The following is a 72089-nucleotide window of genomic DNA, read 5'->3' as shown; positions in this document are numbered from 1 at the left end:
CATCCCCTTCCTACTTCCCTCCCCTTTTTGGCTTTACCCCCTCTTGTTTTATGAGACAGAACCATAGTGCTGCAAGGCCTATCACTGGGACCACTAACCCTTATTTTTGATCATCCCTTATTTGGTCCAGGAGTACACGCAACTGTGGTCACTGGTCTATTCTGGGTGGACTGACCCCAAGTACATAACACCAATGTCGAGCGCACTACACAGCAAGACTTGTCTCTCCCCCATCCGTTTTGCCCACACAGCGGTCACTGGCTTGTCAGGGCCCAACTGTCTTCTTTTATAAATGCCATTCAGACCCTGCTGCATCTTCTACATATACGCCATTTCAGACCCTTCTCTCACAGGATACTGCTCCAGTCCACACGGTCTCAATATTATAGGGCTTGTTGAGAGAGAGGACCTCCACATCAGATCCCCTTTTAGGAAAAATACCTGGGCTCGTTACAGAAGACAAATGGAAGAAGTACTTTCTTTTTACTCACTAACTTGCTATGTCTTTCTTTTTTCAGGAAAAAAGTTATAAGATAATGTCTCTATGGTGCAGGACCCCGGACCACCTACCTACACATTTGGTGGAGCTGCTGCATGCTTACTCAGTTTTGGGAGAATTTCTTCACTGCATAAAAATGTATGTGTATTTCTGAAATCCGAGCTGACAATGAAATCACACTTTTGTCAATGATTCCTGGACCCATATCCAAAATTTAAAAAGGCATCCTTCAGCGCTACCTATTGAAAGCAAGAGTGGTCATTTTTGCATCACTAGAAGTCAGCCTCTCCCCCCTCATTCTTGGAATGGGCTCAGGTTTTTAATGACATAATGTCGTCGGAGACGCTAGTGGCAGAAGACAATGTGGCTCTTGATGCAACTCGCACTATATGGATATGTTGGCGAGCATATAGTGATTCTGCTGATTTCCAGGTTCTCCTCACTTAACTTCCCTCCCTTCTCTTCTTGTGCCTGTGTCTTTGAGCTTTCTTTAATCTTCTAACTTCCTAATCCCCTAACTTTCTACTTTCCAATTTGTGGAGCAACCCCTAGAACCATTGCAGTCTGCCCTTAACCATGTCTGGATATCTTTTGGTTAACTGAAGGTCATCTTCTTGACCCCCATTCCTCCCTCCACCCCTGCTATTATAGTTGTTGATAAGCACTTCGATACCCAGTTGTTGTTACTATTTTGATTGTCTGGGTCGCTTTATGAGTCCCAGAAACCTCTCATTACGCAGTTCTCTTTTAGAGCATCCTCTATTTGACCAAAGCCTGTACTATTTATCTCATGTGTATCTTGATATTATGTTCTCCATTTGTGAACTATTTTTTTTTAAATAAATAAAAACGTATTCGACCATTAAAAATCTATAAACACAAATTGGAACTTTAATGGTACCAAATTAGAACATATGATATTTACACATATATATAACGTTTAAGTAGATAAAATGTGATACATTTCTGAGTCAAAACAAGAAAATAGTATAGTGCATCAAGTAAAAGCATGAAAATATCAGCTAAACAGCTCAAAAAGCAAATGCCAAAACAATAAAGTGTATCACAGGCAGAATCTAAATACAATAATGTTCATGGTGATCCTATTTATATATCTCAGATTTTATGTGTTTATTGTAACACCATTTACTACTGCACTTTACTTCACGGATCACCACGGACATTATTGTATTTAGATTCTGCCCGTGATATTACTATATTATTATTATACAGGATTTCTATAGTGTCAACAGTTTGCTCAGCGCTTTACAATAGAACGGGAGACAATACTGCAACAATACAGTTCAATACAAGAGGAAAAGGAGGGCCCTGCTCCTTGGAGCTTACAATCTAAGAGGGTGATACACTTTATCATTTTGGCATTTGCTTTTTAGCTGTTTAGCTGATATTTTCATGCTTTTACTTGATGCACTTTACTGTTTCATTCAGCTCATTACATTCATGATGCACTTTACCATATTGTTTGATTTTTAGATTTTGCACTTACTAATGTTTTTTTGCACTGTTATGTGTTGCACTCTACCATTCCGTAATATTTATATATATATATATATATATATATATATATATATATAAAAAAATTTTTTAATATATATATATATATATATTTATTTATTTATTTATTTTAGCGCTGCACTTTTACATATACTATTGTAGGGGATTGCTATCTTCACCTTGTGTGTTAGCTGCTCCCCAGATATCACCAGAGCTCACCTATATATTAGATTCTGTTACAAGAAAATAGTATAGCCAAACCACAAATATCGTGTGACTATATCACAGAACTCTCTAAAAATTATACAGTGCATCAATTTATAGTAAACATTGTTAGTTAATTCTATGTAGCATGTTTACATTTTGCTCTCTGCTTTACACATTTCGCAGGAGCCCATCCCGCTTTCTCAGGAGCCAGAGGTCCAAGAGTACTAACACAAAAAAACACAAAGGACCCTTCTGCCAAAGGAAAAACTCAAACCAAGATTGGGGAATCCCTACCATGGGGTTAAAATATGTATGGAGATCACATGTTAAGCAATAAGAATAAAAAGTCAAATGGAGGAAGCAAGCAAATGGTAGTAGAAAGTGTATATATCAGTATTGTTAATAGGCCTTATGAACTTGTAAAAGAAAAAACGATCCCTTCATTTTCATAAAGTGTTGATAATGGCACTAGTTTCCTTGGAGTAAAACATAGATCGTTCAATGCGCTTCATACCCAGGACACATCTAAATAGGACTCCATCTAATTTAATTGTTGGAAAGTACAATTTTTATTCATTATGGGTTTTTTTTGGTTGTGTAAATATAATATGTTCTAATGGTACCATTAAATTCTTAGACTGGGGTTATGGCTTTTGATATGTAGTTCGCCATATGTAAGTCCTGGCAAGTTCAAGCTACCTTTTTACATTCTTAGTATCCTGGCCTAAAGACCTCGGAAAAAAGGTTATAGTAAACCTCATATAAGTAAATAAATATAATGGCGCCTATGGAGAGAGTAAAAATATGGGTCTCTGACTGATATACCAGCTGCAAAATCCACCATAAATTAATAAAATGTAAAAAACAACACAAAAATAATTTGCGCTAGTAAATAAATATTACAATTGTACCTGTGAACAAGAAAAATATAAAAATATTATCAATGTGAGTAATAATTATAAATACATAATTGAAAAAACAAATGTATATATAAATGTGTCCAAAAACAGTCCAAATTAAGATGTGTAGTACAAATCCAAAGAAAAGTGCACAAAAATGTGACAATCCACCACCAAATTTATCCAATAGGAATTTGCTACAGTGTTAAAGGCTCTGCAATATGCATTGGTCACCCAAAGGATATTATTAATTTTCTTCAGCAAAAGTGGAGTTACTCTTTAACCGCTTCCTGACCGCCCTATAGCAGAAATACTGCTACAGGGTGGCACGGGTGTACAAAATCATATATATATATATATATACGTAATTTTGCATTTTTGGGTGGGGGGTGCGTGTGAGCCACATGCGCACCCTACCCGCACCACCATTCACAGCCTCGGCTGTCAATCACCGGGTCCCGGCCGGTGATTACCTGCCGACGCCCAGTGATTTCCAAAGATCTTCGACGGGGAAGAGAACTGTTTTGTATACTAACTCCACAGCACAGCCATCCAAAGCAGTGTGATTCCAAAGAAGCACACTGACACGGCCCCCTACTAAAACACTCCCAGCACACAATTAACCTTTTATTCGCCCCTCATGTTAACCCCTTCCTGCCCAGTGCCATTAGTACAGTGTCAGTGATTTTTTTTAGCACTGATCACTCTATTGGTGTCACTGGGGATGTCAGTGACACCAAGTCAGTTCCCCTCTGTGTCAGAATGTCCACCACAGTCCTGATATGAGTTGCTGATCGCCACCAAAAATTTAAAAAAAAATCCCAGTATATATATATACCGCCATTTGTAAATGCTATAACTTTCATGTAAATCAATTAATTTTTTTTTTAGCAAAGACATGTAGCAGACATACATTTTGACGTGAATTTATAACGAAATTTGATTTTTTACATTTTTTACTGGACATGTTTAATAGCAAAAAGTCCAAAATATTGTTTTTTTCCCAAAATTGTCAGGCTTTTTTCTATAGCGCAAAAAATAAAGAGGCAAACAAATATCACCGAAAGAAAGCTCAATTCATGGGAAAAAAGGACGCAACTTTCATTTGGGTGCAGCGTTACATGACCACGCAATTGTCAGTTAAAGTAATGCAAAAAATCGCCTGGTCAGGAAGGGGGGTAAATCCTCTGGAGGGCAAGGGGTTAAGGCAATATACCAAAATCAGCAATAAATAAGCCATAAATATGTGATACAATATTTATCAGTGTCTGTGTATTGTCTTTGTAATGACAAAGAAGAGCAAATGATCTACATCATGTTGGTCACCAAATATTATCAGTAGCAGAATAAACAAAAGTTTCATCATCTTCACATAGCAGATGAATGACCTAATGTTGTTATGGAACTACTGGGAAAGTCTGCTGCCAATATGTGGACACCATATGCCGAAGAGTAGTAATGCCAATCCTTGAGGATGTTTCTGTTATAGATCTATGCTTGGAATGACAGAGTTTTCAAGTATGCATAAACTTTTCCATAGAACACGCCAGAGTTTCTTATTGGCTTGCTTATTTATTAAAGACAACACAGCATACCCCAGGTGCTATAGCTATGACACTTTGTTTTTTTTTTCCAGTAGTGTGGCCATCCAACCCTTATCTATGCAAACCATCTACTGATCCTTATATCGTGTGGTTTTCATTAACGGTAACCATAGAAAGTACATGTTTTCATTATGTCCTTAATTTGACTTGCGAAGGTATATTTACTTGAAGGTTCACACCCTGTGGTTGTGATTTGATCTTGGTATCATTGCCTAAAGTGTCACTGACCTGAAACAAGCAAGCAGCCAGTGAAGTCTAAAAAGACCTAAAGAATCACTTAATTCTAGTTTTAAAAAAATATTATATGCAGGTATGTATTCTTAACTCAAAAAGTCCTTTCTAATTTTCTCAGCCTCCTCCACATCTATAAAGCCCTTTTTTTGATGCTGTAATCTGTTAAAGGGTGGCTACTTTCATTCTCCATGGTCCCACTGTATATACGAGAGATGTACCAACCCTCTCTTGCTCACTCATGAGATAGACTATGGATTATGGGATTTGTAAAGTGCATAGAGCAGAGTAGATGACTGCAACTAATGTGTACTGCTCAGTCCAAACCAACACAATTGAAGGGGAAAAGGAAAAGTTTGGGAGAGGAGGAAGAAAAATACAAGAAACAACGTCATGAAAAATTAAAAACAGGACCACTAAGTAATGGATGTGTACAGATTATTCTTGGAAAATAAGGATATTGTTTAGTGTCACTTTAACGCCTTTCCTGCATTCTTGTTCCAACCAGGGGCGGACTGACCATTTGAAAACTCGGGCACTGCCCGAGGGCCCGGGGTCAGTAGGGGGCCCCATGAGATGCCCCTGGTACCTTTTTCATAGGCTTTTTTGAGTTTGGGCAAGGACACAGGGGCCCCATGATCCCCTATTACCCGGGGGCCCCATGAGTTGTCAGTCTGCCCCTGGTTCCAACTCAGCAGCTCAGTATGTAGTAAAGCCAAGGGGGTCAGCATAGCAGCCATGGAGCATTAACCAGTTGCTGCCCGGCCTATAGCCAGAGGGGGGCCGGGCAAACAGCTCATCCCTCCGGGTGGACGCCACATGGCATCCTTTCAGGAACTTGCATTGCGCATGCCCACTGTAGCACGATCTGTCGCTGGCCGTGTACCTCAGCCATGGCCGATGACAGATCTGTGTACTGTCCCCGTTGCTAGTACCATCACAGCAGGTCACATGACAGTTGTATACAATGGATGGCTTCCTTTCATGCCATCCATTGTATACAAGTGTGTCTAGCTGTGAATAGTCACAGTGATCACATGCACAAGCTGGGCCAATCACAGCCCAGCTGTGTCATGTGATTAGCCGTGGCCAAATCACAGCTAAGCACAAAAAAAAAAGCCCTGAATGAATCGATTTCATTCAGGTAAATGCTTGCTTATAGCAAACTAATTCTTTGCTATCAGCAAGTTGTGTAAAAAAAAAAATACTGATCACTTCCCCAAAGTAGTACAATGTTACTATGGTAACATTATACTACTTTGGTTATAGTGAAATATGAAAACAAATCTTAAAAAAAGAAAAAAAAAGTAATAAATAATTTAAAATAATAAAAAAATTTTCAAAAAATGATAATTTTTTTTTTTGTACTGTCACCAGTCAGTGTTCCTGATTGTAGCAATCATACGTACAGACATCCATTTTGCTAAAGATCCACCATCTTGTGTCATTCTCACTCCAAATCAGTCCCCCTCCTTTTTTGTTGAATGGCATGTGGTCTGTGTGTGTGCTGAGTTCAGGAGCGCACAGGGCACAGCTGGATACACTTCATGGTTGTAAACCCAATTAGCTGGTTCCATGAGGTTTGCTAGACTCTTGCTCTGGCTAGATCGTAAAGCTATAAACCCGTCAGTCACTGGACTTGAAAAGCATTCCGAAATAGCAGTAAAACATACATCCCACTTGGAACCACTTTTTCATACAATTTCATACAATTTCCTAACTCCCAGCAGGAAACAGGTACAATAAAACAAAGCATATATTCAGATAGGTCAGTTTAATGCGAGTCATCTGATACCTTATATCCCTAGATAACGTCTACCCGAGAGCGATATCTCTTTAACCGTCACAGGCAGATATGTCATATCTGGTGTCTGGACGTTCAGCAGATGATTCTGCATATTATTCTACCAGTGGATAGGATGCTATATGTACCTATGGAAGGTTATTGACCATGGTATAAACTGTGAGGGATTTGGGTCACAGCCAGGGTCTCCGCCTAAACCCCCTCCCCAAATGAGGCAATTGGCCCTTGGCTTCAGTAGACACCCCATGCTGGGGGACTAGAAAATAGGCTGTCAGGCCTGGAGAAGTAAGATGAAGAGATCTCCCTTTTAACATCAGGAACCAACTTTGGGAGAAACGGTACCCTTTTGTTCAGGACACTTGAATCTGCTTAAACCAAGGACTCTGGCAAGTATTCTACCTCTCTAAACGTCTTTCTGTTATCTCTCTGGTGTGTTATTGCTCTCTGTATTTATATATATATATATATATATATATATATATATATATATATATTGGCTACATCTTTTTCTGTAAATATTTTTATTGCACCATTTTGACCTTTTAGTAATAAATCCTATTTTCTGAAAAGTGTTGAACTGTTTCTAAAGCTCTTTAATGCAAACTAAGAATCCCTGTCTCTGAAGAGTGCTACTGTGTATTTTAAACTTCTGTATACATCTGCCTGTGGTGACAGTGTGTATACAGACGCTTATTCAAACATTATAGTGTTACTGCTAAGATCTGTGAGTTTCCTCCTTTTCTGTAAAAAGGTGGTGGTAGCAGTGTGAATGGTTAATTGCGAAATTAACCTGACCCAGTAACAATCGCTCTCAGGCTCATAGATTGTGGTCCAGTGAGCTGGAAAAACTTTGTGCAGGGTGCAGCTGAGCGTGGCATTGTTACACAAGTGGCAGTGTGGTTTTAGATTGGCTAGTCCTTCGGTCACAAGTCGGTGAGAAGGGCTGGGGGTCTGACGCCGCTCCCGTCACACTGATCACCGCCATGCCAGTTATATGATGATGCTGCACTGCACTGGTGACAGTATGTAAAAAAAAATAGTGAAAATAATTTTTTTAACTTCTTCATTTTTCAAAAAAGTATGACCAAAAAATTGCAAACTCGCCATACCTGTTATGAAATACGTCGGACTGTCTACTTTGCAAAAATGGGTCATATGGGGGATATCTGTACTGTTCTGACATTCTTGGACCTCAAGAAATTAGATTGGCTGTCAGTACTTCAGGAATGATCAATTTTCAGATATATCCCATAGTTTGTGAACTCTATAACTTTCCTACAGACTAAATAATACATCCTATTTTCACCAAAGAAATGTAGCAGAATACATCTTGGCCTAAATTTATGAAGAACAATCATTTATTTGCAAACTTTTATAACAGAAACAAAGAAAACTTTTTGGTCTTTTGTTAATTTAGCAAAAAATAAAAACCCCAGCGGTGATTAAATACCACCAAAACTCTAGTTGTGTGAAGAAAATGATAACATTTTAGTTTGGGTACAGTGTTGTATGACCGCGCAATTGTCATTCAAAGTGTGAGAGCGCTGAAACCTGAAAATTGGCCGGGGCAGGAAGGGGGTAAAAGTGCCCGGTATGGAAGTGGTTAAAAACCAAGCCAGCAATGGCCCTTTGCTTTTTCTGTAGTCTCAGGTTCGCTTTACCCTTTTCCTGCCAGAGTTGTTTTTTTAGTTTCGTTTTTGTTTTTGCAGACATGTTAAAATGCACATTTTAGGCCTGAAGATTAGTTAAAAAATATTTAGTATTTTCACAAAACAGAGACCTGTAGGATAAAATGATGATAGTTTGAATTTTATATTTCACACAATATGAGCGCAACTGTTTATCAAACTGAAAATAATTTCAGTAAAAAAATACACCACCATTAATTTTAGTGCACCCAGACACAACATATTACCCAATTTTTGGTAAGATATACAAGACAAGGTTGCATTGAGTACATGTAAAACAGGTAGTTAATCTTCATTTTACTGCTTCTCGACTGCCCACCTACAAGCAGATGAGTACACTTTGCCATTGCCCGATGCTTTGCATATCAGTGCAGCAATTTTAACGATATGCCTGTGAAACACTTCCATGTAAGTGCTATTTATTGTCCGTGAGTGTACCCCTGAAGACCTGCATGCGCACGAAACACATCGGGTGGAGACGCACTTACTAACGTCACGCCGAAGTTGCTGAAGGTTGGAACGGTGGCCATCTTGTGAGCTATTCCTCATAGGAGTGGGCAGAGGCGTAGCTAGGATATTTTGTGCCTGGGGACGAACTATAAAATTTGCGCCCCAGCCCCCCTCCCCGTTTAACCACATCAGTGACACCCATGATGGGGCACTATTCCTCCCACTGACACCAATGACACTTAACTAAAAATTCTTCCTGCGCCAAGTGAAAAACACTACTACAGGATCTATCCTGCTGCTGTGCAATGTGATGAACACAAAATGTGATAAATATGAATAAACAGCGCAAACATAGACCTCTCTCTCACAACAAATATATAAAGTGCAAACATATATAGAAAATTATATTAGTAGTGAAAGTCCATCATGATAATAGACAACAAAAGTTCAGAAAATTCGTGCAAAAAGATCAAAAATTCTTCTAATGAAAAGAACAAACTTCCACCTTCCACCCGTGCAAACCAACATCAAATGCACTCACCAGATATAGGTGAATGAAACGCCTTTTAGGAATTTTTATGGGATCCTAAACCCTCTTTCCTTGATTTTATTTAAAAACGGTAGTTTGCAATATCACACTATCTGAGATTTTCTCTCCCCGGTTGTATGGTGGAGCCTATACTGAAGGTGAGGATTCCTATAGAGTGGACACGAAAGAGGGTTTAGGATCCCATAAAAATTCCTAAAAGGCGTTTCATTCACCTATATCTGGTGAGTGCATTTGATGTTGGTTTGCACGGGTGGAAGGTGGAAGTTTGTTCTTTTCATTAGAAGAATTTTTGATCATTTTGCACGAATTTTCTGAACTTTTGTTGTCTATTATCATGATGGACTTTCACTACTAATATAATTTTCTATATATGTTTGCACTTTATATATTTGTTGTGAGAGAGAGGTCTATGTTTGCGCTGTTTATTTATATTTACCAATGACACTTACCTTGCTGACCCCTGCTCCAGCCTAGGCTCCTTCCCTCTCCCATCCACAGCCAGCATACTTGCTTGCAGCAGCACCATCTGCACGGCACACTTACCGGTCAGCTGTCTTCTTCACTTGCTCCGGCCGCTCCCTTAACTCGATCTTCGCGCTGTCGCTCAGCTCCTCCTCTCCAAGCTCTGCCTCCTTGCAGGTGATTGGCTGCCTGTGTGCCTTTCCTGAGCTACAGTTCTGGCGCCAAATCCCCGGTGAGTAGGCGGAGCTTGCAGAGGGAGGTACAAGCTGCCATAGGCTGTCCAGTGATCCCGAGGGTGTGGCCAGATGACGGGCGTCATGTCATCTCGCCCACACATCGCGTACAGGGAAAAGAAGACACCGGACCTGCAGACCTCTCTACCCCCCCTCCAGCAGTGCCTCCTGGACTGGATCGTTGTGGGAATGGGACACGGAGCCAGGTAAGACACAGCAGCCCACTGCCCACCCCTGTACAAAGTGTCCCTTCCATCGGAAGGGGGGGCGGCGGCACCACGCCGCCCCCTAAAAAGTGCCGCCCTAGGCAAACGCCTTGTTTGCCTCGCGGCAAATATGCCCCTGGTTGTAAGCCTCATTTTCGTGCCCCTGTACCTTGGCGCCCGGTTACATATGTACCCCCCTGCCCCCCTCCCAGCTACGCCTCTGGGAGAGGGTCCATTTGCAGTTTTTGCCCTTGACTGAGCATTCCTTGCAGAGGCTTCATTGCTGTTACCTGTACCCAGATGAGATGTGCTTACATGCTGTTTACCAGTAAATATCTGGTGAGTGTACATCTGACAGAGGTGGTGGATTCCCTATTGGATCACTGCACAATATTTCACTGTGATTACCGTACTTATATCCTTACGGACAATAAATAGCTCTTACTCCACTGATATTTTATGGACTTTATATATTCTCACTTTTATGCTGCACTTTACTGTTTCACATTTATTGAAGGATATATTGAACTTTTTTTATATTTGATTTTTATATGCTGCACTTGACTGTTCCACTAAAAAAATTTTGTTTGTTTGTTGTTTTTTTCTTCGCTGAATGTCAGATTGACTTTGCACTTTATTTTCACTATAATATCATTCACTTATTTTAGCCCTGCACTTTCTATATATTTATCCGTAAGGAGTTGTTACCTATACCTTGGTGATAACTGCTTTATAGTTCCTGCGCTCGCCTACGCTTCATATTTATACTTCCATGTAAGTGAATGGGGCCATGCCAGAAGTGTGAGCCAAGCACTTGGCTTGCAGTTGTTGTGCTGCCCCCCAATGCAATATTTCTGTCTGCCAAGAAAAAAAAGTCAAAAAACAGGCATCAGAAGGTGAAAGCATTGCCCCCAGAATGTCTGCAAACCTCTTTTTACTGTCCTATGAAAAGTGATCCACCAAGGTTCACTTTTTAGGGGGGCCGTTAACCCCTTAAAATCCACATTAACATTGTTGATAGCAAAATTATCAGGCCATGCTTCTCCAGCTTCAGTACTAACTGTCTCTTTGCCAGAAGTAATCGGCACACCAAAACTGGTTTGCAGATATAAGTTCAACAAAATTCGGCGTAGATTTCCAAACAAGGCATTAGGTCTTTAGAGAGTGTGGATCTGCATTGTTGGTGGTATGTTGCTTCTGCTTGGGAGCCTTTATTTACCTGTAATGAAGAAGAAGAAGAAGAAGAAGAAGAGTTACTCTACCAACATGTGAAATTTGAAGGACATATGTAAGTTATTTAAAAAAAGGTCCCCTTTTGCATTATTTTTAGTGCAGCCCTTGAAATTTAAGTGGTTCTGAAGGCTTAAGGATGTTTATCTTAATGAACTCTCTTCATTTAAATAAAAACCTTCTGTGCTGAAGGATCCATCATCCTCTTATACTTACCTAAGCCCAATCTTGATCCAGCATTGTGCATGAGAGCAGAGGCTCTCTCGGCTCTGTCCCTACTCATTGGCACATTGACTCAGAGAGAGCAACGGGAAACATTGGCTCCTGCTACTGTCAATCACAACCAGAGAGGAGGGAGACATACAGAGCATGGCCCAGGAGCAAGCCTGCAAGAGCAATCTGCTTGCTATGGGGGCATTCAGCAGGGGGGGAAGAGCCAGGAGCAGTGGTGTATTTAGGTTTTGTGCTGCCCTAGGCAACACAAAAATCGGACGCTCCCCCTCCCCGGCGGAGAGAGCCTGACACCGACCAACACCAGACCCTCCCCGTGGAGAGAACCTGACAGTGACCAACAACACCCCTGCCCTATCCCCACCCGAGAGAGCCTTCCACTAATACCCACGCCGCCGGCGACAGAGAGAAAGACACTCACCTTCACATCTCTGGATATCCCTGGGAACGACAGTTAGGCTCTGCACCCACCATCAAGCAGCCTCTCAAGGATCCCCCTGGTCCCCATGCCACATACGGCCCTTCTTCCAGGGGGGCAGTGCTACTCCCCTAAAAAATGTTGCCCTAGGCAAATGCCTTGTTTGCCTTGTGGTAAATACTCCCCTGGCCAGGAGCGCAGGGGACCAGAGAAGAGGAGGATCGGGGCTGCTCTGTGCAAAACCATTACACAGAGCAGGTATGTATAACAAGTTTGCTATTTTAAAGGAAAAAATGTTTTAAGGTTTATAATCACTTTAATAGCTGTATAGCGTGCAAATCCAAAATACACCAAAGACATAAATAACATTGTCCCGAAAGGCCAAAAACTAGCTCTTGTTCCTTTCCAAAAGGTGCATCCGAAAACAAAAGGCTAACGTGGGTATAAAACTTTACGTTTTTATCCCTGACTGTTTTGTTTTCCCTTTTAGTTCTCCTTTAATTCACTTCTGCTGGTCCTTTTAAGTCAGTTCTTTACCAGGTTGTAATTTGGAGAGGTGAGGTAAGGAAAATGACCCAGGTCCCATTACATACACATACACTTGCTGTCAGTTTTCTTTGTGGGTTTTTTATTGGCCGAGAAAACTCCCCGAGTGAGACAGCCATGAATTACTTTTCGTTTGACTAACAAGAGGCAATAATGGTATGACCTGGGTAATTAGTAAGATTTAAAGTCATGGAGCTCAAGGAATTTTAAGATCCTTTGATACACAGCTAAACTTCAACCTGTGATGTCACAGAGTACCGAAAACCACATTTGTAAGTGGATAAAATTTATTGTTTTACTTAACATGATGAATTAGCTTTTTTTGTGAAATTAAGTACAGAGAAGAGATGTAATACTTTGCGGAATTTACAAGTGTTTAGATTGACCGGTGATCCTGAGGAATGGAAAAATCCACTGAAACCTTAAGGTTCTGGTGTAAAAACAGATGTTTGCTATAGAGATCTGACAGCTACATCTTCTTGGAGGAAATGTGTTTGTCCAAAATGGCCTAAATATCAGCGGGATGCTTCTTTTAGCAAGCTGATCCTCAGGTCCCGGGGGGACAGCAGAGGTGTATTTTGGTAACAACTACCTCATAAAACCCTGGGAGAATAATTATCTCATCATAAACACACCTTTACAAGTGCCATGCTGACAAATTAAGATAATATATGAGTGACATTTCAACAAGGCAATGCATTTACTGTTCTTAGACTTACTGTAGGCATGTTTGAGCAAAAAAAAAAAAAAATCCAAAAAAACAGAAACACCAAAAATGTTACTTTATAATATCGGACTTTCACCGGTACACCATGAAGCAGACAATATTTATAAAAATATACAATTTATTTATTCCATTAAAACCACATATATGAACACAAATCTCTGCCACTGCCCTAGGCGCCAGGATTGGACACCTAGGGTGGTAGTTTGTGTCCTCACCGTTTATAGGTGTTTTAGATTTGTGTTGATATATCAAGCTTTAATGGAATCAATAAATCAATAAATAAATTGTATATTTTTTTTATAAATATTGTCTGCCTCATGGTGTTCCAGTGAAAATCTAATATTATGGACTAATATTTTTGGTGTTGCTCTATTATTTCTGGGTGTATATAAAGGATTTGGTACAATGGTAGACTAGTTGGTGTAAAGTTATGAGCTTAAAAATGTTTCAGATAAAAACTGATACAACATAATAAGTGTCATTGAATAACTTAAAGCTATTAAAATAGACCTAAACTGGATTTCCCACCAGCCAATAACCAAGTTGTTCTTGGGCCCCCCACTCGACTTTACCCCCCGTTTTCCCTTAAAGTAAAATTAAAGGCAAAACTTTGTTTCATTTTGGATAGAATAAGGGATGGTTATAACCCTGGTCAGATTTTATTTGCTATTTGTGTATCATTGTGGAGATTTACATTCACTTCCAGTCCCATAGTCAAAACAGGAAGTGAGAAGAAATCCCTGCAAATTAGGGGAATCTGTTGGTGCCACCCAGTTTACCAGAAGTAGTGTTCCTATTGGAAGATTTCCCCTCTATTACTTTTCTGCAGACAACCCAAAATTAGGGATTTACTTTTACCTTAACTTTCAATGCTAATGATAAACAGAACAAATAGAGAGGGTGAATCTCCCTAACAGGGATACAACCAGCTATAAAAACCTTTTTTAAAATTGCCTTTAGTTATGCTTTAATTAATCACCACATTGTTTAAAAATCTTGATCTAAAAACGATTTTTACTTATCTAAATCCACAGTCACCTGATTTGCCAGGTCTTCAGTCTTCTATCTTCTGGACTGCAAAGTAGGAGGATCCTTCTTTAGGTACCCATGCTGCTGCCCATTGACTTTCCATTGACAGGGACTTCACATGCTCTGGAACACTCTGGTGTGATGATGTCCTGACAAAAGGGACCAGTTGGTGGTTGTTATCACACAGCTGCAATGTTCTAGAGGCTGTTGAGGATCCTGACAATGGACAGCCAGTGGGATGTGTTCATAATGATGAGGCCTTTGACAGCCTTCTCACGTGACAGTACTAGGGCCTGCTGATTGTCTGCTAGATCTGCGCACTTAATCATGTGACAAAATCACAAACTATCATGAACCTAGAAACGTGGTTATCTTGCAGTAGGACCATTGAGCATGAGCAGCAGGGGAGCACAGAGGCATCAAATATAAGTGGAATTTAAAGGGATTCTGTCACTTTGCCCATAATTTAGTATCTCTTTAACCAATTATAACCCAGCTTACTGGAAAATGACAGCCAGGCGGGACTTTCGTCTTTCCAGGTGGATGTCATATGATGTCCTCCTGGAAACGCGCATCATACATCATACAATCTGTCAGCAGATGACAGATCACTGTACCAGGCCACTGCCAATACCATGTGATCAATCATAGCAGTTCACAAGACAATTGTGTACAATTGTTTTGCTAGCTGTGATTGGTCACAGGGATCACATGGTACAGACAGGGGCAATCACGGCCCATCTGTACCATGTGATTAGCTGCTGCCAATCACTGCTAATCACAACAATACACACTGAATGAATCAATTTAATTCACTAAAAATGGTTGCTTATACTAGTGAAATTCACTGGTATAAGCAATCATAATGTGTAAAAAAAAATCCTGATCACTTCCCCAGAACAGTACAATGTTACTGTGGTAACACTGTATTGCTCTAGTCACAGTGTGTTAAAAAAATAATAATAATGATAAAAAGAAAAAAATGGAATAAAAAAGAGAAAATACTCTGAAACGGTCAGTGTCCCTGATCACTTTTCAATTTCCTAATTTTCCAAAAAATTATGACAAAAAATTACAACTTCAAAGCACTTGTCATGCCTCTTAGGTAATACCTTGGACTGTCTATTTTGCAAAAAGGAATAATTTGGGGGATACTGTCCTGTACTGTCCTGGCATTTTTGGGCCTTAAGACATGAGATAGGCCAATAGAACATTAGGATTGATCAATTTTCAGATATATACCATCGTTTGTGGACTCTGTAACTTTCCTACAGTGTAACTGATAAACACTGATTCAGGTTATTTTCACCAAAGAAATGTAGCAGAATACATTTTGGCCTAAATTTATGAAGAACAATTATTTATTTGCTAAATTTTATAACAGAAACAAAGAAAAATGCGGTTCTATTTTTTTTGTTAATTTAGCAAAAAAATAATAAACTCAGTGGTGATTAAATACCACCAAAAGAAAGCTCTATTTGTGTGAAAAAATGATAAATAAATTTCATACACTGTTGCATGACCGTGCAATTGTCAAAGTGCAACAACGCTGAAAGCTGAAAATTGGCCTGGACAGGAAGGGGGTGAAAGTGTTTGGTATTGAAGTGATTAAAGGTCAAAATAAGACCCCTTGAATACTTACCTGTTACCAGTATTGGGTCTGCTTTCGGCTTTACTTTTTGAGGTGAAAATAGGGGGTTAAGCTGTAGTTTTACCACATCCCAAATGCCCAGCCACAAGTTAACATAGCCACCAGTCATGTACTGCAGTCACGGTGCAGCATTGCACAAATATGCCACAGGTCACATTTGGCAGGCAGCAATTGTGACCTATTTAGTTCATGGGTCTGCAGCGCAACCACCCTGCAACCATGTAACACACATGGCTGGCATGGTGTTGCTCCCAGGGGCGGACTGACCATTTGGAAACTCGGGCACTGCCCGAGGGCCCGGGGTCAGTAGGGGGCCCCATGAGATGCCCCTGGCACCTTTTTCATAGGGTTTTTTGAATTTGGCCAAGGACACAGGGGCCCCATGATTCCCTATTGCCTGGGGGCCCCATGAGTTGTCAGTCCGCCCCTGGTTGCTCCCCTTCAATGTTTTAAAAGGGAGGGAAGCCTCCAAGTTGCTTGTCAAATGCCTTTTTAGAGGAATAGTGAAGTGTCAACTAGACCTTAATAAAAGATCCTAACTCACCTCCCTCCAGCTCCTAAACCTTCTGGTGCCTGTGCTCACCCTTACTGCTTGTTTCAAACTGCTCACAGACCTCACAAATTCATCGGCAATACCCAATATTGTTGATAGTTTCTACAACCCTGGCAAGCAGACAATAGCCGCATTCTTGAGCATCTGTGGCATAAGACTAAGTCCCAGCAAGACTTCGACCAATAAAAATCTGCCCTGGTTCTACACTGTCAAACAGACCTATTTTATTACTCTCGTTAGCACCCTCTCATGCAGTCCCCATCAACTCTTTTCTGCCTTTAACACTCTACTTCGTCCTTCATTATCTCCACCCACTAACACACTCACGTCCCAGGTGATTGTTACAATTTGTGATGAGATCTCCACTATACAGATATCTCCCTCACCTTACACTCCTTTTCCATCTGCACGGTCAATACTTCCTTTGCTTAACCCAGTTAATATAGAGGAAGTCACTAAACTAAAACACCTAACCACCTGTCCTCTCGCATATACTATGGTCACCCTCTGGCTCTATCCTATACTCTTTAACTCATATCTTCAATCTCTCCATTTCTACTGGGATCTTCCCAAACCCTTTAAACAGGCACTAGTCACCCTCATACTTAAAAAGACCTCACTGGACCCTACCAATCCTAAAAACCTAAGAACTCCTTGAATGTCTAGTCTACAACCAGCTGAGTTGCCACCTCATTGAGAATGACCTACTTGATCTCCTTCAGTCTTGATTTCATCCGCAACACTCCACAGAAACTTTTCTCCTAAAACTCACAAATGATTTACTAACAGCTAAAACCAACTACCACTATTCCATATTCTTACTCTTGTACCTCTTTGCTGTCTTTGACACAGATGACCACCCCCCCCCCCCTCCTCAAAAAACTCTATTTCTTTGGTCTTTGTGCCGGTACTCTCCATTGGTCATATCCCACCTATCTCACCGCACCTTCTGTGTCAGTTACAACTCTACTTCCTCCTCTCCTATTCCCTTTACGATTGGGGTCACCCAAAGTTATGCCCTTGGACCTCTCCTATTCTCGATCTACACTTATTCCTTGGGTCAGCTGATAGCTTCCCATGGTTTCCATCCATCTCTCTACCCCTCAGCTCACCCCATTAGTTTCCTCACATATCACAATATATGCAAAATTAAGCTCATAGTAATTCTCATTTCCCTGATTTCTCGGTCAAGATCAATGACACAACTAGTAGCGCGTCCCTGCATGCCAGGGTGCTAGGTGTAACCCTGGATTCTGAACTATCCTTTCAGGCCCACATTCAATGCCTGTCCAAATCATACCACCTCAACCTCCACAACATCTCCAGAATACGTCCCATTTTAGCAATGACACCACAAAGCTTCTAATTCACTCCCTGGTTATCTTTTGCCTCAACTACTGCAACTCCCTCCTTCTTGGCTTACCTTTACATAGGCTATTTCCCCTTCAGTCCATCATGAATGCTGCTGCCAGACTCCATCTTGCCAACCATTCAATATCTAGTACCCCTCTCTGCCAATCCCTCCACTGGCTACCACTCACCCAACGAATAAAATTCATCTTACTCATTCCTTTCATCACTAACCTGGTCTCAAAATACCAACCAATCCACTCTCTTCGGACCTCCCAAGATCTCCTGCTCTCTAGTTCCTGTGTCACCTCTTTCCTAGCTCGCCATCAAGACATCTCCCGAGCTTCTCCCATCCTATGGAACTCACTACCCCAATCTGTCCGACTATCTAGTAATCTATCCACCTTTAGACAATCCCTGAAAACCCTTCTCTTTAAAGCAGCCTATCCTGCTATTAACTAATTCACTGTTTTGTTTTTTTCTTAGATGGGTTCTCTGATGGGGCCTATGACTGGACCTACCCCAAAGGGCATGCTTCAATTGGACTTTTATCTACATAGTGATGTTCTGTAGGAAAATTCTTCCCTTTAACCCCTGCCCTAAAGTGTTTAATGTTCCACATTACAAAGAACTAGGCTAATCCCACCCCTCCCAGGGAAGGGGTCTCCCTAAAAGGGGTACTAATCCCTGCTCATATGCAGTAGACAGATATAACTTTTAAAAAAGAATAGTAAAGTGTTTGACTAATTTAAAAAAAACCTTAAAGTGGTTGCAAACCCTAACATATACCCAGTGAAGTGACTGGCCTCAGGAGATACGCAGAGATAAAATGAATCCATCTACATAAGTTGTACCTGTTTATCTGAAGTCTTCTTTTCTCTATATCTGTTCAAAGTGCTGAATTTTAAAGCTTGCCTGAGAGTTTAGGAAAAAGGGGGCAGAGAGCTGAAGTTACACTCTGCAGAAATCAGTGAAGATTGAGCTCTGTATTGAGACAAGTACCCACTATAGAGGGATATGCTTTGTTCATTTTTCATGCCTTATGTAAAACTATAAATCTATTTTTAATATATTCATTTTCCTAATAAAATGTTTTTTTGTAAATTTGTTGCAGTTTTTTGCCTGGAGATACTACCAGAAACAGCAATGCAATTACAAACAACATTGTACCCCTTCATTTGGCTTTTGGGTTGTCTATCAGGTGTCTGAATGCACAGACTGTATAAGAAAGCTGTATAAGACAAGACAAGACAAGACATAATGCCAAATATACTTTTAAAAAATAAATTTGGGGCTTACATACACTTTAACAAATAATAAATCAGGTTTTCTGTGTGGGGTATTTTAATTTACTTGGCTTACTTAGTTTCTTCAGCATGAAAAACAAAGCAACCATCAAAATAAATCTTTGATGAAAAAAAATAACTATTTGAATATTTTTTTGCTAATTCACAAATGTACAATGTTCCTTGTTTATCAATAATTGGAACAATTAGCCTATTGTTAACAGCAAAAGGAAACTCGAGTCAAAATATATTTTAAATCTCCCCAATGAGAGTCAGACCTTTGGACGAACTGTTGAGGTTGGGTAAAATTAAATAATTAAAATATAAAACCTGGAATTTTATGTTTATGGAACTCTTAATCACTCCACGGAAACAATTAAAACCATCAAACCATCTGCAGGGCTGTCATCTTTCCCGATGTTTTGCTTGTTTTAATTTTTGTAAATCATAAATCAAAAGAACATTAAAGTCCAACTTTGGAGAATAATAAAATTCAGTCTCCAGGCAGCTTTAAAAATAAAAACATAGCTCTTACTGCAGTACTTACTAGTGCTGTCTCCTCTTTGGTGCTGATCCCCTGCTGCCCACCATCTAACATCATCCAACCCATTTCCTGCAACCCCTGGCCATCATAGATACGCCCCATCATGGTGTGCCACCTCACAGGCTGGAGCTCACAGTATTCTGGGACATTTCATTAACATATTATATTTTATTATTTTATATTATATTGTATTATATTATCATGCCTCTGTTCATATCACTTAACTGTTGAAATTTCTGAGCCTAATAAAGTAAATTATACAAGCAACTTGCTCAAAAGACAGTCGTCAATCAAACCCTTAACATTAAACCTTTGCATTATTATTTAACACCCAAGTCTAGCTAAGCAGTCATTTATGAATGTGTAATTACTCTACATTATTTTATTAAATTGTCAGAATTTAAAAGTTACAGTGCTAAAGTAGAGGCATTTTGTGCTGCCTGGGAGTATCTCCAGTGGACAAAAGAAGCTCTAGCTCATGAAAGTTTAATGACAGGGGGGAAGGCCATAGCACCAGGGGAATTTACCATCCGGGCCCCATGTACCACCTGGACCTGAGGTCCAAGGGCTCCACAAGGACATAGGGATCAATTTAAATTGAACATACTTCTTCTGTTGCAGCCAACAGTATACTGGTGTTAGATGGTGTCTGAGCCTAGAGGGACTGGTAACGTCACCCGAGCCTAGTGACTAGACATTAAACCCTGATCACTGTTACATTTGAGGAGGACATAAACTGCCCCATTTTTTAAAGCACCTGGTATTTTACCAGGTGGGATAGAGGAAGGAGCATCGGGAAAATTCTGGCATCAGTGGGTTGAGGGGGGAGAGGCGCTTTTCACAGATTCTGTGTCAGGGATCCCCTCGATCCCTGCCGCGATGGTCCCGGCGCAGGCGCACTGCTCCGCCCTGTACACGGGCACCAGGTCCGGGCCGGCCGCGGCGTTTGAGTTCGCGCATGCGCAGTAGAAGCCGCGGCCGCCCGCTGGGCACCAATGGCAGCGCAGGGCGGGATATTTAAATGTCCCTGAGCTGTCATTTCGTTGCCTTCTGGTCTTACCTGCTTCCTGTGATTCTGAACCTGTGCCTTGTAAGTTTATTGACCCGGATTGTTCTTGACCTGCTGATTTCTCCTGCCCAGACCCTTGCTTTGCCTGACCTCTCTCCCTGGATGCCCCCCATTAGATCTGACCTACTGTTGCTGACCTGGCGAGTGACCCGACGATTCTCTGCCTGCTCCCTTGTACCTTACCGTCCTCTATGTTACCAACTCGGCCTGTCTGACTTCGCACTTGCACAGCCATCCATCCATCCATCCCATCGGGGTCACCCGACCTCCTCACATCTGGCTCTCCCTGGTTGGAGCCCCTGGCGAACACCCCTACCACTGACAGGTGTGCTCAGTAGTGGCGACCTGGTCTCGGGGTACTACAAGTCCATCCCCACCATCAGGGGCTCTGGTGAACAAGTACCCTGGGGCTTAGACTCCGCGCTCTGGGCACGCCTGACCGGCGGAGTGCTAGTGGTGCCGCTCGGCGGTCCCTCACATTCTGTAACCTTTGCCCAAATGTGCTAAATGACAGTGTCTCTTTAGTACAACTTAAATGTTATATATATATTTATTTGCCTTGAGATGTTACCTCTCCCATGTATGGTATTGTATATGAGTATGTAAATCTGGCTGGGTCGCGGGTTTGTGAACAGTTTCACAAACATTGCTCAAAATTTGCAGATTTTGTGTTAAACCCAACTGAACTCTTTGAAGGGTAGATATTGTTATTTAATCCTGGCTGTCTGTAGAATTACCTTGTAAAATGCAACTAAGATATTGCCACTATTAAAAAAAACTAAAGACAGTATTCCTGCCTTCACAGAACTGACAGCTCCAACATACAATAGGAATATGGCCACCCTTTTATAGAAATGGGTCTGGGTCATCCATTCCTTCAAATTATTAGCTTTTGAGACTGATGTCACCAGGGGTAAAGGCTATGCACTGTTTTAAAGATGTTCCTTAGTTCTGGCAGTGACCATGCAAAGTTTTTGACAAAAAATTCATGGTTTGTGAACTTTGCAAATCCCAGGGATCCACCAAGAACCCACTGCAGTGATGAACAAGAACATCATCTCCACCAGGACTAGCCACTTCAAGACCACAACATGTATTTATACATTGAGGTTTTGAAGTGGAATACCCGGGTCATGGCTGCAGCTGGATGCCATAATCCCGGTATTAAAATTTACAGCAGCCGCTGCTGTTTTTGCTGAAAGTGATCCTAGTGGCTGATTAGCTGCTGCATCACTTTTAGAAGCGGTGGGATGAATCGCCCATCCCACCATCGCCGCTTTCCAGTGGTTCTCTGGCTTACCTGTCTGATCGGTGAGTCCAGGAACCAATCTGGCACACGTGACACCTGGTTATAGAGATGGCCTTTGCTAATCTATATGACCTAGCAGGACCGGAGCGACGCCATGACTCATGACTATTCAATTTGTGTAACATCATCTTTCAAATTAAAAAAAAAAAAATGTATATATTGTGTGTTTTTTAAATTTATTAAAGTGTATTTTTTTTTTTTTAAATGCGTTTGAAAAACTATTGCGCAAATACCATGTGACATAAAAAATTGCAATGATTGCCATTTTATTCTCTAGGGTCTCTGCTAAATATATAAGTAATTTTTACTTTTATGTATTGTACTTTTCAAAAGTGCCTTGTTTTTGCTGACAATATCACTTTTAAAGTGTGCTGTTGTTTTACTGTCTACTCATGTACAATAAAATCGTTTGTAAACAAAAAAAATATATAAGTAATTTTCTAGCAAAGAAACGGATTGTTACATGTAAACAAACAAGTGGCAGAAAATGCCTGGTCCTGAAGTGGCTAGAGATCTGCCTGGCTGTGGTTTGCATACAATTTTGCAAATCTTCCTCAAAGTTCCCAAGATTGGGGTGAACCCAACTGAAGTCTATGGTAGGTGAATCTTGTTATTTAATTTTGGCCATTTGTAGGGATAATAAGCAAGCTTTAGCCAAATAAAAGCATGTGAAGCCGGCAGTGCCATGGGTAACTATGCTAAAATTAAAATCATGAACCTCTTCCCTAATCAGAATGTCTAGCTCAAACATCAACCAGATAAAATACGTACAAGAGAGAAAAGGGAGAAACTATTTAATGTACAATATAGCTGATTTATTAGCTTGTTTATATATGTCTCATACTCACCAGGAGGAAAGTGGGAAAGAAGACAGCTGAATTTATGATGCTGCTCAGTTAAATCTGGTGATGAAAGCTCCCCTATCTCTGTATATGTCTTTATTCAGTTTTAGGTCAAATGTGGTTTCCATTAGGATTATTACAGTCTGTAGCACCCACATGGAACGTTCCTTCCTATCATCACAAGCTAGATGCCATTTTACATTGTGTTTAGGCAGTAGGACATAACAGATGAATCAGCTGGGTAAACTTTTTTTTTCATTATTATTTAGGATCATTCTTTTTGCATGGATAAGAGCAGGGCTTGACAAATCAAAATGCCATGCCCAGTACTGTAAAGTCTTTGATCTTTCCTTCTGATATCATTGCTCTGATCATGCTTGATTTTCACCCAAACTGAGCAATATCTGGCTATATTTAACAGATTTCACAACTGAGGTTCATGCTGGGTGAAGGCACACACCTCTGTTGGTAAATCCCTGAAGTAAGATGTCAGGAACGTACCAGCCAACCGGTACCAGCCAGTACCAGCCATGCTGTTTGGCTCATGCACATGGGCATAGGCCTAAGCATAGATGACAGATTGCTGGTTTGCCTGCACATACACGCACTGCTCATAAGCGGCCTATTTAAACCTGAATTCTGCAATGGTCCTGTGTTGTATGGTCTTCAGCCTTCTTTCTCCCCATGGTCCAGTCTTGATGAGCATTCATTATCATGTTACCCACCCAACTTCTGCTCTGGCCTTGCTCATGGATTATCCTTACCTGCTCATATTTGCCATCTGCCTTCGCTACGAACTACTGATCATGCTTCTGTCTACTGACTCTTTACCTCACTGACAATTGTTGCTGACTTCTGCCTGTTGCTGACTCTGATTTAGTGTACGTCCTGGTGTACGACATTGACCCAAACTTGGTGCTACCACAGTGCATCACCAACTGTACTTCTGCTTGTCAGATAGCAGCTTTCTCAAGTTCCTGCTTACAGTGGATACACCCTGGCACTTGTGCCTTTCTTTTGCCCCTGCAGTCCCTGTCTCACTATAGAGGGCTGCTCAGACGGGAACTGTGCAAGATGCCACCCTTGTCATCTCAGGCTCTGCATACAGGTACGTGACAAGAGATAAATCAGAGATCTTTGGTAAAGATTAAGCTTCAATCTGTAACATAGCATGCCCACATCCTGCAAATGTTTTGCTGAGTCACTTCTGGAAGGGGAGACCAGTGAACCTGCACTGCAGTCCTGACCCACCACCAACCGATCTTGTTTGCAGCCCCTCATCATGATGTCATCACACTGCAGTAGTCTTCTGAACCCTGAGAGAACCCCACTATTGGAAATACAATGGGAAGTGTCTATGTCAAAAAGGACGTGATGTGGGTACCTTGAGTTATTGACATCTCTAAACAACAGGCTTTTTACATCAGACGACAAGGACACCGCTTGTGAAAAGGATCCATCTGTTGGTTGTCAAGTGTACATCAGAAACATTTGAAAAAGAGCTAAACATAATCTGAGTTCATCTAGAATAACCTTTCTCAACTTTTTCAACACAGAGGAACCCTTGAAATTACTTTACGGTCTAAGGAAGCCCTGCTAAAAAGCACTATATCTACAACTCATCTGTGAGATGGTCAGTGGAAAGAAAGCTCCTTACACTTGGGATCATTGGAAAGAATTACCCCCTTACAGAAAGCTAAAAAGATCAATAGTGTCAGTGGGATCTTATCTGAAAGGCAGAAATTGATCATTGTTTAGGGAACCCCTAGCAACCTCTGGAAGAACCCTAGGGTTCCATAGAACCATGGTTGAGAAGACCTGGTCTAGAAAGTCAGTAATTAGCCTAGGTCCCTACTGCTCTCTATGCCGCATTATTCACCCTTCATCAGGATAGGTGGCTTTACTGACCAATAGACTTCCCCTCATTTCAGGGCTCCTATGGTGCTCTGGAACATGGCTGAAAGATACTGGAGGTGTCTCCTTTGGATGGATATTGAGTTTGGAGCTTCAACAAGTGTATACCTTTGACTTAACTTTTTTCCCTTTTTTCAGTTTTGAATAGAATGGAGAAGGATAAGAATATCTGTACGTAACTGAAAGTAAAAATGCATTAGAGGCGGTAGCAAGTCATATACAGCTTGTCTCATTTCCTGGATGGAGGACATTCAGCCATCATCTAACCCTTTCCTTCTCAGCCTCATTGTCCCTGGACCACATTTTTTATTCAATGTATTGCTGTCCTTTTATCGTGATGGCTCAGCATCACATATAGGCATTACCTAGAGTGGTCTGCATTCAAACGCAGCCTGTCTAGAGACACTCACTCCTCTAGAATGGTACCCACCTATAGGGGTATTTTGATATTTGCGTAACTTCTCTGAAAAGCCAACCCACTAATAACCTCAGGACTGAGGGTCTTTAGGAGTAGTGCTGTGGCAGGGTGCTATGATGTTTTTATAAAGCTATCTACAGCACCTTGCCAATCCCTCCATCATCTGCTTGCATTGCATTGAGAAGAAGAGTGTCACAGAGTGATGATGTCTCTGGGTCTAAAATAAGGTATGTAATAAAAACAAAAGGGTTTTATTTAACCACTTCCTCTCCGCCACAGTACATTTACTGTGGCAGGGTAGCATGTGTGGGCTCAGTCACGTATATATACGTGATTGAGCCTTCTTCGGTTTAGGACACAGCAGATCATTGTAACCGGGTATCGTGGGATCACTATGATTGGTCATTGATAACAGTGTAAACAATCAGTCATGGTTGGCTTTCCATTCATGAACAGCTTGCTTACTGCTGTGATCTGTGATTGCCCCACAGCAATCACAGGGTACCTGGCTAATTATACCATGTGATTAGCTTAGTCAATCACAATCAAAAGCAAGCTGTTCATGAATGGGAAACCCATTTAAAGCTATTGCTTATACAGTGTTCTTATATGTTCTATATAAGCAATCACAGTGTATAAAAAAATCCCTGATCACCCACCCAAAGTAGTACAGTGTCATACAATGGTGACACTGAGCTAGTCTGAAGAATGGATGGAAAAAAAATGTTAAAAACATTTTTTAAAGTTTTAAAAATACATTTTTTTTAACATACTGTTATCAGTCAGTATCCCTGATCGCCACCACACCAGTCATATGATGACACTGTACTGCAGTGGTGACAGTAAAAAATTGTGAAAAAAATGTTTATTTAATTTCTTTAAGGGACTGAGATTGAGCTCTGCAGTCACTTATGAGCAGTTGTTTTCTTATTCTGGGTCACAAACCTGCTCCATGTTCTTTTGTCTCTTTCGGTCAGTTGACCGCGCTTATGCTTATCAGATGAAATTTTCCTGGAAACTGAATATGCCATCATAACCTTTGATATCTTACCTTGTGGCACAGCAAATACATTGGGAAGTTCAGTCACAGAGCCACCAACTAAGCGGCACCAACAAATTTCCTTTTTTGAAGCTCAGTAAGCTCTGACATGATTCCGTAGTACTAGCAGAGCACGCAGTAAATTACAAAAGTGAGGCTTCTCACCTGTTAGCTTGGTGTCTCATCACACAGCGGAAGCAAAAGAATGTTACATCACTTCTGCTTTCAATGCAAAACATGTCATCACTTTCACACCTCCCATATTTTGTCTAACCCCTATATATACAATATATAAATGCAATGTATAATAACTATGATTATAGGAATATTTTAAGAGTCTCCATACTACATACCACGCTTCTATGTAGGGGACAAATATGGGTAGCCATAAAAAGTGGTTATTTTTTTGTCAGCTTGAAGTTTTGTCATTATATAGATACAGGAAAGAAAATAAATGTTAATATGCCATTTGAAACCCAATTCTTCTTTGGGAAATCAGCAAACATCTCATGAATAATTTGTGGTGAAGTAGAAACTAAGTATTGTCGCCCTTGCCTGGTATATTTTTTCATTGCTCATTCATAACCACATGAAGTCATTTCAATGTTCCACTATTAGTTTCACCATCTCATCTCGGTTTTGTCGCCGGTCCTCTCTAATCACCGTCTTCTGGTTGAGATGCCCATACAGAAAATATCTGAGGTTTTCACAAGGAAGAAATCCCAAGCCAACCAAACATATTTCATTTGATTTTCCAAGTAAAATTTAAAAAAAAAAAAAACCTCGAGAACTTTTCATCGCAAATGTCTAATCCTTTGCGGAGCTCCTCCCTTCCCCACACATTAGCGTTTTGCGCTGTTGCCAGCAAAATATGATTTCAGACGTGTGTTTTCCATTCCACAGAGGGAATATTGAATATGAAGGAACATTATTCTGAGCTACATAAGGGCTTTCACCCCGCCATAAAACTGGAAAACACTTCAAGAGAAAAGATCTTTCCTGCTGGACTGTAATAGACCTTCTTATTGTATCCACATAAATATGAAAAGATTAATTGCAGTTAATACCAACCATATAAATTCAAATTCCAATAAAAATGATGTGAGACAATATTTCTGATGACATCACCACTTCAACAGACAATGTACATGTGTTTCTGATTAGGAATATTGCTATAAATCCTGTGCACCAATTCGCTGATTTCTTTGAAGGGAAAAAAATGTATGGCAGCTTATTATATATTTTTTTATATCCAACAGGATATATAGGAAGTTATAGGAAATATAACATTTTTAAAAAATCCCTCCATTTGCAGGACAGTAATTTTATCCATTGAAGAACATAATAGAAAAATGAGATATACATTTTGTATTTTATATATATATATATACACACCCACAAATATATAAATATATATATATATATATATATATATATGCGCACAAATATATATACAGTAAATATATATATATATATATATATATATATATATATTTGCGCTCAGTTAGGACGCAGACTGGTTGACTCAGCCTTTATAGAGTAGTAGAAGAAATAACACGTTGGCAGAAAATGAGTGACAGGAATCTGGAGCAGTTGAGTAACATTACATTTTGTGTGAAAATGGTTTTGTGTGCCATTGAGAATGTGATTAGCTATACTTCATTGAGTTTACAATTAATTTTTAGGAGGGGGTGATCCTTTTTTCAACTCAGTCATTCTGTTTTGACTTTTTTTTCTGACATGTTGGTGTTATATCTTTCACCTAGATGTTATAAACTGCACTGAGTAAATACAGCTGGATAAAACAAAAACTGTGTCTGTCTTCAGTTCAGGCTGCAAAGCAACAAAATGTGATTCTTTTAAAGGTGGGGGTGATCATTTTCTATACCCACTGTATGTAAGAACGTAGCCACCCTTCTTGCTCATTTATGAGTCGGACTAGAGACTATGAACTGTGGACTATGGGATTAGAAGTGTGCATAGAGCAGTGCACATGACTGCAACCAGGGGCGGACTGACCATTTGGGAACTCGGGCACTGCTCGAGGGCCCGGGGTCAGTAGGGGGCACCATGAGATGCCCCTGGTACCTTTCATAGGCTTTTTTGGGTGTGGTTTAAGTGTGGGCAAGGACACAGGGGCCCCATGATCCCCTATTGCCCGGGGGCCCCATGAGTTGTCAGTCCGCCCCTGACCGCAACTAACGTGCACTGTGCAAGTGAAGGAGAAATAGAGCGGTTTGGGAGCTCATAGCAGATGCTACAAGGAGGCAAAAAAGCACCGTAAGAAAGAAATTCATAAAAAATAGATTACATGGCCAATAAGTAGCAGATGCGTAGGGATTATTTTTGGAGAATAAAGCTAGTGTCGCCTAAAATACTACAATGTCAGCATGTGTGTTACCTTTACAAAGATAAGTTTTGCTCCTTTAGTATTTGGCAACCAAGCCGGTGTATTAGTCACATCATGAATTGCTGTCTTTGTGTGAATACCCCAAGTTATAAATGAACAGAAACGTTCTGCTTTCCTGATAAATACAGAATGGTCGATCCCATAGGAACAAGCCTCACTTTTTCAAATACAGAAAAAAAAAAAAAAAGCCCATCAAACCTTTCAGTTGAAATGAACATTCCCGATTCTTTGCTACGGAAAAGATCCAAGCCCGGGGAGACTCCTGCACACTCAGCAGTGCAAACATCTTTTGGCCTCTACATCATTAATATGAAAAGAAAAGCATCCACGCTGAATAGAAGTTGCTACATTTATGTCGTAGCGCGTCTGCATTTCATTAAAGCGCCGGTATCCCAGCACTAGGCGCTGCTGAAGTATGAAGTATTAAATGAGAAACAGGGAATTATATTAAACAGCTCTCTTACTCCAGGATAAACCCAATAAGCACCGCTGGGAGGACAGTTCAAGGTCTGTTCTGTAGATAGAAGTGTCAGGATTTATCCGCTCGCTGAATTTCAGGTCTGGATTCACTTTCATAATCTAACGCCATATTTCCGTAAGCTCATGCTAATGCTACAAGCGAGTGAGATGTCTGTCTAGATGTGACCTAAGGCCATGCAAACAGCGATAGCAGACCATGTAACTGCAATGGTGACCAGAAGCACACAACTGTCTGGAGTAGGGCGTTTAGCCGTTGTGCGTCGAATCTCAGCGTTTTTGTGCACTTGGGAGACATAAGCGTAGCATCCAGCCCAGCTGATAACAGCTTGTCAAAACTTTTGACAGGCTGAAATGTGCAATATCTGGATGCTGTACTGAGCGGTACTCGCGTTTAGGACTGTATGTGTTCAGGAACATATGCCTGGAACTCCTGCATATGTCCCCTGTCACATATGGCCCTAAGGCTGCATTCACACTTGAGAATAGTGAATTTTAGCAATTTTCGCTTGTTTCTGGACACGTTTTTGTGCGCGATTTTTGCACAATTTTGCATGTTTTCATACAGCGTTTTTAGGTGTTTTTGAGCTTTGCCATTTTTTTATCCAATAGAGAAAAATATAATTTGTTGCATCTTTGCTAGGTTTTTCAGCTTTTCCATCAGCTTTTATTTCTTTTTTTACCATTATTATTATTATTTTTATTTTTTTTTATGTTAGGGCAAGGGGTTAGAGTTAAGATTAGATTAGGATTAGAATTAGGAGTTGTGGTTAAGGTTAGGATTAGGGGTTAGGGTTTGGGATAGGGGCTAATATTTTATTTATTGTCTTCTTATTATTTATTTATTCTTTATTTTTTTGTTAGGGTTAGGGTGTTAATAATAATAATAATAATAAATGAATAAGTAAAATGTAAATTACATGCACTACTAAATAAAAATAATCATAAATAAACATAAAAATCAAATATTATGTAATAATAAATACATAATAATTAACCCCTAACCTTAATCCCCTTACCCTTAAAAAAATGAATTATTAATAATAATATAAATAAAAAGAAGAATATTAAATAAACACCCTAACCTTAGCACAGAATAAATTATGATTATTAGTATTTATTTATTTTCAGGTTTGGGTTTTATTTATTATTATGTATTATTATTATTATTATTATTATTATTATTATTATTAATAATAATAATAATTTATTACCTTTTTTTGTTAGGTTTAGGGGGTTAAGGTTAGGGGGTAATTATTATTTATTTATTTAGAATTACATATTATTCATTTATTTTATTTATGATTATTTTTATTTATTTGTGTAATTATTTTATTATATAAATTATATTAAAATATATAAATAGATTTATTTATAATTATTTTTAAATTATTCATATATCATTACTGGGTTTTTTTGGGGGTTTTTTTTCATTTGAGCTGAAAATCACGCAAAAAATTGCACAAACAACGTACATTGCAGTTTCCATTCATTTATATGGGAATAAAAACGTGCCAAAAACACGAATATCAATTTGAGCTAAAAAAAAAAAGCTCTAGAACTTTTTTGAGCTTCAGGTATTTGGCTTCAAGTGACTTGAAGAGGTGTGAACCATCTCCATTGTAAGTAATTGATTTTTGCCCCTCAAGCATTTTGGAGCTTCAAGCTTCCAGCTAAAAAACACTCAGGATTTAATGGGGCCTAAATGTGAGTACCATTCAATACAGGATCCAGCCACAGCACATCTCAGCCTGTCATAGACTTTGAGAGGCTGATGGCAGTGGGGCTGCATGCTGCACTTATATCTCACACACAATAACTCCAAGATTTGGTGCACAATGGATAAATGCCCAGTGTGCATAAGACCTTATTAATAATAATAATAATAATAAATGATAGACCTTCAGGTAGCAACATCTGGAAAAAATCAATAAATCCCACGCTTTGTGTTGATTGCAATGCTCTGATTCAGCAGGGGACATGTTGGACCCCGGAAGAGGGACCACTACTTTCATACAGAGAACAAAACTTCCTTGTGGACAAGAAAACTCTGTAGTGGTAATTGAAAGGGTTAATAGTTAACTAACTTTTAATAAATTAAACAGGACCTGGCAAGATGTCTCCCAGGAATTTTCTTGGGGCACTATTCCTCCTATTGACACCAACAATGGTGAACCATTCCTCCCACTGACACCAGCAATGAGGCACTATTCCTCCCACTGACACCAATGATGAGGCACTATTCCTCCTACTGACACCAACGATGGGACACTAATCATCCCATTGACACCAATGATGGGGCACTATTCCATCCATTGACATGTGGGGTGCACATGGGGTACCTTGCGTGCGAAGCATGCTCATCAATGCCCAGGACCACACAGGGACCACATTCATGTGAAAAGCAAACATAATAATGGTTCCCCAGCTTAGAGATGAAACGTACACTGGGACACTGTTCCTTCAACTGACACCAACGATGAAGCACTATTCTTCCCACTGACACCAACGATGAGGCACTATTCCTCCTACTGACAGTAACGATGGAGCACTATTCCTCCCTCTAACACCAATGATGGGGCACTATTCCTCCTACGGACACCAGTAATGGGGCACTATTCCTCCCATTGACACCAATGATGGGGCACTATTCCTCCTACTGACAGTAACGATGGAGCACTATTCCTCCTACTGACACCACTGATGGGGCACTATTCCTCCCATTGACACCAATGATGGGGCACTATTCCTCCCACTGACACCAATGATGGGGCACTATTCCTCCTATTGACACCAATAATGGGGCACTATTCATCCCGTTGACACCAATGATGGGGCACTATTCCTCCTACTGACACCAATCATGGGGTACTATTCATCCCATTGACACTAATGATGGGGCACTATCCCTTCCATTGACACCAATGATGGGGTCACTAGCCCTGAACATGGAGGTACCTTTGATCCCTTTAGAAGAAGTCCGGAAGTGACGAAACGCGTCAGAGGACGTGATGTCTGACATACTCACGCTAAACAGGAAGTGTCGGCGCTGCCATTTTGGAAATTGGAAAACGTGGTTTCTTAACCCAAGAAAACACTGAGGCTGGTTTGTTTTCTACATACCCCAATGTAAGATATTTATTAAAATGTCTTTATGCTTTAAAATACACACCATATAAGTCTCCTTTTTGCTTTATGAGGAATATGGAAGATTGCCAACTGAAGTGAATTAAAGATTGTACCTAGTCTCATTATTTGGAGTGTTCACTGTATGAATTGGAGTGCTCACTAATATATTTGATTTGTCTTACTTCATTCATTTATCTGATTATATTGAGACCATTATTTATTATTTATTTAATATATTTTAATTAATTTACAATTTTATTTTTTTTTGTGTATACAGTAGTTTCACTTCAATTGCACTTTTTGTTGGAGTGTACACAAAATGCTGTTTTGCATGATTCACATGTCTTTTCACAGTTGAATCTGTTTTATTTTGGTGCACTTGTCCATTGCTTGCACTGATCCTGTACTTATACACATTTAAGGTATTTATATTGATGAGTTATTTAGAAGGTAACACACTATTATAGTTTAATTTTTTTGAGGTTCACGAGGATTGATATGAGAATTGGAAGTTCAACACACTGAATTAAAAGATTTTTTTTGTGGACTATTGATTGATTGGACTTGTATTTTTTGGACATCTTATTATTTATTTATTTATGTATCATTTATCATTTAGTATTTATTTGGGAAATTTTTGGAATATTTATTTGATGGGGTTGGAATGGGATTTATCTGAATAGGATTTATCTGTATATATTATTAATCGTATATCATTTTTGAGTTTTGACAGATAGGTGGGGGAAAAAGGTTGATTATTATTGTATTTACTTTCAAGGGTGAAAGTGTCTCTTTTCTTTAAGGGGTGATTATAGTGGGTATTTCACTTATTCTAAGGGGTGCAGAGTTATCGTTACTTACCTTTGGCATGAAGCCTGCTTAGCAATGACCGGGACCAGATGAGCTCCGATGAAGAAGGCACCCCCTTCGAAATGCGTCAGCCTTACTTTGAGAGTCTGCCCTCATGATGAGACTCGTACTGGTTTCACATTCCTAGAGTTCCGTTGAGGATCTTATACACTTGTTATACTTCTCTGTTTGTGAGTATATTTCTTAATTCAATAAAATCAGTTTACTGAGGTAATGCGCAAGGTTGGTGCGCTTCCTCCTCCTCTGGAGCCAGGATGTTTCTTTCCCTATCTGTGTACTTCCAATACTACAAGGGCCCCAAAATGACCCAGCTGGGGCTATATATAGCCTCTCTAGGTTGACTGCTAAAACCCCAAGAGAGTAATGGGTCCAATCAGACACAGGCTCCCCCAAGATAGTTGCCTGTAGCCTGGTGCAGAGGACAAGTCAGTCCTCTGCAGGGGCGGACTGACAACTCATGGGGCCCCTGGGCAATAGGGGATCATGGGGCCCCTGTGTCCTTGCCCAAACTCAAAAAAGCCTATGAAAAAGGTACCATGGGCATCTCATGGGGCCCCCTACTGACCCCGGGCCCTCTGGCAGTGCCCAAATGGTCAGTCCGCCCCTGGTCCTCTGCAAGGTTCCCCGAGCACTAGAGGTAAGCAGCGATTATGTGAGCATGGTGTTCACTTCTGGCAGCAAACCAGCTAGTGAGTGAGCAATCTAGGGATCTCCATCTTGCTCTCTGTGCTGGCACACTCTTCAGTGGTCTCATCACTCAGTTGAACAGTGGTAGCTGGACACACAACACCCTCCTACATCCTGCTCCACATCATGCTGGCATGTGACAGACTTTTCTACCCAGGCTGTGGTTGCTTTGTGAAACAAACTATAAAACTGTTGCCCGCCTTTTGTTTTCGATGTACCCTTCCTAATGTAGGATGGAATTCTGCAGTGGAAGCCGCACGCTCCATAATTTATGTATATTTTACACTCTGCTCTCCCATCACTCATCCATTTCATTTACTCATAATCACAAGCAGATTCTTCACACATTACACACCATTCCATAAATCATTTCACTTTCCATCACTTCTAGAGCTCCCGCAGGTGCAAGGTCACGCCTCAAGGATATGGGGCGATAGATTTCTTCCTATAAATCATTGCAGATTCCTTGTTAATCCTTCCAATGTAAGAAAATTCCATTGGATTATCAGTAGCCCATGGAGATGATATGATAAAATATGGGCAAGCAGGTGGCAAGGCTGCATGATGTAGATTAATGCTGTCCTACAGAGGCCCATACAAAGTATTACTGCTGTTTGGTGGTTAGGCTAAGTAAAAGTAAAAAATATTCCTGTTAATAATAGCTGTCATGGTTCAATCTTCCTGCATGTTGAGAGAACATAGTTACATTGTAAGTCTGGCTGAAAAAAGACAAAGGTCCATCCAGTTCAATCATAGAAAAAAAAATTATAATCCTACACCCACAGTTGATCCAGAGGAAGGCAAAAAAAACCAGCAAAGCATGATCCAATTTGCTCCTACAGGGGGAAAAATTCCTTCCTGATCCCCCGAGAGGCAATCGGATGTTCCCTGGATCGACTTTACCTATAAATGTTAGCATCCAGTTATATTCTGTGTATCTAAGAATCCAGGACTTTTTTGAGGCAATCCACTGAGCTGGCCAGAACCAACCCTTGAGGGAGTATATTCCAGATTTTCACAGCTCGCACTGTGAAGAAACCTTTCCGTGTTTGGAGATTAAATTATTTTCCTCCAGACATAAAGAGTGCCCCCTTGTCCTCTGTGATGACCTCAGGGGGAATAGCTCTACACCGAGTTCACTATATGAACCACTGATGTATTTATACATGGAGATCATATCCCCACTCAATCTCCTCTTCTCAAGAGAGAAGAACCATAATGACTCACATGATCCATTTTTGTAAGTGAACCTTGCATCAGATATATTTCTTTTAACACTCTCAGGTCCATATCAGGGGTGGACTGACAACTCATGGGGCCCCTGGGCAATAGGGGATCATGGGGCCCGAGTTTCCAAATGGTCAGTCCGCCCCTGGTCCATATAACCTCTCACAGAGATCACAGCACTCCCCATTAAAATATGTTTATCTGCTTGCCCCCTCCCCCCCCAGATACATGGTGCCATTCTTGTTCAGGCATCATCCAAGCTCAGCATCTACTTCTGAACTTAGCTGATGGTTTACAGATGACTCAGATCAGCCCCTGTTCCTGCCACTCCAAGGGGAGAGGAGACTGAAGAAATGTTTCCTCCTGCCTGCAGCAGACTGATAACTTAATGAAAGTAAAGGAAGACAAATCACCAACACTCAACTGACTCTATGCTGCCGGAAATATTGGCTGCATTTGAAGTTACACATATAAAGTCATGTGGATATTTTGATCTTCAAAGAAGTGATGGTGACTGTTCCTTTACTGACGTTCTACTATGCTTCAGTTTGTGAATAAATGGGAAGCTATGTACAGCAGTCTTTCATGTTGTCCAGGTAGATCTCCACCTCTCAAGGGGTGACCAACCCTGTTTCAGGTTATGTGAACAGTTTATCTTTTGAATTACCCTCTCAGTATGTAAATAAAGATTTGAAATAACTATTTAGCCACTTGGAGTATATTGGTGCATGGTAGGAGTATCTTGCAGTGGAAGTGGTAAATGGAAGTGTGATGCTTACAGAGTCAACCAATGTCATCCAGAACATCCAGCATATTTGTTGGGACAAAATAAGAAGGAGATTTTTATTTCTGCTAACATTTTTTTCATTACATTTATTTTGTTAATGGGGTGCCTGGATCTAATTTCGAGGGCAGTCCATGGTGTGCAAGATGTCTGAGAAGTAATTTGTAAATATTTTCAAACTCCGTCTTGTTTTGAACCTAAAAGACAATAAATAATTTTTATTTGAAAAATGTTGTCTTTGTACGCCCTTAGCCAAAACATCGAGCATAGTCTGTGTGGCCCCACTAACACAAATAAACCATGAGTCTTGTATGAACCGATCGCCCTGATATTTTTAGCACAATAAGACAACTATGCACCCCTCTGCGCCTGTACAAAATTTATTACGGCCCCAGTTTTAAAGCAACGGACCTGCAAAGAAAAAGTTCTTTCACATAGAAGAAGCCTTATCAAAAGAGTTTCTGGAACCTCAATGAAAATATCTCATTCGGTACAAAGAAAAAACTTCTATGAGAAACCTTTGACGTTTGGTCATGGGAACAACATGGCTAGTATTTATTGACTGCACATATTCTTGGCAAACAGCATTTCTGTAAATCAGAGGAGTCACAGACAAATAGTCACATGTAGAACCAAAAGTGAACGTATGTAATTGTCCTGAATTAAATGGGTAAAGATAAGCTATTAGTGAAACGGGCTAACTATAGTTCTTTGTTACTCGTGGTATTCCCCAGAGGCCTTGTGGCCAATAGTTTATAAAAATAAATAGGCTACAAATCATTAGTGGTACTGTAGATCTTGTATTTCCATTTTTTACTAATGAAGCTTAAGAAAACATAATGCAGTCACTGGGAGTGCTTGTGTGAGCTCTACTCGGTAATCTGTGTGACACAGAATAGGGATTGCCCTTGGCTATTTGGCACTGAAAATGGAGCTTAAAGGAAAAATGCTCTCTGCTTGTAATTAGAAAGTATTTAACTTTGCTTGTCTAAAAGTGCTCAATAAAGCAAATGGAAAGAAGATACAGACTCAATAAAAATCCTAAATAAATGTTAAAGCAGATGTTTGGCCAAACAGAAAAAATGTACAGTTAAAATATTGGTATGTCACCTGTTTTGGCTGCCTATTGTTCAGTTCTCTTCAGCCATTCTTGTGATTGACACAGGTCTGCCACAACGTAGAGGGTGACACTGCTATGAAAAGTCCACAGCTCGGAAGCTTCCCATGTTACCTTCCTGCTTGAAGCTAGGTCACTGGACTATAAATGAACATCAGCACACTGATAAGGTCCTTAAGCTGGCCATAGATGGATTGAATCTTGGCCGGTTAACCAGGGACAGGATGAGATTCGATCCATCTATGGGCAGGCTGGTTGTACCCAAGTCGATCCATCAATGGACAGGCAATTGTACTCAAGTCTATCCATCGATTGACTTGGATACAACCAGCATGTTGGATTTATATCCTGTAATTATTGCCAGTGGTTAAAGCCACTAGTAATAATCATTGTGTTCTTCCCCAACTATCAGTGCAGCCCCATCAGTGCCAATCAGTGTCCATCGGTGCAACCTATTAGTGTCCATCAGTGCAGCTTATCTGTGCCCATCAGTACAGCATAGCAGTGCCCATTCATGCCACCTATCAGAGCCCATCATTGCTACCTTATCAGTGCAGCCTCATCAAAGCCACCTCATTAGTGACCATCACTGCTGCCTTCTCAGTGCAGCCTTATTGTTGCCCATCAGTGCAGCTTCACCAATGCCCATCAGTGCAGCTTCACCAGTGCCCATCAGTGCAGCCTTATAAGTGCATATCAGTGCAGCCTCATCGATGCCCATCCGTGCAGCCTATCAGTGCCCATAAATGCAGTCTATCATTGCCCATCAGTGCAGCCTCATCAACGCACATCAGTGAAGAAGATTATTAATTTGCTAAATTTTATAACAGAAATTAAGAAAAACATCATTTTCGGTCTTTTTTTCATTTGTTTCACAAACATTTAAGAACCCAGTGGTGATTACATACCACCAAAAGAAAGCTCTATCTGTCTCAAAAAATGATACAAAATTTCATATGGGTACAGTGTTACATGACAGTGCAATTGTCAATCAAAGTGCTCTGAAAGCTAAAAATTGGCCTGAGCAGGAAGGGGGGGTGAAAGTGACAGTATTGAAGAAGTATTCCCGTCCGGGACTCACTCTGCCGATGATCACCGAGTCCCAGAGGGGAATCGCCAGCCGGGACCCGGTGATTGACATCCCTAGCAGCCAATAGGGGCGCACACCCCTACCTGGAAATGCAAATCACATATATACATGACTTTGCGCAGCCGTGCTGTCCTGTAGCAGTATTTCTGCTATAGAGCCGAGGGCAACTGCTTAATCTGGTGCACTGCAGTATGTAAGCCTTCCAATATTGAAAACCTCCAACAAGATGGCGAACTGCACACTTCTGGTATACAGCTTGATGTCATTGGCTCCTCCCAATGCGCTGCATCAAATCACCTGAGGATTTTTTAAAAACTATTTTTGACAAGCCTTGCCTCCCACCCACCTCTAACCCGCCCTATTAGTCTTTTTCCCCAATACCTTGTAAAGCCAGATATGCTCAGCTAAATCCTTCATCTAGGTCCCTCACTGCCACCGGTTCAGATGGGAGACCCAGAGCTACGATGGCCCCGGGGATTGCTGGTCCCATGCCACCCCCTTGTGATGGCATAGTTCGCTTTTCTCCTGAGGCAGCTCATCCAATAGGAAGTATCCATGTCAGGCAGACACCCATAGAAGAACTCAAACCAAGAAGTAAAGAAAAAACTCAGATCTGGATCGCCATGGAACCCTGGCTACAGGTAAGTCAGATAGGGGTTTTTTTTTGTGGGGGGGGGGGTTATATAACAGTTAGGGGGTGAGAAGGATTAGGATTCTACTCCGGGTGGGGGTTTAAATTGAAGTTGATGTTCCTCAGGTTATTAAAGAAAAACTAAATGTAAAAAATAAGAAGTTGTGAACAGGAAGGTTTTTTATTGCAGAAGAAACACGCAATATCACTCTGCAGAATGTACACTGAGCTGCACATGTGTGGAAGTGATATCATCCCATGCCAGCCAATCAAAACAGACAAAACACCTGGGGAGCCGGCAAGGAGCCTTATAGGCGTCGGACTGTTGGAACTGAAATTCGGCTGATTCAGCAGGAACTGGTCGAATTTTAGTCTATCTATGGGCAGGCTGGTTGTACTGAAATTGATCTTTGATCAACTTCAGTACAACCGGCCTGTCGAGTTTTTTTCGTACAATCACTGATGCTAGATATAGCTGCCAGCAGTAATCTTTGTATTTTGACTATGGGCTAATCTCTCAGTGCCAGAATACAATAGCACAGTGGGAGGGATTCCCCCATCAACACAGGAATTGAGCGATTTTTTTTTCTTCAGCCTGTGATAAAAGGAAAGAAAATTGCATAATGTATGGCCACCCTTTATTTCCATTTTTTTTTCCATTTTAAGCTTTTCTCACATTGCAACAGAAAAGGCAGAGGGTTAAAGGGTCAGTCTAACAAAATCGATATACCGTATTTTTCGCTCCATAAGACGCACCTAGATATTACATGAGAAAAACAAGAAAAAAAATATTCTGAACCAATGGACTGCAGACATACAGGAAATGACCAGAGACTGCGGGCATAATACAGGAGATGACCAGAGACTGCAGACATAGTACAGGAGATGACCAGAGACTGCAGACACAGTACAGGGGATGACCAGAGATTGCGGACATAGTACAGGAGATGACAAGAGACTGCAGACATAGTACAGGAGATGACCAGAGACTGCAGACATAGTACAGGAGATGACCAGAGACTGCAGACATAGTACAGGAGATGACCGGAGACTGCAGACATAGTACAGGAGATGACCGGAGACTGCAGACATATTACAGGAGATGACCGGAGACTGCGGACATAGTACAGGAGATGACCGGAGACTGCGGACATAGTACAGGAGATGACCAGAGACTGCGGACATAGTACAGTAGATGACCAGAGACTGCAGACATAGTACAGGAGATGACCAGAGACTGCGGACATAGTACAGGAGATGACCAGAGACTGCGGACATAGTACAAGAGACGACCAGAGACTGCGGACATAGTACAAGAGACGACCAGAGACTGCAGACATAGTACAGGAGATGACCTGAGACTGCAGACATAGTACAGGAGATGACCAGAGACTGCAGACATAGTACAGAAGATGACCAGAGACTGCAGACATAGTACAGGAGATGACCAGAGACTGCAGACATAGTACAGAAGATGACCAGAGACTGCAGACATAGTACAGAAGATGACCAGATACTGCAGACATAGTGCAGGAGATGACCAGAGACTGCAGACCTTCGGAGAGCGGGGGGGGGGGGGGGGCAGGTACTCGAATTTGACAGGTACCCGCTCCCACTTCCGCAGAGTTCACAAAATGCAGTGCTTCTCGCACATGCGCAGTGGACAACCAGCTGTGCAGCCGCAAGCTGTCATACCCAGGTGCCCACACTGAAGATGCCGGCGCCGGGGAGAGAAGACGTCTGGTGCAAGCAGGACACCGCTGGACCAAGGAACAGGTAGGAGCGAGGAGCAGGTTCTTCTGCACAGTAGAGCCGAGCGGCCAGCCCGGTATTCTAACAAGGCATCAGCGGGAATACCAGGCAGGCCGCTCCATAAGACGCACAGACATTTTCCCCCATTTTTGGGGGGGGGAAAGTGTGTCTTATGGAGCAAAAAATACGGTGATTTTTGGATAAATGCTGGCTAACTTATTCACCTGTCAGCTTCTTACCACTTTCAGGATCTCCAGCAACATATCTGCATCTCAGTTCCCAGCTCCACCCACCTTGACTTACTTGACCCTAGTAAGAGAGAGACCAGGACGCATATATGAATGCAAAAATTTGTAGTTGCAGAACACCGCACAGTTGTTCTACAATAATAAGGGAAATAAATGAAAATAAATATTGTAGTTAGAACTGAGAAAAAAAGTAGGATGATGTGCAGTCGAGGATGAAGAACAATCTGGTAACTCTTGAAGAACTGTCAGTAAAAGCATTAATATAAACAACTGTCAGGATGATATTAAAGTGTGATCGGATTGTCTGAAACAATAAGGAACACATCATAAAACTGTTCACCTTGATAGCACAGACCCTTTAATTATCACAGACCAATTTACTTCCTAGCTGCCAGAAAAAAAGAATCTTCCGAGATAATCCAGATTTAAAGTTTCCCTGACACAATCTTTAGATCTTTATCCAGCAGCCTTTTACAGCTAAATCCCTGTAATTACATTTATTGAAGCCATTTACATGTAGACAAGCAATATACATTTTGTAATCAGTGTTATTTATGATAAGGCTGATTTGGCTGGAGTCAATCTAATCTTAGAAAAGGGAAAGTCTTGTCTTGTAAAAGTGCCAATTACTGTAAACTCATCTCGGAATGCTTGAGAACAGCTAGAATGCTTTTGTCTAACAATCACAGAAACTATTGGGGTTTAAGGTAGCTATTAACAGAACTATGTTTTGTCTGATGTAACAAAGATTCGACTGAATGATCAAGGTTTATAAAAATCTTAAAGGATCAGACCACCCAAAACTGATACACCTGGATACCTAGAAGAAGTGGTTATGGGGAGCCGGACACAAAATGTAATGTGGTTGTCAACCTCAGACATAAAATATGAACAAAGGATATCCCTTTATAGTGTGTGCTTGTCTCAATCCAAAGCACTAAGTGCCAATTTTGTCTACTGCCTCATTTCTCTGCTATCTGCACTTCTGGTGGGTTTTCCTGACACCATGAGAAAAATGGTGACAGGGGAGGGCACAGTCTGTGATTGACAGCCTCAGCTCTGTTCTTGTGTGCTGTGTGGAGGGTGGTGTATCCTGTCCCTCCAATCAGTTCTCAGAGCTCTCCTCACTGGTGTAACTTCAGCTCCCCACCCCGTTTTTCAGAGCTCAGAGATCCTGTGTATATTCTGTACTTTGAATGGATTTAGGGTACAGACAGTGTATATAAACAGGTATTATTATTATTATACAGGATTTATATAGCGCCGACAGTTTGCTCAGCACTTTACATTATGGTGGGAGATAGTACACGAGACAGTACAGTAACAATACAATTCAATACAAGAGGGGTTCGAGGGCCCTGCTCCTTGGAGCTTACAATCTAGGAGGGAGGGGATAGTGGCACAGGAGGAAATAGCTGTGGGGGATGGAGTGGTTGGAAGAGTAGAGGAGTTCAGTATTAGCTGAGGGTGGGGTGGGCTTCCCTGAAGAGATAGGTTTTCAGAGTGCGCCTAAAGGTGAGCAGAGTAGGTGATAGTCTGATGGATTAGGGTAGGGAGTTCCAGAGGATGGGGGAAGCTCTGGAGAAGTCCTGGAGATGAGCATGGGAGGAGGAGACAAGGGAGCTAGAGAGTAGGAGGTCTTGCGAGGAGCGGAGAGTACGGTTTGGGTGATATTTAGAGACAAGATCGGTGATGAAATTTGGGGCAGTATTATGAATGGCTTTATATGTCAGGTACAACTTATGTACTTTTGTAATTATGAGGTTTTGTTTCATCTCTGTCAGTAACTTTACAGGGTATATGTGAGGGTTTACAACAAATTTAATTCAGTCCATCAGGGTGTAATGCTTGATGATTAGACCTTGGCAGCTCTACCACAAAACTGTGAGATGGCCTCAACTGACAAATGCAGGTGAAACCAACAAAGAGAGACAGGCTGTCGTCTTGAGAGTCCATATTAATTTATTGCTTGACACTACCTGACTTCCTCCACGCAAGTCCATTGCTCGGGTTTATGCCCCTCTGGGGTGTTTCAGCTAGAGTCCTACAGAAAGCTTAAAGTGGAACTAAACTGTATCTGAACTGTATCACCACAAACTGAAAATTAAATTAATTGTTATAATTCAAAGCAAACTCATCCATCCTTCTAGGTCTACATGTTTTATTTTCTTGAGAAATCACTTTGAAAAATAAACCCCTGTTTAGCCATGGCCATCATCAGTAAGGGCAGATGATCAGTGTAGCATTTACCTCCCAGAATCCACTTGCCCTTAGCTCAGGAATGCAGAGAGGAGGGTGTGCTAAGCTGAGAAAGCTCCTCCTCCCCTCCTCCAGAAGAAAGAATAAAAATGCCCATGAAGACTCCTGGGATGTATGACATCATTTTAGCCTAGGGCAGAAACCAGGAAGCAATTGAAGAAATTAAAAAAAAAGTTTAAAACAAGTAAATATAATATACATTTCTATCTATTTACTACTGCTAGCAGCATAAGGATTAAAAATAGTTAATGTTGATTGAGAGGGTTTACTTCTGCTTTAACCACTGCTCATTCAAGCCTTGATGAAGAAGGATTGATTGGCCCCAGAAATGAGTTTGTTACCTTTTATCTTTTTGATGTCTCAATTTTATGAACAATAAATAATTTTCTGGACTCTTAAGATGACCGTGAGCTCATTTTTGTTGATTACACTTGGACACCTGACCATCACACCTACATTATTTGGCCAAATCTATGCGGACACCCTTTCAAATGATTGAGTTCAGGTGTGTCCAATAGGGGGTGAACTCTAGGCAAACAGCAAAATACATTGATAAAATACATATGTGAGAGCTGTTTCCTTTCCAACCATCATGATTCCCACCAACATGCTCCATAATAATAATAATAAGGGTGGTGGCTGTTATAGCCCCAAAGGGGCAACTACTATGGTTTTAGAATAGAATGTCCAATAAGCTCATATAGGGTCAGTTGTCCAAATAATCTGTCCAAATGGTATATTTTTGTTTTTAGTAACATGCTGGAGGGATAAAGAAGTTTTGAACCCTAAATTGAATACACTTAGTTTACCAAAGCACTGTGTACCATTAACAATTATGAGACAATTTCTTGTTTAGGTTTTTATTATATTAAGCAAAATGCAACAGGTCGAGATAGAATACAAACAGCTAGGCTGGGACACCCAAAGTTCCTAGGTTGACAGAAAAAGATTTTAGATTTGGGAAATGATAAAGAGGTCTCATAGTTGGAATATCCAAGACTTAAAAGAGGCCAGGGACTTACTCCTCCCACCAAGTTCAATCAAAAACCTAAAATGAGACTTCTTGGTTGGCTGGTCCTTTAACGACCCCCATAAATTCCAAACAATCACTATTTAAAACAGTTTTTTTTTTATATTTTGTTGTTTCCCTCTAGTGATGTAAGAGATTTTAAACAGATGTCACAAGGCCTCTGCTGCTCACCATCCTCACGTCTATTGCTAATGTCGATCTGCCAAGAATAATATTCCATTCTACTGGAAAACCAGTTTTGCAGCCATTTCTGTATATTAAACAAACCAACTGTCATGGAGGTTTAACAAACTGGACAAGGAGTACGCCATTCTCTGTCATTCTAAGTTTCAGCAGAACTTCTAGAACTACCATTGGATGGATAAAGATCATACGCAGTTGATGAGGGTCTCAGATTCAGCTAAAACAAATGGAACAGATAATGAATTTCTGTGCTTGCTGTGGACAGTCCCAACTAACTATTCCTTATACAATATGATTGATCAGACAGATCAGATATTTCTTTTCAGTATTATTGATTTGAAGATAAGCTGTATGACCAAATCTTCCTTCTTAGGCAGTCCATACGCTATACTTTTTTTTTTAATTCAACCAGCGATTGCCCAAATTGCATCATCAATACACTCGATGATGGGGGAATACATCCCATGGAACTGTTATTTTCTGACTACATGGAGAGTTCCCCGCTGTCAGAATTCAATGATCAGTAATAGCAGTTACAGGGGCGGACTGACAACTCATGGGGCCCCTGGGCTATAGGGGATCATGGGGCCCCTGTGTCCTTGCCCAAACTCAAAAAAGCCTATGAAAAAGGTACCGGGGCATCTCATGAGGCCCCCTACTGACCCCGGGCCCTCGGGCAGTGCCCGAGTTTCCAAATGGTCAGTCCGCCCCCGGCCAGTTATAGCCAGGGGCACTGAACTAAAAAACACCCGACAGGCTGCTTGAACAAAAATCAGTTGTGAGATTGACTTATGTATAACCATCCTGCCCATAGATGGATCAAAGTTCGGCCAGTCCCTGCTGAACCGGTCGAATTTCAATCCATCTATGGCCAACTTTAGGCTGAGGCTTTAGCAAATGTTAACCACTTGCTCTCCTGAGGATTTACCCCCTTTCCTGACCAGGACATTTTTTGTGTTATGGCGCTGCGTTACTTTAACTGACAGTTCCGTGGTCATGCAATGCTGCACCCTTTTTTTCCCACGTATTGAGCTTTCGTTCGGTGTTATTTGATCCCCTGTGCATTTTTAATTTTTTGCGCTATAAAAAAAAAAAAAAGACCGAAAAGTTTGAGAAAAAAACAATATTTTTGAATTTTTGCTATTAAATATGTCTAGTAAAAAAAATTAAAAAAACAATTTTCGTCATAAATTTAGGCCAAAATGTATTCTGCTCCATGTCTTTGCTAAAAAAAAATCCCAATACGTGTAAATTAATTGGTTCACGTGAAAGTTATAGAGATTACAAATGGCGGTATATATACCGGATATTTTTTTTTTTACTAGTAATGGAGGCAATCAGCTTCTTATAGCGGGACTGCGGCGGGCATTCTGACACTGGGGGGAACTGACTTGGTGTCACTGACATCCCCAGTGACACCAATAGAGTGTTCAGTGCTAAAAAAAAAAGCACTGACACTGTATTAATGGCACTGGGCAGGAAAGGGTTAACATTAGGGGTGATCAAAGGGTTAACTGTGTGATGGGAGTGTTTTACTAGGGGGCTGTGTCAGTGTGACACTGTCTGGATGGCTGTGCTGTGCAAACCTGCAAACCTGGTGGCCAACTACAGGAAACATCTGACCTCTGTGATTGCCAACAAGGTATTTGCCACCAAGTACAAAGTCATGTTTTGTGAAGGGGATCAAATACTTATTTCTCTCATGAACATGCAAATCAGTGCATCATTTGTTAGACATGCATTTCTTTTGAATGTTTTTTGGCCTCTCAGTGTTACAATACACCTACCTTTCGATTTTTAGACTGATCATTTCTTTGTGAATGGGCAAACATTCAAAATCAGCAGGGGATCAAATACTTATTTCCTTCACTGTATATATTGAAATATATTTTGAAATATATTGAATATGGCCAAAATTGTACTATTTCAAATATATGTCAATATGTTTGGGAAGAATATTTTTAAAATATATTTCAAATATATTTTTCTTCCATGTGGGTTCGCAGGAGAGCAAGGCAAGTGAGGATATCTGTTAGCCAAGCCAAGGTCAGATCAGGAGTCAGGCAGAGAAGACAGGTCTAGGAACAAGTCAGTAACAGCAGATCACAATAGCAAGGGAACACAGGACAGAGGTACTGGGGAGCCAGAGATCAACAGTCAATTTGAGAGAGTGATGGGCTTCCTTATAAAGGCCAGCTGGCGCCAAACTGGGCTAATGCGTGCGTAACTGTGCGCCAGTGCACATGCATGCTCCAGCTCGCATCCATTCGCCAATACGCATAGATGTTCACCAGTGTGCATTTCTGCAGCCATGCAAGGTACTGGCAGGAATGCCAGGTCTCCGAGTACCTCTACTATAGGAATACAAAACATGCTTAAAGCAGGTGAAATGGAAATCAGAAGGTTACCTGCAAGCCAGATGTTCCTGTCAATGAACTCTGAACAATCTTTGAAGCATTTCAAACTGGTGTCAAAAGCCATCAACACATGCCCAAAGCTGGGAACACAAGTCAGGTAACTTGTTTTGCCCGTGGATGGATATATTGGAAAATCAATGGGTAATCTCACAAGTTTGAATAGGTCTTTGGTGTGGCATTACATAGTAAATTCTCTTTTGGGTCACAGGAGTATATTTATAAATGTTCTCTTGTGGCCCAGAGTCAGCTGAGAGCAGGCTACTGTCTATCTGGGATTTATTTATCTGCCTAATTGACAGCTGGCTCCACCTTGAGAGCTAGAGCCAGCAACACCCACCCCCTTCCCAGCCTCTCCCTCCAGTCAGCAGGGTGCATGATTAACAAAATAAAAAATAAGATATTTCTCATTCAAATCAGAACATCTGTACTTAAAGAGTTAGCATATAACTAAAGGCACAACTTTCTTTTTCTTTTGGAGTGGAGATGGATTAGAACACCTGTCAGCTGTCTGTGTCCCCCATTATGGAGATTAACCCTCTCTATTTGTCCTTTTTATCATTATCATTGAAAGTTAAAGTAAAAGAAAATCCCAAATTTTGTGTTGTTCCCAGAAAAGTAATAGAGGGGAAATCTTCCATTTGGGATACCAGTCCTTGGAGACAACCAGGGATTCCCTCACTTTGGAGGGATTTCCTCTCACTTCCTGTTTGGCTATGGGACAGGCACCTTCTGAACGTCTCCTTCCAAGGATTGGCTGGGGCATGATAAATATTCATATTGATTCATATTGGTCATCTGCATCTCCCATGCCCTATAATCTGAAAACAATTTCCAAGAACAGGTGGGAGAAATCAAATGCCCAGCATAGGAAATTCTGAACAGACAAAAACAATCAATCACTGTTCCACTCACTACATTGAAGCCAAAAACTACATTTATGTAGCAGCCTAACTAGGAAGGCTCTGCTCATTCTTATACTGTAAAATGTTAAACAATTTTTGCTAGTGCATACTCAGCTTTAGGCTTTTCCTCCATTTTAAAGTTCTTGTTTAAAGAGTTACTAAACCATGACCCTGCATTCACTATATCTGGTCTCCCACAGTACATAGAACATGGAAGTGCAATTATTTTAGTAAATATAAACTGCTAAATACCTCATCAGCAGTTAGTGCAGTCTTGTGACTTCTATCAGTGTGCAGCTGAGCACTGGTTGAAGCTTGTAGGAGTTTTCATTCTGCTCTGACTGTCCTATGAGGCTACATAACCCCTGACCCTCTGTCTGGACAGAGTTGATTGGCCCTGTGCTGATCACATGCACTCTCCCAAGAAGAAAAAAACTCTCTAGCAATACACACCAAGCTGAGCATGTGCAGGTAGCCCACAAGGCTCTGTGCTGTCAGCAGATGGATTGGGGACAGTAGAAGAAAGGGAGGATCAGCAGTGGTGTATTTAAGTTTCGTGCTGCCCTAGGCAACATACAAATCGCCCCCCCCCCCCACGGAGAGACCCTGACACCGACCAACACCCCCCTCCCCCACGAAGAGAGCTTGACATTTAACAACAACACCTCAGCTCCCACCCAAGAGAGCCTTCCACTACCACCGCCCACCATGCACTGGCAACCCCACCCCGGCAAGAGAGAAGACCCTCACCTTCACAACTCTGGAAATCCCCGGGAACAAGAGTCAGGCTCTGCATGCACTATCAAGCAGCCTGCAGCCTCTCTCAGATCCCACCTGGTTCCCATGCTCTGTGTGTCTCTTCTTCCATACCTTCTTTCGGGGGTGGCCCCTGAAAAATGCTGCTGCCTCCCTGAAAAATGCTGCCCTAGGCAAATGCCTTGTTTGCTTGTGGTAATTACACCCCTGAGGATCAGAGAAGACAGGATCAAACATCCTTTTTACACAATGCGGAGGATTAACCTCTTAGGTTCCACAGTGAGTATAACAAGCATGCTTTACTGCATATACAGACTGATTTTACTGTTGTGGGTTTAGTAACACTTCAAATTGGCAAAAAGTGACACAATTATAAATGAAAAGAACAGAGAATGCAAATAGATACTTTGGAAGTGATTGCATAAAAAATCCTATTAGGTTAAACCTAAACTAGATCAAACATGTCATCTTTTAGTAATTTAATATAAGAATGACCAATTATTAAGGAATATCCTAATTGTCTGATGAGAACAAAATTGGAGTCACTGAGCAATGCACGTGTCTTTGTGTTAAGTTCATCTCCTCTTTTGTATTATTCCTGGCTACCATACAACCATTCCTCCTTGTGCCTAAAGCTTGATTAAACAGATTTTCATTTAATTACCAGTCCTTATGCATTTCATGCTTCTGATTTATTTAGTTTGGCAAGTCAGCGAAGCATAATTATCCGTGTAGGTTTTTATGCATCTCGGCAGTTTGATCGAACATTCTCTAATGTGTGCGTTCTTTATGGAACAGTTCATGTCACGCTCACTTCTGTTCTATGGATTTCCTCTACTCTACAACATCCCTTTTTCGGAGTTCATCTGTACAGTGGTGTGCAAATAATTTGCGATAAAGATCTCTGCGAATGATTTTCCTCTGTGTTTCCCCAGAAAAATGTATGTAGATTTGCAAAAGATCAATGGAGAGCTAGATATGAAACCTTTTCATGTGACGGGTGTAGTGTAACTGATTATTTGTGAACATCGTCTGAAAGTGGGTTCCTTCGGAAACAAAGACCAGGTGTCTATGACCCACCAAGATAGAAACAGTTGATACAAAGGGAGTTTGACAAATTATTTCTATGCTATGGATACATAGAAGCTGTACTACAGGCAGATCTAAAATACACAGATTGCAGCAGTTATGTAGTCATTAAAAAAATTAAAGCAGATCTCCAAAAACAAGATAAAAATAATTAGCCAATTAAAAGGTAGGCCCGGAGCAAAAAAAATTAAAAATAAGTGCAGGGTCGACATGACTAGGGGGAATAGACAACAGAGGGTTAAATTATGGGAAGGAAGTTTTGGGGATTAAGGCTTACCTTATTGGATGGGGGATGTTGGGGAGGGTCTCCCAGGGAGGAAAAGGAGGGTCTGTCCTCAGGAAGTCCACTGGGGGAAATTTGGAAGAAGAAAAAGCTTCCCACCCTCCCTCCCCTTCGTACTTTGGTTTGGATTGTCATGGCTGCCTTGGTGGTGGTTGGTCTTTGGAGGAGGAAAGAATTCTGTATGGAGACAGATTTGGGACCCATCAGTGGTATGGGGACCTCGGTACATTCCAGTTAACGAGGGGTTAACTCGGAATAGGTAAAATGGTGGTAACTGCGTATAAGTAGGGTTATCCCCGAGCCAGAGTGTTGCGGCTGGGGATAAGTAGGATTGGCCTCAGTTGAAGGAATGTTTTCCACAAAAGTGAAGATGGGTTTATGTCCCTAAAATAACCACCACGGTATGTTAAAATAATTTATTGGTTAATGAAAGGCTGCTATGGCCATTTTGACTCCAGAAACTCCAGACTCCAGAAACTTGTTTGCGTATATTGTATAGCTGGGAGGGTATGGCCTAGCAAGCTTGGTTAGGTTGGAAGGCGTATATTCTACCCTTGTCAAGAGAAATCAACAAAACTATCTTCTGCTGCGATGTTTAGCTTCAAACTTTCTGCCATTAGTTATGTCCTCAGTCTAATGGCCAGCATCAGTCTACCACTGCCACCGAGCCCAGGTTGTCTTGCACCCGCCACAGCCTGTCATCAAAAGAGAAGCAAAAAAGTGATGAGCTTACCTCTCTGTCAACCTCATCTCCTCCTTTTCATGTTTCTTGACAGTACATGAACTGATCTGTTTTTTGTTTTTTTTCTTCCATTGACAATTCAGCCATGCTGTACAGAGATTGCTTGGAGGTGGATACCAGGTCAAATTCAAGTACTTACACTGCCTGCATTTAAAAAATGAATGTAATAATGTATCATTGCTTACAGACCTGCAACTTTGTGGGGGTTATTTAGTAAACCGGAGAGTGAAAAATTTGGTGCAGCTCTGCATAGAAACCAATCAGTTTGCAAGTTTTATTGCCAAGCTGAACAAGCTGAAATTAGAAGTTGATTGGCTACCATGCACAGCTGCACCAGATTCTGAGTGCTCCAGTTTTAGCAAATTCCCTCCTGTGTGTCTTTGATATTTTATTTATTTTTATTTATTACTGGTTCTTATATAGTGTCGTCAATTTACGCAGTGCTTTACATATATATTGTACATTCACATCAGTTCCTAACCCTCAAGGGGCGTACAATCTAAGGTCCCTAACTCACATTCATACATACACATACTAGGGCCAATTTAGACATCTGTCTAGAATTCAGCTTTAATTTGTGTACTAGGGCGTTTTTATTTTCACACATGTTAAAAACTGCATTTTTTTTACTGGAAATTACCTTAAACTCTCAAACAATTATATATTATGCGAAAGTACAGGCCCTATAGAATGAAAAAAATGGTAGCTGCAATTTTCATGTTGCACGATTTTTGAGCAGCAATGTACCAAACACATATTTTCAGGAAAAAACACACTAACGTGAATTTTAGAGTATTTTTACAGGGAAATATAATACTCAATGTTTGATAAAATATAAAAGATGGATTGTATCATGTAAACTGATACCAAACATGTCAAGCATTAAAATTGCATGGGCCCAATAAACCGTGAAAAGCTATGGTACCCAAAGTATTTACAGCAGACCTGGGCATTTTACATCCCCCGTTCTAAACCAGGCCTTTTGGCTGTCCCTGTCCGGCCTACATGAGGTTAATCGTAAATAAGATATTAAATATAAATAGTTGTATGTCATGCACTCAATACAACTGCATTGCTTTTATTTTAGTAGGTGACTGCTAGGGCATGTGCCACTGCTCCATGGCTTTTGGGGTGGAGTGTGGGTTCCCTGGATTCAGGCCAGTCAATCAACAAGATGGCGATGGCTGTGCTTCCGCCCCTTGTTTATCCGCCAATCACTAAAATGGCAGCAGTTTCACTTCCCCCTTTCAAAGCGGCTTCAACTACGTTGGCCCTGCCCTTTGAGCAACTGTGGTGGACCATGGGAGGTTGGCATCAAGGATATGATGTGAGTAAGGGCTTGTAGGGAGGTGTGGCCAGGTACCGATCTCCACTCCACAGGTAAGGAGTGGAGCCTACACCCCACTAGTCAGCCTTCATTTCCACCTTGCTGTGGAAGTGACATCACACGCTGGGGACATGTACAACAGTGGAGGGAATATATAAATACTCTCATGAGGTTCCCATAGATATGCTGCTTTGCTGACTCTATGAATGTTTGGCCCAAGGAGGTGCTAGCGTACTATATTCCATAAGATCGGTTCCCTGTATGGATTTGTATTTTATATTTATCTTAAGGAGGGGAATCATATCTAGTTATGTGCACCTATAAAACTGGATTATTTAATTAATTCCTGTGGAAGTGAAAACCATATAACTTGCTGCTTTTTATAAAGCAATACAATTCATAATGTGCAGAATTAAGTCCCAGTTTTCTCATGTTTTAGATATGTACAAGTTTCCTTCTAGGGAAAATTAATTGTTCACCCCGATTTACAGGTTATCAGTTTAGAGTTAACTTTAAATGAAGGCCCTAGAATTATTGCTCTCGCTGTGACGTTTGCGGTGATACCTCACGTGTGGCGGAATTCATGCTTAAATACATAACTACGTTGTGGACTTGCATTGTGGTGAGTGTTGGGGTGCGAAGGGTGCTTTTAAATTTTTTTTACTATTACTTTTTTGTGTTATCTTACTATTTATTTTTTTACACTTGTATTTATTTATTTTTTATTTTCTGTATTGTTACCATAAGGGACTAAAAAGCCTCCTACATGATAGTATGAGAAGGTGACAGATACTCTTTATAGAAACATCAAGGGTCTATCACATCCCCAATGTCTCTCCCCTGCCCTTCACTGCAGCTAATCAAGCACAAATCATGTATGATTAGCTGCTTCCCTGGCTACAGTAGTTGGAATGACTAATTTAAATTATATTTAAAGGAATAAGCAGTGGAAATAGTTATTTTTTGTTGTGTTATACAAAATTGCATGATGTGACTCTTTAAGCATCCGACCTAGGTAGTCTATGCTGTACTCTTTTGTTTTTTCTTTTTGTATCTACAGGGCAAGAGTGTTTTATTTCTCATGCTGAGGACCATCAAAACTGCATGGTTTGTCTTGTACAAATCCCAGAGATCAAACTGGAAATGAAAACATAAAATAAGACAATGGTCTTACAGTGGCAGACTTCGGTGACGCCAAAGAACATGCTCCATAGCTTAACCTACTGAGCCATTGGCACCTATCAATACTCAACTGCAAAGCCTCTACAGCTGCAATGTTTTAACAGGTGTGAACTGATAGATTCAGAGGGAGAGAGTCATGATGATCAGAATTAAGGCTTTTGTTTTTGATTTTTTTCACTTAAAAATTAAGGTGGTCTTTTTAACGCTTCAAAGGCTGTGTTCAATTGAAAATACTGTTTAGTCTAAGAAAAAATACCTTCCAGGTAATGCATCCACATTGCAAAGATTTTCACAAATGTTATACTGGTAAAAATCATGTTTGCATCTCCATTTAATTGATAAACGGTACATGGACTGCTAATGGTAAATGGACAGCCAACTCGTTACTATAACCACCAGTCTTTTGCCTCAGCAATACTTTAGTTAGAAAGACTCTTTAATACTTATCATGAAATGGCAGCCCTATTGCAAGGAATGCCTATAATTTGACTTTAGGCACTGAGAGTAGTGGTGAGCCAGCCATTCTAGCAATAGATTAAATTTATAAGGCAATACTGTATGTTCTATATCCATGGCTGCCATTGATTCTAGAGGTCAGTGTTTCATGTTTCTAAAAATATTCTTGCTAAACTACAAAATATGTTACTTGGGTAAATTATAGTGTCTTAAGCTGGAGATCTGAACTTTTAGATCAGGTAGAACCCCAAAGCTGCTAAGTGCCAGACTTGACAATATCACATATTTGGAGTTTCATGACAGTGGTAAGATACCAGCCTAAAGGTGAACTCTGGTATATTTAATTTAAAAGACAATAATTTGAACTGTTCAATATGCAAAAAGGATTCAAAATCTTCTTCAATTAGTCTTGTTATACAGGCATCCCTTCCAGACAGTACAACCAACCCCTGGACCTCCAGGCAGAGTAGTGAACATGTCTCCAGGTTAAAAGGTTTTTTAAAGTTCTTCTAGAAGAGAAAAAATACTTACCTGTCCCACCTCTAGTGCTGCTAATTTTTGTTCTCTTGAAAAGCTATAGTGGTTGAATAATCTTCCAGCATCCAGCACTCTTTCAGGAATGCCAGATTCTTGGTCTCCAGGAGCACACTGTGGTTTAATCTGTTAGCCCCAAGATCATTTCTTTGTCCTGTTGGGCCAGTTTTTTGAACCACAGAGCTCAGAAGGGGGGCCAGACATCCAACATTCCTGGAAGTGAAGATTCTTCAAACACCATAGTTACTCAAAAGAATGAAGATTAGTGGAACAGGAGGTGGGACAAGCATTTTTCCATAAAGGTTAACTAACCCTTTAAAGGGACAATGTGAGGTTTAGTGTTGGGGTTACAGGAAGGATTAGTAGTAAGATTAGAGTTGAGGTTACAGGGAGGTTTCATTTTGGACTGTTTTGAAGGTTGCATGGAGGGTTAATGGTAGGATTACAAGAATAGTAAGAACACTTTAGGAAGAGTTAACGGTTATTTAAAAAGTTGGCGTTAGAGGGAGGGTTAGTGTATCAGTTAGTGTTGGGAAAATAAGGAGAGTTAGTGTGAAGTATGGAGTGAGGTTACAGGGAGGGTTAGTTTGAGGAATAGCGTAAGTGCAAATGTCAAGGTTATAGGGAGAATTTGTATGAGGATTAGTGACAAGTAAACCAAGCAAATGTTGGTATGCTGGATTTTCGCCAAACACTTGAAAAAATCAAGACACCCCAAATATAGTGCATGAACCATTCTGAAGTTTATGGGAAACAAATCCTGTAATTTGTTATCGGCCATTTAAAGGTCAAGTTCCAGGCTTTGGGTAAAAAGAAGGCATGGGTGATTGGGCACTGCAATGAGGAGCATTTACCAATGCAAATCAAAGTTTGAAAATGACCAATTGTCAGGGAGTGAGTCTTTTAATAATGCATAAAAGGTAACATTAAAAAGACACAATTCGCTGAAATCACATGATTGGGGGATGCTTTAAACCTGCACGTGAAGTGAATCACCTGTAGGCTGTATCCTTGCAAAAGGGCCACTAAATTACAATGCTGATCTCGGCCTGCTCATGTTAAAAAGCAAAGATTCCAGGGGAGCCCAGGTAACTTCACTTACCAAATATGGTTGTGACATGTCCTACTATGTAAATCACGTCTCCCAGTTATGTAGGTCCATTGTTAATCACGATAAGGTATGACCCACATCGCAACGATCCTCTCCCATTGCACGTATATCGCAAATGACAGCTCCCTGGACAGCTGCAGAATGTCTGTACACCAGTTGGTGATGCTGGCTGATGTCACTGACCAAATGAATGGCCAGTGATTTCACCTGGGATGCCTGCCAGCTTGTTTGTAATTTAAAATAAATAGGCTGGGTGGCTGGCAGCTGGCATTTAGTGGAAATAGTGATACCAGAACTAAATGAATGACTTCAACTACAGCATCCGAAGATTCAAGCAGGAGGGTGAACTGGCCAACTGTGGCCATTTAGTTTCCCTCTTCAGTGAAATGCAAACAGCTTGGATTCTGGTCAAGCTCATGTTTGACCTGAACCATGAGCTTAACCATTACCAAAAGGACTATTTGAGGTTTGAAAGGAGAGTTAGTATGAAAATTAACATTATGATGACAAGAATGGTTAGTGTGAGGATTAGTTTAAGGGTTGCAGGAATGATTACATCTAAGATAAGTGTAAGGTAGGGAATTTTACTGTCTGCTCTGCAAACAACAAACACCAGTCTCCTGGCACTAAAAGCAGGTGTAATGCATATAATGACAATGAATGCTACAGTCATATAGACTGTCTTCGGCTTAAAGTTATTAACACACTTTTTTCATTAAAAGCAACAAATTCAAGTTACATTACTGAAGACAGAACTTCACATTTTGGATGTAATTTGAAGGAAATTCTTTTAAACCTGAATTGGGGTTGACTTACAGTTGTATTTCTCTTATAAAGGTCAAAAGAAACATCCATTAGCCTTGTCTTTTACATTTTTGTGGCTAACCAATATCCATTTTGGTCATTTGCAACAATATTTCTACAGCAATTCAGAGTGAACCAAAGAGAAACATTGCTCTATTATTGAGTTAAAACTCAACATTTGTAAAGTTTTCACATCTTTAAAGTGTAAAGGATACTGAAAAATAAACCAAAATTTAAAGGGATACCATCAAATATTTTCAGAAAGCGTAAATTTTGCATAATTATTGTACATTTGATCCTAAAGTAATTTGTGATGTGAATTTTACAATTTTAGTCACTTGCCTATACTCATATAAAACTATTTTGTACATCAATTTGTGCCTTGTTCCTGTAATCTCAGATGGGTCATTACCTAGTCTACGATGGGGGCTTTCATGTCTCTGTGACTTAGGTAGCTATGCTTGTGCTCCTGGTACAGCTAACAATGCTAGACTGATGAGAAGGTAAAGACCAAGCTTATGTTGGTCATATATGTACGAAATTAATTGCTATAAGTAACACTCATATTCAATGGAAGAATTGTAGCTTTCGTAAATAATTTACACTGAATTGATGGTTTTCTCAATTAGACATAATTTTTAATGAAAATAAATTATATAATCTGGGCAAAATGTATTTGATTTTGACAAAATTTAACTTTTTTTGGTATGTTGAACAATAATCTTTTTCTCAACGAAAAACAGTTTGAATCGAGTGGATCTCTAAGTATGGAGTTGATACCAAAGTTTTCCCCCCCACCCGTGCAAATATGAAACATCCTACCCCATGAGCATGTGCAAATGTGCTGCAGGACTCTGCCAGAACCTGAGGTCCAGGCAGAGCCATTCTGGCAAATCTGCACATGCGGCATGCTAACAAAGATGGCGGTGTCAGAGGGGACCAGGACAAAACTAAATGGGACTGATGTTCCTCTTTAATCAGTGATTTAAAAACTCAGCTCTAGTCTTCCCTGCCCCCCCCCCCACCACACACACAGACCTTGTTATTCCCCTATTGGGTGATTGAATGTTCACCAGTGCACGTGTTCCCAAAAGCAATTTTAATCCAGCAGCTAGACCATATACCACCATCCCCAGAAAACTTCAATGTCCTAATTTTCAAAAGTGTCCAGAGCTTCAAGTCCTCAAAAATAATCCCCTCGGTCCTCTTTCAGGTAAGTATATCCAGGAACTTCCCTTTTCCAAAATCTTATCTTATTAATTGACCCATATATTAGTATTGTGTCCACAGAGCATTTATCATTCCCAGTTTCTCATTTACTTCTTTATAAGTCTTCCATTTTTCTCACAGGTACCCCAAAATAAAAGAAATCTACACAACATCAATTAAAATTCCAATAATATGTGCTCAGATGCGTGTCCAACACCATACAGCGATGGTGTATTCATCTGTATTCTTACCAGACCTAAAATGTTATAACTTCAAATAATATCCTCCTCAGGTACGTTCCAGTAAATCCTTGTTCTCTTCTTATCAATGTTTCTCAAAATTAAAAAAAATTCAATAGTGCAGTACATGCAGTCTCAGGGTTATGACTGTAAGGTTCTGTAAGTTTGTTCTTAAGTTGAATGTGTATGTAAGTTGCAACAGGTACATTTTTTAAGTGTAACTCCAGCCAAAAAATTATTTTGACATTTTGGAGAGCATAGGGAAGAGTTAACTGGCCATGCAAATATTATTATTATTATTATTATTATACAGTATTTATATAGCGCCAAAGGGTATGCTCAGCGCTGTACAGTAGCAAGGGGGACAGAACATGAGACAAGACGGTAACAGTACACTACACGAGGGGTTTGAGGGCCCTGCTGTTTCGAGCTTACAATCTAGGAGGGAGGGGAAGGTGGCACAGGAGGAGATGGCTGTGGGGGATGGAATGGTGGGTGGAATGAAGGAGGTTGGTTGTGAAGTGAGGTCGGGTGTTTGGAGAGGTTGGGGTAGGCTTCCCTGAAGAGGTGGCAGCATGCAGTGAGCAGCAAGATGGTCACCAGCTAGTTTCAGGGACCAGTGTGATGGCACGGTGACTCCATTCTTAAGTACGAGTTGTATGTAAGTCGAATGTTTGTAACTTAAAGACTACCTGTATATCCATTTACACCATATACCATATTGTGAATATATTGTGCTTACAATTCCCTCTCTCCAAATGTGCCAAACTGTGACTTTATGGGGTTGATTTTTTAAATCTGGAGAGTACAAAATATAATGCAGCTCTATCAATCAGCTTCTAGTTTTTTTCAAAGCTTAATTGAACAAGCTGACATTAGATTGATTGATTGATTGATTGATTTGCTACCATGCACAGCTGCACCAGATTTTGCACTCTTCAGTTTTAACAAATCAGCCCGTATGTCTCCACCACAAAGTGTACTTTCCCCACTTGCCAAGCACCTTACCCCACTGAGCCCCTATATCCCAGGGTTGAGTGATAAAAGGTCTTAAATACTCCTTCTGGATATTCACTCTTCTGGTATCCGCACTCCTCATTCCCCCCATAGGTAAGAACATCAGGACATGGAAGAATAAAAAAAAACTAATAGTGCAGAAATCCCCACTTAATTTGATTTATTGAAGGCTAAAAATGATGACAGTTCCTATAGGTTCCTGTTCTTTTGGCTCCTGCACAACACAAAGAAGGTAAAGACAAGCTGTCAGTTACAGCACTTCAAAGACACCCCTGTCCATCCTGTGACTGTCGTGTTCATATGCTGTTAGAAACCACAGGGTCTCATACAGCCAATCTGACAGGGCCCCCCTCCCAAAAAAAAACCAGTTGACTATGCTTTAGTTATGAATGAACACAGTGAGTAATCTGTACCAATCACTCATTGTGTTTATTAAGGAAAGGAAAGGGCTGGTAAATGTGACATATTTACTGGACCGTTCCCCCACTCTCCATCCTGAAGGATCCTTTTGTGTGTATATAACTGCCATTGTAAAGGAGAGAAGGGAAGCCTGCAGCACTGTGGGGGTGGGGGCACACGGGGGCCTGGGCAGCAATGAGAAACGGTGCACAGGGAGGGTTATGGGTGTGGTGGGGGGTATTACTGTAACAGATCCCCTTTATGGCTCTTTCTGCAGCAGCTGAAAGCCAGAGGAGAAACCAGCTTTCAGCTGCTACACAGAGAGACATAAAGGGTATCCATTCCATTAATTTCCCCCCAGCCACATCGATCACTCGCTCTACCCACATCCAATTCACCCAGCTGCCTGGGTCCCTCTACTGACCTGGGCCCCGTACAGAAGGACTGGTGGTACCCCTTATCCAGGGCCCCGGTTGTGTTACTGCTCTCTGCATATGTCAGCACCTGGAAGAGAGGGATTAGAGATTTAGATTAGGGCATAGTTGCCGACTTTTGATGAAAATTTGAATTATACATATCAGTAAAAAAGCTGTTTCATCTGCAAAGATGTTGAGGGTGTTTCAAACAACTGATAGGGAAAATATGACGGTTTCACTGTGTTTTCTTGGGAAATGGAAAGGTTCACTTTAAAGCCAATGCCAAGCATAATAAAAACACAACTCCCCCCCTCCCTTCCCGACACATTGCAAGGGTTGGATGCTTGTTTCTGCATAGGGGTAGAAGAATAATGCGTAATACTTGCCTTATACCTTGCTCCAGCAGGGTTCCTCCAGCAGTGCAACTAGTCCCACAAAGCCCCCTTTCTAAGATGCTCCCAGTTGGTTTTACTCCTGCTGCCACATACAATACAGGGTTAAAAGCCCTGCACTGTGCATGATAGCGCTGAAAGATTGCCTTTTAGCCCTGGAGGAAGAAAGGTATGTAATGCATGAATCCCATCACCCCCTAGACATAATGAACATTTAACCCTGGTAGCACAGGGGGCCCCACTGCAAGGTTTTTTTTCTTCTAGCCCAGAGTTGGACTTTAAAGTTTAGTAGCTCCAAAGCTGTGTCAAGTTACACAAATGCAAACCATATGGTTTCATTTGAAAACTGTTAAAATTTCATAAGCATTTTATTTTTTCATACTTATACAATACAATATATACATTGTATGTGTTTTATACTGTATGTACCGCCTCATCGTGTGTAGCTCTGCAGAATATGTCATTGCTATATAAAGGAATAGTTTAAATTGTGTTTTTAGCAATATTTTTTACACAATAAATTGTAATCTGTAGAGGAACTGGCACAATCAGAAACAGTAATGCAACCAAACTGTAACTCTTCACTATTGTTTTTCATTGTTTTATCAAAGATTTTTAAGATATACATTAAAGTGTATCTCCAGTCAAAACTAAAAAATGTGTATGTTGATACTATATTGTATTACCTCTAAAAAAACGCTGATATTACGGCCATGTGTTACCTTTGCAATTTACAATATTTCTGTATGTTATTATTTGTAGATCTGATATTTGTGCTTGCTTTATGATTCCCTTACTATCCCCACTATCAGAGGAGCTGTATTGTATTGCCTAACCATACTTCTTTTACTGTACTTGAACCAGGGGCAGACTGACAACTCATGGGGCCCCCGGGCAATAGGGGATCATGGGGCCCTATGCCCTTGCCCAAACTCAAAAAAGCCTATGAAAAAGGTACCAGGGGCATCCCATGGGGCCCCCTACTGACCCCGGGCCCCCGGGCAGTGCCCGAGTTTCCAAATGGTCAGTCCACCCCTGACTTGAACCCACTTCTGTTATGTTTAAACATCAATAAACAAATTTGACAAGGAAAATATAAAAACTGAAACTATAAAGTTATTTTTTTTGCGGCCCCAGGGCTCGCAGGAATAGCAAGTGAGCCCAGGATCTACAATCCACCTTACCAGATGGAGATGTTTTAAGATGCATTTTGTAATGGTTAGTACAGTCATGAGGCTGTGTTGATCAATGAGCACTAGCCATTGTAAGTGTTATGATGGATACTCACTCCAGGGTTGTGTATTGCAGTATACGGTGTATGGACAGGCTTCATGGTCAGGATATTTTGAGTTAGTTCACCTTTTCATTTTTCATGAAAAGATGAATTTACCCTTTAATTTATTAAAGTGGCGTTCCACCCAAAAGGGGAAGTTCTGCTTTAAAGATTGGTCCCCTGCTCCCCATTAAGGATTGGCAACTTTGGGGAGTGGGGGGGGGGTGAAGCAGAAGTTGTCTTCCTACCCACCCCTCCCTGTAGTCTTGCTGGACACGTGACAGGTCCCAGAAGACTACGGGGCCATTCAGGAAGCGCAGAGCTACTCGCGCATACGCAGTTTGCACCCGGCTGTGAAGCCACAAGCTGTCACAGCCGGGTGCCCACACTGAAGATGCCGGCGCCTGGAATACAGGACAACCGGTGATACGGGCTGTGGCAGGGGCCTCGCAGGATCATGGGACAAGTGAATGGCTGTTTTTTAAAAGTCATCATCTACAGTTTTTGTAGCTACTGACTTTTATTATGGAGTGGAACTCCGCTTTAAGTTGTGTGAACAACAAGCTTTTTAGCTGGAGGTTAGGAAACTGGAAAACATGAAAAGGATCCTGTAGGTCCATCAATTGGCTCAAAACAAGAACACGTAAAGTGCGAATATGCAACCTTCCATTTTACTGATTTTAAATAAGGTTTTTTTTTTATAATTTAGAAAGAAAGAAAGAAAGAAAGGTAAAGGTAAAAGTTTACAAGTGTATTGCTAGACACATTTCACAGATCATTTTGTAGTGGTACATTTCTTTACTAATTAGTAATACCACTGTATTATGGTCAATACCAGTTACTTTTAACATTCTTTTCTTAAAGTATGAAAGTACAGGCAGTCTTTGAGTTACATACAGCTGACGTACATACGACTCATACTTAAGAACGAAGGCAGCGAGACGTTACTTTGGTCCCAGAAACCACCGAGCCGCCATCTTGCTGTTCACTACATGCTGCCACCTTCCAGCAGAACTGTCAGCAATCCCACATCCCTGCATGGTCAGTTAACCCTCCCCTATGCTATCTAAAACTTGTCTGGAGTTATATCTAAAAAATGTACCTCTTCCAACTTACATACAAATTCAACTTAAGAACAAACTTACAGAACCTATCTTGTTCGTAACCTGGGGACTCCCTGTATATCTAAAGCCCACAGGTTTTTCCTTTTGGAAAGAGTAGGGATGGTTAAAACCACAGTCATTCGAGAGATTTCCTTTCAGTTCCTCTCCTGGAAAAACAGGAAATTAGGAAATCCCTCCAAAACAAAGTAAATCCTGTCTTTGACAGTTGTCATGGGAACAAGTATGCCAATTGGAAGACTTCCTATCTATTCCTGTTTGGTTGACAGCTGGATTTTGCCTCCTAGTGGTCCCCAGGACAAACAGGGAGAGTGACTTTCCCCACCAGGGACACAGACAGCAATTAGAAGCAATTCTATACACTGTATACCTTAACTGCTTCAATACCACTGTATATATATATATATATATATATATATATATATATATATATATATATACAGTATATATATACGGCCTGAAATTGAAGCGGTTATATTGGGATCTTGGCTGAGGCTACAACCATGATCACAGGATAATTTTTTGTGCCGGTATCAATGCCACCGTAGCCTTTACCAGGCTCTCGTGTGCAAACGAGGACTGTCAGATGCAACTGTCAGAATTGACTCCACAAGACACAATGGGAGGAACTGATGTTGATCTTCCCACTGTATGACGTCAGATACCAAAAGCGGCTCTGTGTTTACTGGCTGGTTACCAGCCAGTGAAGCAGCCAATCAGATCAATCTGTGTCAGATCCGCTTCATTGGAGGCCAGAGGAGATATCTGGGGGTCTATTAGACCCTAGATCTCTCCATAAAGAGGACCTGTCATGGCTCATGCTATGAAAAGAGATGTTGTTTACCCCTTCTGATAAGAAAAATTAAATAAATAAATAAAATGTAATCTCCCGCTCCCCCTGTACTTATGTGTAAAGGTGAAGGCATGTGTCGGTCCCACACACATATTTAAACAGTCATCGCACCACACATCTGACAAATGTTAGAGTGAGAGCAATAATTGTAGCACCAGACCTCTTGTGTAACTCTAAGCTGGGAGGTCGGGGCAGCAGGGGGAAACATATGGTGCACAGGGAGGGTGATCAGTGTGGCAGGGCAGCAATAACTGGAACTGATCCCTTGTAAGGCTCTCTCTGCAGCAGCTGAAAGCCGACAAGAGGTAGAAGAGAAGAAGTCTGCTTTCAGCTGCTGCAGGGAGAGCCTTACAAGGGATCACTTCCAGTAATTGCCCCCTTCCCACCGCACCAATCACCCTGCCTGCCCACATCCTATTCACCCTGTTGCTTGGGCCCCCTGCTAGACCGGGCCCCATACAGGAGGCTGCCCTGACTGTATGTATTACTTTGTTATCATAATAATGGCAAACTTATTATCAAATAAACAGGTCTATAGCAGAATTGTAAAAAATGCTCTGGTACATAGGGGATGTATAGCTGTGAGGGGGTAAATGGTTAATATCCCTCCTTGGACAAGCATGGACAAAAATGTAAATAATAAAAAAATAAACAAAATATATATATATATATATAATATATATACACAGGTATATATTTAAATATAAATATATATATATACACACAGGTATATATTTAAATATGAATATATATATATATATATATATATACACACACACATGTATAGTATAAAATCTTGCAGCAGGAAAATATGCTATAGGTTATATTTTGATGTTTTTTATATTTTTTTAAATATATATTTTTCATTATCCAAAAAATGAAATTTTACCTCTATCCATTCCACCAAATTCTGGCAGAATGCAAACTGCCCTCCCTATCGTTCTACTAAATTCTATTTTTTTTTTCCTCCAAGTTTTGCAGAGTTTATCTTTAGAAAGCATTTTAAAGTACCAAGCTCTGGTTTTACAAACACCCCCCCAGGGTTACTGTAAGTCTCCAAAAAAAAAAGTAATTGTGAAATACACATTAATAAGTATGAAGTTTAGCAATTTATCACAATTTAAAGGGTGAGTTAATGAAAAGTTGTCAATTAAAATCACTCACTATTCTGACCTTTCCTTTCTAGTCTAGTAGAGAGCTTAGGAGAAAACTGAAAGAAAACAATGGCGCATATCCTGGACTGTCAAACAAAAACAAATAAAGCCTCTCCTTTCCCTTCCCTCTCTTCCTGAGTACATTATTGAAGTGCTGATCTTTGGCCTTTTCACTTGGACAGAAAGTCAACCAGATTGACATTCCCAATATTCCTTATTGCCCAAAGCTCTGTTTCCTGGCTGCTCTGATGTGAAAACAAAGCATGCTGGGAAGGCCTGAACTTTATGAAGAAAATATGGGATTGTCCTAAGTGCACGAGAACATTAAAATCCCATTTTTCTTGTCTTTTATTCTTGGGTCACTGCCGGGCACATTAACAAAGTTTCTTGTTTCTTTATGTTACGGTTTCACCATCTTGTTGGAACCACTGCTTTATTCTTCAGAGCAATTAAAAGACACTTTGTCCTTCTGTTACAATACTTTGCCAATGAATGGATTGTCTTCAAAAATATTTTTTGTACATTTATATATTGTCAATTGTATCAAACTACTTTTCATTTTTCTTTAACCACTTGCTGCCCAGGCCAGTTCTGACAATTCTCACATATATGTTAAAATCAATTGCAATTTTTTGCTAGAAAATTACTTAGAACCCCCAAACATATATTTTTTAAACGCCGTGGCCCTGGGGAAAACATGATGGTTGCTGCAATTTTTTACATCATAGGATATTTGCACTGACATTTTTAAACCACACATTTTCAGGAAAAAATACAGTTTAAGGCGGAGCGCCGCCCAAAAGGGGAAGTTCCGCTTTAAGGACTGCTCCCCCGCTCCCCATTAAGGATTGGCACCTTAGGGGGTGGAACAAGTACCCGAATTTGACAGGTACCCGCTCCCACTTCCGGTCCGATCGCCTAGGCGATCGAAAGCGGAAGGTGTCCTCCCTCCCTGTAGTCTTTTGGGACACATGACAGGTCCCAGAAGACTACAGGACCATTCATGAAGCCCAGCGCTACTTGTACATGCGCAGTGGGTACCCAGCTGTAAAGCCACAAGCTATTACAGCCGGGTGCCCGTACTGAAGATGACGGCCTCCTGGAATACAGGACAGCCGGTGAAATGGGCTGCGGGGGACACAACACGTGACCGAGGGACAGGTAAGTGGCTGTTTTTTAAAAGTCAGCTGCCACAGTTTTTGTAGCTGCTGACTTTTATTTTTTGACAGGGTGAGTGGAACTCCGCTTTAATACAATTTAGTTCACACAAACAATATAATACCCAATTTTTGGTGAAATATAAAAGATGATGTTACACCGAGTAAATAGATATAGAGTAAATAGACATTGTAAAATTGCACATGCTCATGGAATGGTGACAAACTATGTTATATTAAATGCTTTAAAAGCCTTTACTGATTTTGTTGCATTTACTGTGCGCAACCTATGTATGCGCTTGCATTTGCATGTGATCTCAGGGGTACTTTACATTTTTTTTAACATTTTATTAATTTTATTATTTGCATTTTATTATTAACTTTATTGTTAACTTACAGGATGAACAACAATCCTTGTGATAGCATGGCCAGTGACAGGTAATCTTTACTGAGAGACCTGGAGACTATTAGACTTCAGAACTCTTCTCTGTCCTAAAAGCATCTGATCAAACATAGATTAATTTGATCAGATGCTTTGCAAGCCAGTAACAGGAGAGAGAGAGAAAGAAAGGGCAGGAATAGTTGCCCTCTTGAAGAGTGCCTGTGACAGGGCCAGCACTTCTATTAACCCCCACATCACTAGGAGATTAAACTGCGGCATATGGAGTGGGAGCTAAGATTTCAACTATGACGGCCGGCACCAGCACAGGGGGAACATTAAATGTAAGTATAGTCCCTTCTACTGATTTTTTAAATTTACCAAACCTTAGGCTTTCCAGTGATAAATAATGTGACAAATGACAATAATGTCAGGATCCACCCAGGTTCCTAACCGGCAGCTGGCTCAGATTCTCAGCATACCACCAAGAGCCTGAGCTAGCCACTCCTGCCCCCTCCACAGCCTGGTGCTCCAATGAGGGCAGAGTACAGAGCGGTGTGTAGGAAGGTGCAGTTTGCTTTCTCTTCCACAGGCGGTGCTCATCTGCAGCAGCCTTGCAGCTCGAGAGGAAATCGAGAGGAATATGGTTCCTCTATGGTTCCCTGGGTCAATGGGGAAGCTATCCAATTGGATGCTGCCACCCTATATGACTCTGGCAGCCATTCTGAGTCAGGTAGAGCCTATATAAGGCCCTGGCTTGCCGGATTTGGCAAGCATTTGTGAGTAGATAGAGTAGGGTCAGATACTATATCTGTTAGGGACAGAACTAGTGGAAGGGAAAGGTTCCTGATGAGGAGGGAAAGCATAGGGTTTGCAACCTGTGAAGACATCTTTCTGCTTGGGTATGAGATGGCCAGGCCAGACTCTGCCCCTCCTCATAGGTGCTGTCAGCTCAGCTGAAGTCTGCTTTTTACATGCTGTTGGGATCCTTGAGTGTTCTTGGTTGGGTCTTTCCACCGGATTTGCTGTGAACTATTTTGCAGTACTTCAATACAAGTTCTTTACATTGCACTTGGACTGTGTATGTTATTTTCACCGCACCATGCTGCATACCACCTACAGGTGACTAACAATCACTGCTCTGTGCTCAAAGCTAACCAAAAACTGGATGATCAGTGGTCACGTGACCACTCATTTTCTGGGCTTAAAGCCTACAGGGGACAGCTGCAGCATCAGCCCAATGCTGCAGCAGGTAGGTAAGTACATATGTATGTAGTTTGTTTTGTCATATTCCCACGTTTCTCTTTTAAGTCAGTTATCCTTTAAGCTTCTAATTCAAAAGTGTGGAAATACAAAGAAATTGCTTCATTTTTTTAAAAGAATTGAAACTTAATGAAGATGCCATTTAACAAGATAGATTATATAAATATATTTGAATGTCAATAGCCCGGGTTGACCTCTATTTTAAATACTACATGTCAAATACCAATGTAATCTACAGGGCAAATGCAAGCCATATCTGAAGACAAAGAAATATGTATAAAAGAACAATTCTACTGGAGAGTGGATGACTGGAAAAGATCGATAAGTCTATGTTTAAAGTGTATGTCTACTTTTGCAGTCAAATTTGAGAAAACTCCACTATATATTTATATGTTCCCATTCACACAGCATGCCTTTTTTAAAATATGTTTTACCTTTCAAATCAGTGGTCTCTATACTGTGGCCTTTTTCTGGCCTTTGGGATACTATACCTCCCACTAATGCCAACAATGGGGCACCATTCCTCCTACTAATACCAATAATGGGGCACTATTCCTATTGACCACAGGTCATATGTAATATGTTTTTACTCCTACTGTCCACTAAGTCTGAGACATTTTTTACTCCCACAGTCCAGCCCCCCTTAAAATCTGAAATACTATAAACTGGCCCTTTGTATAGAAAGTTTGGAGACCCCTGTTTTAGATGTTTCTCAGGACAAGACTATAGGACAGAATGGAGGTGAGGCTGTACATACAGCAGTGAGATGTGACATGTATACTTATATTGGGGGTCACCACCCAAGGAGTCAAAATTGAGAAAAACACAATATTCAAGGGTGACCTGCAGGTATATGTATATAGAAAAATCAATTCTACAAGCATGATTATATAAAAAATCGCAACAATTTTTTTTGAACATACATTAAAAATATAGTTGATTTAATAAAATGAATAAACTGAACACAGTATAGAGTTACACTTGTTGTTTGGGATAATTACGTGTTTTGTGGTAACAACCGCTGCTTCCGATTGTTAAACTCAAGTGTGATAGATATTCATAACATCTGTTAGGAATGGACTTGCCAGTAATGGTGGGACTCACCTGCCTTGTGGGCTGCAGTACCAGGGCTGGCCAGCGGGTGCTCCCAGCAATCAGAGACTCAACCCTGCAGCCAGCCAAACACCTGAAACTGCTTATGCAGGTGTATTTAAGTGATGGCCAGACCTGCAGTCTTTGCCTTGGTGTGTGTGTTTTTCCTGGGCCCTGTATCTTGTATTCCTGCATTCTTGTTCCTGTTCCTGTGTTCCTGCTAGTACGTTTCCTAGTTGCCAAACTCTGCCTGTTCTGATTACGCTGACCCTCTCCTGCTCTGACCCCGGCTCGTTCCTGACCATCCCTCTGCCTGACCCTCTGTACCACGCTGCCCGCTACCTGCTGAACCTGGCTTGTGACCCCGACCATTCTCCGCTTGCTCCCCCTGTACCTACTTGCCCGATTGTTATTGACCCGGCCTGCCTGACGACGCTTGCATTGTATGTACCGTTATCTGTGGGTGGTTGGTTTGGTTTGTTTGCACTGTGTTATGTTTTAGTATTGCACTGCGTTTATGTTTGTATTGTTAGTCTTTAATAAATTATATTGTTTATAACATATCTGAAGTCTGCGTTTCCCTGCGTCAGTCACATACCTTTGGTCATACCCGGGAGCCCTGACATTACACCAAGGCCAATCCTGACCAGAAGTGGCTGCACAGGGAAGCCATCTTGTCTTGTTGCTGGGAAGGATGGATCTTGATGAGGTTGTATATTTATCTCTGCTAGTGTTTGATGACAGAGAATATGCTTATCAGACTCTGAGGGAGTATACCCGGGATCAACTGCTAGAATGTATACGGATCGCTCATGTTCTAGTAGATCAGGGCACAGAGTTCTCTGAGGTGCAACCTTTGTTTCAGGTTTGTGTAGAGTTGGTTTCATCTGGTACCCCTGAAAGCAGGAATGACTTTTTGCCGCCATTTAGTGCAGACCAGGTAGAGTCCCTGGTATGGTTATTAGAGGATGATGTGGATTGCTTCTTGGAGCATTATGCTGCATGTTCACCACAGGTATTAAGGGATTGTATAAACGCAGTGCAGTCTTTGGTCAGACAGGCTTTGTGTAAGCTCAGCTTTGTTCAACCCATACTGCAGACATGCACAGATTTTGTCAGGAATGGACTGGCCAGCAATGGTGGGACTCACCTGCCTTTTGATCTGCAGTACCAGGGCTGGCCAGCGGGTGCTCCCAGCAATCAGAGACTCAACCTTTCAGCCAGCTAACACCTGGAACTGATGATACTGGTGTATTTAAGGGATGGCCAGACTTGCAGACTCTGCCTTGGTGTTGTGTTTGTCCTGGGCCCTGTATCTGTCCTGCATCCTGCATCCTGTTTCTGTTCCTTTGCTACCTGTTCTGATCCCTGGCTTGTGACCCTGACCATCCCTCTGCCTTACCCTCTGTACTACGCTGCTTGCTACCTGTTCTGATCCCTGGCTTGTGACCCTGACCATTCTCCGCTTGCTCCCCCTGTACCTACCTGCCCAATTGATATTGACTCGGCCTGCCTGACGACGCTTGCTTGTATGTACTGTTATCTGTGGGTGGTTGGTTGGGTTTGTTTGCACTGTATTATGTTTAGTATTGCACTGCGTTTATGTTTGTATTGTTAGTGTCAATAAATTACATTGTTTATAACATATCTGAAGTCTGCGTTTCCCTGCTTCAGTCACACACCTCTGGTCATACCCGGGAGCCCTGACATTACACCAAGGCCAATCCTGACCAGAAGTGGCTGCACAGGGAAGCCATCTTGGCTTGTTGATGGGAAGGATGGATCTGGATGAGGTTGCGTATTTATATCTGCTAGTGTTTGATGACAGGGAGTATCCTTATCAAACTCTGAAGGAGTATACCCGGGATGAACTGCTAGAATGTATACGGCTCGCTCATGTTCTAGTAGATCAGGGCACAGAGTTCTCTGAGGTGCAGCCTTTGATTGAGGTTTGTGCAGAGTTGGTTTCATCTGGTTCCCCCGAATGCAGGGATGAATTTTTGCCACCATTTAGTGCAGACCAGGTAGAGTCCCTGGTGTGGTTATTAGAGGATGATGTGGGTTACTTTCTGGAGCGTTATTCCACATGTTCACCACAGACACTAAGAGATTGTATAGACGCAGTGCAGTCATTGACCAGACAGGCTTTGTGTAAGCTCAGCTTTGTTCAACCCCTACTGCAGACATGGACAGACTTGTTGCACCCAGCCTCAGTCAGCTTACAAAAACCCAGTCCTGCTTCTAACTCTACTCCTGTATTCCCACCAGCTCCTTCAGTTACAGCCCAGTATACTTGGCTATCTACCGCATGTCAGTACCCTGTTCCCACTCGCTGCACCTATTCTGCCTTTAACCCTGTAAAAAAGCCCTCTGTAGCAACTGCTCCCTCTCCTGTTCCATCCTCCAGTTCTTCTCTGTCTCCAGCTGCTCCATTCGTTTGCAGACCTGCGTTTACTTGCAGTGCTCCAGTAGTTAAAACCAGAAAAAAGCGAAAATTCTTTCCAACCAATACCATCCTGCCAGTATCCAAACCGGTGAACCTGCCTTCCGTGGTTCAGCCTGAAGCCTCTACTCGGCCTGAAGCCTCTACTCGGCCTGATGCCTGTACTCGGCCTGATGCCTGTACTCGGCCTGATGCCTGTACGCAGCCTGATGCCTCTCTTCAGCCTGATGCCGGTACGCAGCCTGATGCCTCTACTCGGCCTGAAGCCTCTACTCGGCCTGAAGCCTCTACTCGGCCTGAAGCCTCTACTCGGCCTGAAGCCTCTACTCAGCCGGACGCCGGCATTCAGCCTGATGCCTCTACCCAGCATGATGAACTGATCCAGCCTGACGATCCTATTAGGCCAGTTGACTCGATGCCCGCTGTTGATCCAGATGATCCGGTACCTGATCCGGTGCCCGCTGTCGTGCCAATTGACTCAGAGCCCGCTGTCGTACCTGGTGACCCGATGCCCGCTGTCGAGCCAGACGATCCAATGCCTGGTGACCCGGTGCCCACTGCCTTGCCAGATGACGCGGTGCCCGCTGTCGAGCCAAATGGCCTGGTGACTCGATGCCCGCTGTCCAGCCAGACGATTCAATGTCTGCCCCAGTGCCCGCGGTCATGCCAGTTGACTCGGAACCCACTGCCTTGCCAGATGACGCGGTGCTCGCTGTCAAGCCAAATGACTTGATGCCTGGTGACCCGATGCCCGCTGTCCAGTCAGACGATCCAATGTCTGACCCAGTGCCCGCGGTCATACCAGTTGACTCGGAGCCCACTGCCTTGCCAGATGACACGGTGCCCGCTGTCGAGCCAAATGACCTGATGCCTGGTGACCCGATGCCCGCTGTCCAGCCAGACGATCCAATGTCTGACCTAGTGCCAGCGGTCATGCCAGTTGACTCGGAGCCCACTGTCGTGCCTGGTGACTCGGTGCCCGCTGCTCCGCCTGGGGGCCCGAGACCTGTCGCTCCGCCTGGGGGTCCAGCGCCCGCCGCTCCACCTGGGGGTCCGGCGCCCCTCGCCCCGCCTGGGGGCCCGAGACCTGTCGCTCCGCCTGAGGGCCCGAGACCTGTCGCACCGCCTGGGGGTCCGGCGCCCGGCGCTCCGCCTGAGGGCCTGAGACCTGTCACTCCACCTGGGGGTCCGGCGCCCGCCGCTCCGCCTGAGGGCCCGAGACCTGTCGCTCTACCTGGGGGTCCAGCGCCCGCCGCTCCGCCTGAGGGCCCGAGACCTGTCGCTCCGCCTGGGGGTCCGGCGCCCGCCGCTCCGCCTGGGGGCCCGAGACCTGTCGCTCCGCCTGGTGGCCCGAGACCTGTCGCTCCACCTGGGGGTCCGGCGCCCGCCGCTCCGCCTGAGGGCCCGAGACCTGCCGCTCCACCCGGGGGTCCGGCGCCCGCCGCTCCGCGTGAGGGCCCGAGACCTGTAGTTCCGCCTGGGGGCCCGGCGCCCGCCGCCCCGCCTGGGGGCCCGATGCCTGTCGCCCCGCCTGGGGGCCCGATGCCTGTCGCCCCGCCTGGGGGCCCGATGCCTGTCGCCCCGCCTGGGGGCCCGATGCCTGTCGCTCCACCTGGGGGTCCGGCGCCCTCCGCTCCACCTGAGGGCACGAGACCTGTCGCTCCATCCGGGGGTCCGGCGC

The 72089-nt window shown here is 41.6% G+C and overlaps 1 long non-coding RNA gene across 1 annotated transcript; it reads right to left on the bottom strand.

Annotated features, from left to right (window-relative positions):
• Positions 1-36118: 36118 nt before the first annotated feature.
• On the bottom strand, positions 36119-55315 carry LOC149461789 (uncharacterized). The gene is made up of 3 exons (XR_016312773.1): positions 55189-55315; positions 50579-50731; positions 36119-36285 (listed from the first exon to the last, which is right to left on the bottom strand). It is a non-coding gene; the product is annotated as an uncharacterized LOC149461789 (long non-coding RNA).
• Between the last annotated feature and the right edge of the window lie 16774 nt (positions 55316-72089).

Source organism: Staurois parvus, unplaced genomic scaffold (assembly GCF_062004578.1).
Source record: "Staurois parvus isolate SC_StPar_1 unplaced genomic scaffold, SC_StPar_1.0 ptg000192l, whole genome shotgun sequence".
In the NCBI taxonomy this organism is placed as follows: Eukaryota; Metazoa; Chordata; class Amphibia; order Anura; family Ranidae; genus Staurois; species Staurois parvus.
This window is presented reverse-complemented; position numbering and strand designations above follow the sequence as displayed.